The sequence below is a fragment of the Copadichromis virginalis genome, linkage group LG23, assembly GCF_057382275.1.
Source record: "Copadichromis virginalis isolate Kocher_CV1m ecotype Utaka linkage group LG23, C_Virginalis_male_GT1.1, whole genome shotgun sequence".
NCBI lineage: Eukaryota > Metazoa > Chordata > Actinopteri > Cichliformes > Cichlidae > Copadichromis > Copadichromis virginalis.
In genome coordinates this window covers 38,006,898-38,067,834 of record NC_140639.1, presented here as the reverse complement: position 1 = coordinate 38,067,834, position 60,937 = coordinate 38,006,898, and the positions used below count along the sequence as shown (strand labels likewise).

Here is a 60,937-nt window from a genome sequence, read left to right as displayed (position 1 = left end):
AATGAGAACTTCATTTCTTTCACTGTGTTTCAGAATATCCAGTATAACCTGCTGAAGAAGTGATGAAAGCATGAAATGCAATTGAAACGATTTTATTGCTAATTTGTTCCACAAAAGTGAACCAAACAGACACTTTCTTGCTTCCACCCCCCCTTTTGGTGGTATGAAGTTTGCATGGTCATTTACAAGTCTGTTGAAGTGTTCCAAAACCATGTGGAAACATTTTTTCTTTCAGTCAGAAGAGATTGAGGGATTCTGATTTGTGAGCCAGGTCATAAAGCAAAAAGGTTCCATTAAAAGTGAAGCTTACAGGCTGCAGTCTGTTATGAGATTTGGAACATTTGAAACATTATGAAGAACAATGGGGCAAAAAAAATTAACTGCATAATCTGTTAGACAGTAAAAATTAATGTAGAATAAACAGTAATGTAGAAAAGCATAACACACAGACTCAAATTATTTCACACACCAATTAGAAATTACATAGCCAGACACAATTAACAACATCATTCAACCTTTTCTTTTGTGCAAAAATATTTTCCTTAAGGAATGAAACTATTAGATATGATGACGTGATGGCACATTGATGTTTTCCTTTCCAAAAGGATAAATGGTAAAATACAGAATAAAGATGATTACTGAAGAAAATACAAGGTTTGAGAAGAAAAACCTACATTCAGGCCCTGAAAAGGTTTGTTTTTTTTTTTTTGTTTTTTTGTTTTTTTTTTAAATTGAAGGTGAACTTCTTTTCTAAGTGCAAATTGTCGCCTCACAACTCGCAAAGAATTAGGTACCATAAAAGTTTTTGGTCACGTTTCACCGAACCTTTCCCTTCCAAACGAACAGTAAGGGCCAAGTTATAGTCCAATACTGGATGTAGGCCACATATTGATGATATAATCTCCTATGTATGATGTGAGATTGTGATTGAGATGAAGCTATGATATATTTTAATTCTTCTTCTCACATAAGAATATGTGATAGAATTTTTGCTCCAGTCTTACATTTTCACAAATTTTCATTGTATGATTTTGTCCAAGGTTGCCTGGATGTAGCTGTTAAAATTTGTATCCAAAATCAGCAGTTTCATCAACATCGGCATTCTCTAGAAGCCAAGCAGATTTTGTTGAAGTCTGGCTCGGGCAATAATCTGTTAAACAGTCTTCCTCAACCGGGCTGATTCTGTTGAGATTGATACCCATACAGCTGCTACATATAAATCTGACTGTTTTGGGGTTTTTTTTCCTGGACATAACTCTTTAAAAAAAAAAAAAAAAAAAAAAGGGTGCCTATTACAAGTTAAAGAATCAATCTATGACTTCATGTCCACAACATATGTGACTTGTGTTGAAGTAATATCAGCCAAGTTGAACTAGCCCATATTTTTGTAATACCAATGTCAAACACAAGAGGGCGCTCTGAGTCAATCAGGCAAGTCATTAAGTATGCATTCGTTTTAATGGCAATCTAGATGCCTCTTGAGGACACAAGGGTGTGGCTAAACAGAAATGTGAACCTAATTCAGTACACCTGTTGTTAAAATGCTGCCTCCTGGTGGTGAAAGTGCTGATTTAACTTTTCAGAGGGTAATGACAAAAAGTACCTTTAAATGTAACAGTATTTTGCAAGTTTTGAAAACTGTAAACTTATTTGACCCAACCAACATTACGTGCCAGTAAAGAAGTGGTTCAGCAGCTTAAAGTAGCAAGGTTTTTGATAGTTTTTGTACACCTTTCTGTTTGTGTGGTACAATTTAACGGAAACATTTTAACAAAAGTAATAAATTTGCCTTTAAAAACAGATTCCTACCAATCTGTTTGGTCAAGGAATTGGTTATGAAAACACATGAAGCTAAGGAATCATTAGCTTCTTGCATTTTCTTGGTCTCTGCTAATTTTCTTGCTAAACAGATTAACAAAAGTGTCAGCACTCTGTATAACCTAGCACTCGCTGAATCAACAGTCACTGGCAAATTAGCAAACGCTAATTCCTGTCAAAACTAGATCTTAAGAGTGATAAACATCTTGAAATGTCTTTTGCAAAAGTACATAATTTAGTTTTCATAGTGAAGAGATACTCCTATGTTTAAAGGGTTAGATTTTAATGGCCTAGCTTATAATGGTATTATGACAAAGGTTTGAACTTTCCCAAGAACATTCTCTATAGCATAAGAGGATTGTGAAAAACCATTCCCAGATCTCAATTGTGGGAACAAATCTCTGTCCAAAAAAAAAAAAAAAAAAAAAAAAAAAAAAAAAGTATGCATATGTAGGAATGTGTAGGCTTACAAGATTTCTGGTTTCTGTTCATAGTCCATTAGCCAAATAGCACTGGCCAGTTTAATTTGATTAGGCTGTTTTTGCATTCAGGTGAACCATCTGCGTGGCAAATAAAACAAGGAATGATAATTAAACTTTTTATTAGCTTCATCTTTTTTTTTTTTTTTTTTTTTAATGTAACTACATCAGTACACAGTGGCAGGCACACAAAATATTTTTTCCTTGTTAGCTGCTAGCCACACCATTCTCTCCTGCAGCTAGCTTGTCAAAAGGTTTTAGCTATGGCTACAGCTGATGACTCTTGTGTTTGCGTAGCCATTTATTTAATAACGCTTAAGAAATATTTCACTTTCAGAAAAGTGCAAAGAGGTGTTAATGTGCGATAACTGCATACTGAATTGGTTCTTCTTTTGAAAAAGCCCACCTGCAGTGCTGTGCCCTTTCCCAACTTAGCCTACTGCCAATTAAAATAATTGCATTTTTACAATTCTATTGCAAAAACCGTCACATGATCCAAACAATTTGACAAGACGTCCCAAACTCGTCACTGTCATACTGTTGCAGATTCATGATTAGCCACTTTAGCTTACATACCTGCTTGATTATCGTATATATGTCAAAATAAATAGTGTCTGAGTGGAATTGACCAGGAAAGGGTGATGATTTTTCCCAGTCGATGATTGGTTCCAATCTCAAGAAGTTATTGACCAAAATATTAAACAGCAAAAAAGCATCTTCATTTGTAGGCATATTAGCCACTAGTGCTGCAAATTGTTCCATGGTTTCTGTTTAAAGATGGCTTTCAAAAAGCAAGTAGTCATGGTGTGCCAACCTTATACCCCCACATTTCTCCAAAATTATTTGGCAAACCAATTATGATGCACAATTTGGTCCAGAGAAAAAAAAATTGTACAAGTACAAGCTATGACACTGTTTGTTAAGCAGAATGCAGACAAGGAAAAAACAAAACATTTTAAGTAATTAGTCCCTCTTCTTTCTTCCCCCCCCTTTTTCTTTTTTTTATCTTTATGACCACTCCAGCTTAATTCTGTGGGGTGGTGAAATATGTCTGTGATCCGCAGTGATAATTCTGTGGCGTAGAATAATAGTTACTGTGATGGTGATGGTGGTAGTTGTTCTGGGGGGTGGAGTAGTAGTTGTGATGGTGGTGATGGTGACTCTGGATGTTTCCATAGGCAAAAAGGAGCGGCGCAGTGGAAGATGGTGGCTGCTGGGCAGATGACACCCCTGCTGCTAAAGGTGCATTACATTGGATGGAGCCATACCAACTAGATGCTCCTGGTTGGGGTGTGGTGGACAGGAGACTGAGGATGGGAGAGAACACATTTTTTTAAACGACGAGCTTAACATGATTTAAAAATGGTGACTTTTAACTTCAAATGTTCATACCCACCTGGCCCGATCAGTCCTGTTATTGATGCTTCTGGACAGGTCGTCATCGCTGTCGTACCGCCGGGGATTGTCAAAGAAATAAGCCCTGGAGCTGAAACTATGGCTGTTGATCATGCCTCCTGGAGCCTGAGAGATGCAGACATATTTAAGTTTTGTCTCAAATTTACAACTTTTGAAAAAGTTTACATGAGACAGTATTTTTAACTTCTTAGTTTACCAGGTTTTGGTTGGGTCTCTGGACTCTAAAGAAAACCACCACTAAGCTGGTAGGCAGCAACTCCCAGAAGAACAGAATGATCCCAAACACAATGTAGGCTTCACCGCTGATCTCCTGTACGTCAGCCTTTAACAAGAACACGCTGTATTACAGATATTTTCTTTGACCTATAACATATTGAAGGCAGCAAATAACTGAAAAAAAAAATTAAAAATAATAATAATAATTAAAAAAAAAAAAAAAACTTAAAATATTGAAATAATAAAGAAGGCTGAGAAGCGATGGATACCACTCTGATATCAAAGTTCCAGTTTGTAGCTAGCGCCATGTAGCAATTATCGCAGCTTAGCCTAAATACTGGGAGCACGGAGAAACTGCTAGCCTTTATATATTTAAAAATATGGCTTCCAACTACCTACAAATTTACACATGTACCTTTTTTGTAGACAAAAAAAAAAACTCCAAAAGAAACAGTTAAAAATATTTACTAAATTACCAAACCTCAAGTTTCTATTCCTTTCAGTTTGTATGCTAAGCTAAGCTAATCAATTCCTAGCTCAAGCTAAAATAGTAGGTTTTAATTTTATTAATTATCTCATAAACATACGTTTAAAAAAAAATTTCCTTGTTTACGTAATATTAGAACAGATGGGTGGGGTCTCATGGAACTTAAAGAGAGGTTAAAACAGCATATTTCTGTCAGACAAATATCACTCATGAATCATGCAAAGCCTCTAGCACCCAATATGGAATGATATTGTCGGCCAAGATTAGGTGCATGCTAATCTATCATTATCAGCATTTATAATATTAAAAAAAAAACAAAAACAAAAAGGAGGTGAACCACCACCACAAAACCCCCCAATCCAAACCAAAACCCTTCAACCATGTTTTGACTGTTGATGTTCCATGCTGTATCCACCAGAGGGCAACCTTGATCATCATTGACAGCAATGCACATGTTTAAAACTAAGGAGAAAACAAGCTGAAACAAGTACTGGATTGGTTTATATCAGGTGGGCTATACTTAGTACACACTTATCGAATAGTTTGGCTAGTAATTTAGTGGCAAATAATCTTCATAGACAGAAATACCAAATAATACATATTATCATTAATAATAATAATAATAATAATAATAATAATAATAATATTCACACAATTGTTGTCTGTTATGTGTATGCGTATATCTTCTCGTGATGTAAACTGAAAGTGCTCAGACGCTACACAAAGGGATAGAAGAATATTAGACTGCCAGATTAAGGAAATAATATCAGATTACACTCCTGTTAGAGATCTGTTACTGTTTGTCGTGTGCAGTACCTGCCCACAAAATATACAATGGAATGATTTAAAAAGCTCTGTCCATCTCAAAGCCTGAACTCAGATGTAGGTCAGTTCACACAGACACATAGTTATTTATAGCAAACAAAGCCCTTTACCCCATTAAGTATCATCTTACCAAATCTCCTTAGATGGACTGTCCACACACACACACACACACACACACACACACACACGATATATCTATAACTTAACACACATGATACAGTACCTGATCAGAAACACTGTACCAGCCATAATTAAAGGGACTGAATCGGTCCTGTGGGGTCAGGGCCACCACCACCAGATTATAACAGGCTCTGGACATGAAGAGGAGAATCACCATGGCACCGATGGCTGTCGCTTGGCACACGGATGTACCCTAAAGGAAGAATTTCTGCACTTATTACAAGCTCACGCATCAGCCGGCCAGCTTTCCTGTAATGTATTGTCAGATGTGGGCCACCGATGTGATCCACCAGTACAACAGATGCTTTAGCGTGACAGAAATGTCTGACTACAGCCAAAGATTGAACTATAGGAGAGATATGATATTTTCTCATTGGATTTCTAAGGTTGTGTCCAGAGAAGCACCTTGTTCATTCATTCACTATTCCCTGTGTAAAGGTTACTTTATAGTTTTTATACTTTGGTAGTGTAAAATAATTTCAAATTTTGGGACTTTTGGGAAAGGAGGATAAAATATCTCAATCGCCCCCATGTGGCTGTTTGCAGAATAGCTGATCATATTTTTTTTCCCCTGATAAATTGTTTTTTTACGTTATAAAGACAGTTTATATCATAAAAACAATGGCAGACTCCTGCAGATGGGACGAAAATATGCAGGTTACAGTTTTCTTCACTTCCCAAACAGTGCTGTTGGAAAGTGGATGATCTGAAGACACTGAATGATCAGCATCAAAATTATTAATTCCTAATATCTCACATTGTTGAGTATTAACTGTATTTATTGATTAGAAGAAAGTAATATCAGTGTATCTAAAGAAAAAGCAGCTGAACAATTCATGCTTTTTTCTTTTCTTTTTTTCCCCTTCTACCTTTGACTCGAGATAAACGTTGGCAGATGACATCTTGGCGATCTTGAAGATGCACACAGCCAGAGATATGGCACACAGCACAAACAGACTGTCGTTGATCAGGACCCGGGCCAAGACTGCATGTCTGACACTCCCATCACTGGAAACACAGAGGTTATGCTAATGTCTTTAAATACTGGGATAAAATTCAGAATTAAAACTGTGCTATGAATGAATGTTTTCTCCGTTATTTTCAAGTAAGTAGAAAACATTCAATTGACTGTTTTGTTTTGATTAAAGGTTTTTGTGTACCTCGGGGATTCAGAGTGTTCAAGAGCTCCTTGCACTAACAGTGCACAAGTCAAATTCACCACCAGGAAAAATATACTGAGACACAGGAAGAACAAACGTAGGGGAACCCTGGAGAGGGAAACAGACAAATACAGACAGGCAGTAAAAGGATGGCCAAAAATGTGACGTTATTCACACACAACTTATTAATATTCATAGTGTTGAAGCTGCAATCCATCTGCGCGCGCGCACACGTGTGTGTGTGTTTGTATAAAGAATAAGAAAGACAAAAGAGAGACTCTAGCCATAAGCAGAAGAAGGATCTTATGACTTATTCTGAATTCTGTCTTAAATAATCAAGGTTAAAGGGAATACTGCATAACTAAATGCAGTTTACTTAAAAACACAAATATTACAGATTAAAAAGAGACTTACTTGTACTTTGTGAGCTCTGGTGAATACTTGGCTTTAGCTTTAAACATCACCTGAGAAAGAGACAATGATATCACTTTTATTACAATTATAGGGCAGATACTGTACATTAACAGTGTACTTCCAGTCCATACTGTTATCATTGGCATTTAGTATAATAGCTTTGCATGCTGTAGCCCCCTCAGTTCAGCCCATGTCTCAGTTTAGCCCCTCAAGCTGACTTTCTTCTCATTGGCTGCCCCAATGATCGCAAATAAATGATTTAAACAACAGGTAGGTGGGGCTTCAGTGTTCACAGCTAGACATCTATGCCTGACCCAGCCATATTAGGGATACCCACTGTCAATTATATTATATAGAGCCAAGAAAAAGGTAATCTGTCTAAAACCGAGTTTAGAGCAGTTATAGTGACACCTTTTGGCTGAGCCAAAGATAAAGAAAAACATCATAGGGGCAAAGATGTTACTTCCACAGAAACCACTAACAGATATATGGACATATGGCAAGTCTTTTAATCCATGCACTGTTAGCTTTTCTAGTAAGACATAATTTGGACTTTCTAGCTGAAGGTTAGACAGGATCACATTGTGTGCTTTTCTTTTATATATTGTTGATTTTAGAAATTACATTTCTGTATGTTTGGGCATTTTATGACTCACTGATTATCACAGACTGTCCCTATGGAGCAATAAAACTGTTCTCTGACACAAGCAGAGCCAGTACAGCTGCACTTGCAAAACCTCTACTGGTTGGCAAGACTGTCATGTTGCTTTAAATATTATCAAATTGCAACATTCACATTGTAAAGGCAAACTAGATGTTAGCCAGAAACTAAATGCTAATAACAACTACTAACTGCTCTGCTGTATGCAGATGAGTAAATGAAAAATATGTCTATAGCCATCTTTTTTTTTTTTTTTTTTCCCCCCCATTGACACAACAGAACACACTGATCATATAATTTAGAGAGTAGCAACACAAAACATAGACAAGTTCTTCAGGTTGGTCTTTAAAGGTATTTTTTTCAGTTACAGTGTGCACGGGTTAATAACATTTTCACCACTAAGGGTGATGTGTGCCGTTTTTCTTCTAACTTTTGATATTTCTTTGTTCTCTACCTACATTTATGTGCCACCAGTGCACATAATGTGCTCCCAATTATTAGCCTGTTTAACTCTTATGGTTCAAATTGGTACTGCATGACAGTATGACCCAGCCCCAGCTTAACTTGAGTCGATTACTCTCTACAACAACAGAAAGTTAAAGAGCCCCCCACCCCTACATGTCTTTGACTTTTACAGCTCTGGCTAATTTTATAAGCTAATTTTAGATAATTTTTAAACATAGGAACCTGTTAAAATACTTCACCTGTGACAATCATATTTTTGTAACATCATAAAAATTTGGAATATTCTTTAAACAGTAAAACAGCTAAAAATGAAATAAAATGATGTTAGCTGCTATGCAATGCTATGCTATACTATGCTAACTGCTGCACACAGCACAAAAACGAGCTAATAAACTGCTGAGACCTGCACTACACAAGCTATTGACTCTCAGCCACCTTGTTGCCAACATCTTATCAGTAGCTGCCTAAAAAACATTAACCTGTGCCCAAGTCCAGCTTAAAGGTACAAAAGCTGGAACACAGACATCCACTGATCAAGTTCACTCGCTCCTTGGAATGAGTCCCTTTTCATAGATATTTAGCAAAACAGTCTTTATTCAGCGATTATGAGGTACAAACAGGGAAACGCCAACATTTGCCTTTGAGCAACGTTAAATGAATCATCATCCATTTCTGACATTACTATATGTTACATTTGCACTGGACACACAGGACACTGACCAAGTCAACGCTGAGTTTAAACACACACATGGACACGTACACACATTATCAGTGAGCCTTTTGTGTGAGAATGTAGGCCAGGAGGAGGTAATTGGTAACCTAGAAATGAAGCATCAAGGCAACAGATGACTACCAGGGTGTATACTTTATGTGCACTGTTTCTGCATGTAGGTTATGGAATTAAAAAATAAAAAACCCATCTATATAAAATGTCCACTTATCAATACTTTGTCTTTATTAATAAGTAGACAATGAGAATAGTTCAATTTGTTATTGTGTTTTCTCTCAGCATAGGAAACTCATCACTACATTACACTTTTTGTAGGAAGCAGAAAAAAAAATGTATAATAATGGGAAGTACATCACATGCCAGGAGTCACAGCTAACTCATCAGAAAGACACTATTTCCACACATGCATGTCACACAGCAGTTGCATGATAATATATCAGACCTCAGCTAAAGAGGCAAGTGAACATTAAACAGTGAGGTGGGAAAAAAAAAAAAAAAAAATCATTCAATACTGTTTGAAAGAATCGGTCATGTGTTTCAATAGTAAAGCCCTGCAGATCTAAAGGTCTGTGATGATACTATGAAGCTCTTTTTAATGCATTTTCAGAAACGAAGTCAAGTTAAGTCAGAGTATTTGCTGAGAAATGAATGCCAGTCTATCGGCATAGAAAATACTGGGTACAATTTTTAGGCTCGCGTGCAGCTCTGTGCTCTCGTACAGGAGTTCTAACATGAAAAGCGACACAACACACATTTTTAAATACTGCTTTATGTTTAAGAACTGCCTTGCAAGATGGAGAAGTAGTATTTAGACTCTTAAATAAAAGCAATGACTCTGCAAAAGTAGAAATACACAAGTATTAGCATCAAAACATTAAAATACCTAAAGTTAAAATATTCACTATGCTGGGATATAAACATATCACTGGATCAGAATTCTTAATTTGGACCTTATTTTAATGGCGAGATGATCTGAATTCCTCCTATTATGCTGCATATTTTCATAAGAATCTTATATATTAGCAGGTTTAAGTTTTTAAATCTATAAAATGCTAAATATTTCAATTACAAATGTTACAGTAGCCCTGGGGCATTTGTCACGACCCTAAGAGGTCCATACCTGGACTCAAAGAATAATAAATTTCATTATTTTTGACAAGACATTTACCAGTTTGGTCATTTTTCAATAACAATAAGATTTTGTTTCATGTTTTTAAGTGTGGAGTTTTCTTAACAGTTTTTACAGTAAATGATATCGTTTTGTGGGTTTTGATAGTCAGCAAAATGACCCTTTATGAGTCACTGTCACATGGTTAGTGAAGACGCTTCCAGTTAACCCTGAGTAAGTGTCAGTAAGTGTCTGCCATTGATTTCCAGCATTTTTGGCTTTTGTCCCATTTACACAAGACAATATTTGTCTGGGAGTTAATATTAACCAAAGCCATATTTCTGATATCCATTCATGCAAATTGTCACAAGGTAGTTTAATGCAGAAAACAAGCAATAAGCAATCGCAACCCACAAATTCCAATTCTTACCAGCTAACTCTGTTTTATTTTTTGTAACAAGCAAAGTGACAAATAAAGCTGAAAGTTTGTAAAATTATTCAATTCTTTACAAAGCACAGTTGAGTTCTTTGATGCTTCATTGCTGTGAGTAACTTTGCTTACATGCAGGCCAGCTGAGCCACCGCTGGCGTAGAGATAACAATGGTGGTCAAACAGAAGAAGTGAGCAAAAAGTGTTTTCTGCTATTACTGAGCCTGCAATAGTTTACTGCAGAGAGAGCTTTCAGTTTGAGCTGTATACACTATAAGAACATGTGATTCAGATATATTACTCAAATCTGGCCAGACCTGGAAATGTTCATTCACTGGGCTGGCCTGTCACATGATATTCCAACATGGGTATATTTAAATTTAGATTTAAATCTATAGTGACAACAAAGCAAAACAAAACTATATGTGACATGATTCATTTTTGTTATTTCAACACAAGGAAATGTAAAGCTAATTTTATTCATATTAAAAAGGAGCATAGTTTGTGTGCATTTACACATAAGCAACGATGACTAATCAGCAGTCATAGGACACCATTGGTTTCATTACCAAACCTCCACTTAGCCAGTTGGATGGGCTTCCTTTTTACTCTCCCTGTATGTAAATGAGACATTAGTGAACCAGCCGAGAGTGTGGAGGTGCTTCTGACCAGACGTCAAACCACAAGCTGGAAATGTTTGTTCACTGGGCTGGCCAGTCATGTGACAATCCCAACATGCGTAGATGCATTTGGCATGGGCAGGTGTTAAACAACTGCGTCCGTGACAGCAAACAGGGACATTTTCTTGAGTCCAATCCACTTTCTGCACAGGAAACACTAATGGAGGTTAGAAGCAAATGCAATCCACCTTCTGTCACCCCAGGACATGAACAGAGTCTATTTGCAAAGCTTTCAAAACCAACCCAAACTGCTTCAAACCAGTCCGCCCAGAACATGTAGGCCAATGGTGATAACACTGGCCATATTTATTTAGCTGCGCATACATTTTTAGAGGGAACCCCTGCTATTTTAGACACCGCGTAATGAAAAACTGGCTATATCAAATTGATAGCTTTGATACTGTCACTTTATGACAAATATTTCAATAATAAGATTGAAGACACTTTTATATCCATCCATTAAGTATTGATGGAATATCACTATTACTATTTTTAGTAGTAGCAGTAATAGTATTGGCCAAGTATGACATTACAATTAGCAGCTGATTAGCTTAGCTCAGCATAAAGTGTGTTTAGGCTTATTAGCATAACAACTAAAACTGCAAGCCTTAGTTTCTCCAAAAGTAACAAAAACAATTAGGAAAGCTTAATAAACCAAATATACAAGAACATGTATTTTCCGCATGTAAGGTTTCCGCAATCAGAAATGTTCTTACATCTGAGAATGACCACTTCGCACTAATTAGCCACTTTAATAAGAATACCTGCTCTCATCCGCCAGTCACATGGCAACAACTCACTGCATACAGGCGTGCATGACGATCGAGACGACCTACTAAAGCAGGGGTGTCCAACTCCAGGCCTCAAGGGCCGGTGTCCTGCAGGTTTTGGATGTGTCCTTGATCCAACACAGCTGATCTAAATAGCGAAATGACCTCCTGAACATGTCTTGAAGTTCTCCAGAGACCTGGTAATGAACTAGTCGTTTGATTCAGGTGTGTTGATCCAGGGTGCTATCTAAAACCTGCAGGACACCGGCCCTTGAGGTCTGGAGTTCTCCACCCTTGTACTAAAGTGTAAACGTGAGGATGTATCCAAGAATGGGAAAGAAAGTGACTTTAAATGCTGCATGATTCTTGGTTTCCATATAGGCTGGTCTGAATATTTCAGAAGCTGCTGATCTGCTGGGACTTTCCAGCACAAACACCGAGTGCCACTCCAGTCTTTACCCCAACTTTAAGATAACAGGGTCTGAATTTGATGTAGACAACATGAAAACGTGGCTCAATCCTACCTTGTATCAACGATTCATGCTGGTGATGGGGTTTTAATGATGTGGGGATATTTTCTTGGCACTCTTTAGTCCCTATAATACCAATGGAGCATTGTTAAAAATGCTACAACCAACTTGGGTATTGTTGCTGACCATGTCCATTCCTTTATGACCACACCGTCCGCATCTTCTGATGTCTGCTTCCACCAGAATAACAACGATTTAAGCTTTGTAATAGGACAACTATGTGACAAAGCTGAAATACTCTTAAACTTGTGTCTTCGTCACCAGATCTCAGTGCAATGGAGCACCATTCAGATGCGGTAGAACAAGAGAATCTCATGACTTTGCAGCAGACAAAATCTTCAGCAACTTTGTGATGCAATCATGCCAATCTGAGAAATGTTTTCAGCACTTTGCTGAGTCTACGCCACAAAGAATTAAGGCAGTTCTGAATGTCAAAAGAAGATTCAAACTGGAACTAGTAAGGTGCACCTAATAAAGTGGCAGATGAGTGCAATATAAAACGTTTTATCGTGCATTCAATGAATCTCTGAAGGTGAATTAATTGCTGCCTACACCTTTGATGCATGGTCCGCTAAAAAGTATTCATAATGTACAAGTATGTCTATGTGAAACACGTGATACTTGTTTATTGAAATACAAAGCAAACACTGAGCTACTGAATCTGATAAACTATCATGCAGCTCTGAATTCATGACACACAGAAGATGTATCATCTGTAAAACCTTTGACATACCATTAACCTTGTGCCTGTCCCTCTATGTAGCTCTTACTTTCTACAGGTGTGTCTTGTGATCTGTGCTTTCTGGTTCACCTGGTAAGTCTCTCTGTCTTTAGGCAAACCCAATCTCTTTCTAGGCTGTCCAATCACCCTATTAAACCTGCGGCACAGTTATACCTCTTTCCCCCCATAGAGACGACATTTGACGACCTCCACTGTACTCTCAATGACCAGTTTCGACACTTCAGAATATATCAATAAAGACTTGTTTTGATGACCATTTGAATGGTTTCTGGGTTTTTCCAAGCGTAGAGACCACCCTCACTAATTTCTGGTGCAAACAGTCATTTTGTTCTATATGCAGGCCTAAAATATAACAGCAACCGCTCAGTTCAGAAAAGAACTTCAAGCTACTCCTAATAGTAGCTTGATGAGTTTGCGGTGTTAATATCTAGTTTAGAAAATCCAACATAATGCTCATTTTATGTATTTTGCTCCCCTTTAGAGTACAGAAGGCTCTCTTTAGGTTGGGCCTACCTACCGTTTGACTGTCCAGTTCCTCTCAGTGTCTCGGTCATATACACCCTGTGTTTGTAACATGTGGTTTAAAAAGTTAGCATGCCAATGTCCTTCAGCTCAAGCCTTCAAAGACAGGATTTAGTGACATCATAGTGGCAACATCCATATAGTCTGTTATTAAAACTTTTCAAACTGGCAGCACAAGACCTTAAGAGCACTGGATCCTTCACTGATGATGTGTTTTTCCAGTCCCCTGTGACTGACATTTGCACTAGACAGGTGGATAAAGGCATCCCTGACCAACTGTAAGTGCTTATGCTTGCATTTAGGGCCAAAAGAAGGGAAAACTGCAGTGTCAGCAGTTTAATGAAATCTGGTATCTCATACAAACCCTGTACATCTCACACACACACCCTTACCTGTGTGAAGTAGAGGTTGAGCAGGCAGAGGGTGAAGAACTGCAGGCAGACGGGGCAGCAGTAGAGCAGCCAGTAGGCCAGAGGCTGCAGCTGGTTGGCCTGCACCACATTTTTAAAGTAGAAAGAGAAGAGCGTCGTCCGCAGCGCTGCCCACAGCAGGCACAGAAACAGAAACACGCTCTGATAGCTGAAACGCTTGTGTCCGTAGTGCAAAATGAGCCAGAGCTGCAGGTAGACGAAAACAAACAGGAGGGAGTAGAGGACGGTGTAGACGGCAGTTAGACTGAGCTCCAGTGCTGGGGAGACTGCAGCTCCGGAGGACTCCTTCAGTGAGGTAAACAACTGGGAATGAACCTCCTCTCCTGCCGAAAACATCTCCGCCGGCGGCTCGCACTAACACATGAGGTGCAGTGAAGGCGAACACACTTCAAAGTGGGTCAGACCTGGGCTAAATTCACTGTGGGTGACAAAAAAGACGAGGGGGTGCGGGTGAAAAATTGCGAGAAAAGCAGTTTATTCTGAAAAGAAGTAGCATTGTGGAACTGCGCTGTGCTTTAAATTCGCTACGGGTCTGAAAACGGAAAAAAAAAGGCTGGATTTAGTTTTTTTCTAAAGCGCCAGGTTAAAATAACAAGACAGAGGAGAAAGAAAACAAGAGAGAGGTCCCCTTGTGATTCTCTGCAAAGCTGCTCTCTGCAAAAAAACAACTTGAGGGGGGGGGGAACCTCCAGATCAGCTGTGATGCAGTTATATAGACCCGCCCCCTCGGTCCCAATTAACAGGGAAACTGGCTCTTCGCAGGCCGCCATCTTGGCTCCTCACCAGCCTTGTTTTATTGGAAAACATCTGACTCCTGAGCCGGAGGTTGTAGCTGTTTTCCGAACACCCATAAGTGAACGTCAGTGGCACACCCACATTATCAGAACACCGCTTCATTGGCTCATCAGGCCGCCCAACCTCCAGAACTTCCTTCCTTCATTGAGTGACGATGATGTCAGCTGCGGAAGTTTCCGCCCCCTGCGCGCGTGTGATTGGTGATTTGCTCAAGTCAAAACCCTTCCACAATGTGTTTGGTTCAGGGATGCCAGTGGGTGTCTCTCGCAAGCAGATAGATAGATAACAGATAGATACTGTTGGCTGAAAGTTGGGTAAAGGAAAAAGTCAGAGGCACCAAAACGTCTGTGGTTTCAATATAAACGCACATGCTAGCTTTACGTTAACTAAAAAAAAGAGAGAGCAGCCTGTAATTGTTTTTCTATTTTGTTTTCAAGAAGTCACAGCTCCTTTTGTCTGTGAAGGTTCTCAGTCATCCAGGTCATCGTAATCAAAGGAGCTTGCAAAGTTCTAAGGTCAAATGGTGGAGAGTCCCAGATATAAACCTAGTGGAAGTAACCCCCCACAGAGGGACAAAAACCCGAAACTCTGGCTGATTGGGACCCACACCCAGTTTCACACCTTGGCTCAGGGGATTAGAGGATCATCAGGGGGTCCTTTTGTCCCTCTGTGGGGGGATTCTCCCACTAGGTTTATATCTGGGACTCTCCACCATTTGACCTTAGAACTGAAGAAGCTTCTCAGATGAGAGGTGAAACGTTTTCAAGTAACTTAAAGAAGTCCAGACGCTTTTCTTTGCAAGTTCCTTTGACCACAGCTCCTTTTCTTTTCTTTTTTTAATAAAGTGCATTCAGGCGACTGTGTTGTGATTTAGCGCTTTATAAATAAATTGAATTATCATTTATTTTCACTCCTGTCCTTGTCCCTGACCATTTCCAGAGGAATATTAATCAATATCACCAATTTGTACAGAGGTCATTAGAAGAGAGGTACAACAGCCAAGGTTTAGGGGTGCATTTCAACCAGTGGTGTTGGGTATCTTATCAAAATTGATTGAATTATAAACGCAGAAAAGTACCGTTAGATTCTGATCCGCCATGCAATACAAACAGGAACGCATCTGATTGGCAGCAGTTTAATTTTCCATCATCACACTGAGCCCAAACACACTGCCAAGGCAATAAAAGTATACCTGGATAGAAAAACCTAATCAGTCATTGATTTTTTTCGTCTCCAGAGTCTGAGCCTCGATATTATTGAAGCAGTGCTGGATAATATTGACAGAAAGCAGAACAAAAGACAGCCAACATCCCAAGAAAGAGCTTAAAATGTCATTCGAGAAGCTTGGGGAACCATTCCTGAGGACTGCTTAAAAAATTAGAAGAAATAGAGGCTGTGATGAAGAATATAGCTGGTGATACATGATATTGACTTTCAAGCTCTTTATAACTGTACAGTCCTTGTTTTTGGCTTATATGCTATATTTTCATGTTTGCTTGCACGTATAAATAAATTTAAAAATATATATATTATTGTGGTTTTATTTTGAAACGCTTCCCGGAAGTGCCGTCGTAACTGAGCATTTAACAGTGTTTTGCTAAGATTGGAGAGTCACATCTTGAACTATTTTCTTAGATTTCATTGTGTATCAAGGCGAAAAATAACATTGGAAACAGTTTTGGTTTGGGCCTAGATTCCCCGCGGACATATAGCGACATGCATATTCTAAATTTAAAACTAATATCAGCTAATTGTTAGCTATTTAAAGCCCTTAGCACGAATATCCATCAATAGGCAGCTAACAAGCCTAGCTAAAGAATTAGCTTTTAAGAAAATCTTAAAGCGGTGTTTTTGGACTTTTTGGACGTTTTATATTTGTAAGATAGTTTTTTGCTCATAATTATCGCTGTGATGTTTCTCCCTCCAACAATGCTTTAGCTGTGGTTTTTACCTCTTGGAAAGAAACAAGTTAAGCCTTAAGGTTTTCTGCAGTCTGCTTCTTCAGGTAACAGATAGCATGCTTTTTTTGTCACTTCTTGCGTGCTGCTGTTCATTTGATTGAGCCGAACAAGAAATATTAACCAGTTATAGCAGATGGTATGGGTCACATAAAAAAATAACGAGCCTTAATCGTCCCCTTTTCTTGTTTAGGACTCAAATATGACAGCTCCCCTGCGCAGTTTGGAAATTTCAGAAGCTGAGATTATTACAAACTCTATATATATATATATATACAATTGTGCTCCTTTAACAGTATTGTTTCTTCCAAAGAACACACCTCAGCCATGATGTGGATGTGTGTTACTGTCTTCCTGCTGTGGATGAGGTCGGGACGGTGCACAGACAAGGCCAACACTTCAGACCTGATTGAATACACAGCTGCGGACTTTTATGAGAAATTGCATTCTGGGAAGATGATGTTCATCTATTTTGAGCATCAAGGTAGGCCGCTCACTGCTCATGCTATCTCAGCTGTGCTGCTGTATATTTGTCATAGGTCCCACGCTCCTCATTATCAGGCTTGTGATGTGAAACATGCAAGCGTGCTGAACAAGTGTATTTTGATGAGTTCAACATGCTAATGAAATTAGCAGCCATGCTGACGTGACGTCAGTTTACTGAAATAAGGAGCTGTGCGGCATTTTTGCAGGAGAGCCATCTCTTCTACATGAAGAGATGAAGAAGAGCTTTGCAGAGATTCTAGATGATGCTGGAGGGTTAAAAAGACCAAAATGACTACCAGAACATCAATGTGTTGTTTCTGGCTGTGCATAAATAGTGAGTGACATTCTGTCTGCTAGGGCCCTATTCCAGGAAGCAGGATTAGCTAACATCTCTGGGTTTGCTTTCACCATAAATAAGGGAAACTCTCGCTTTCTGTTCCAGAAAGACGATTAAATTAAATTCTGAGTCAGTTGCCAGGGTAACAGACTCTGTGAACTAGACCTGCTGGCAGGCTTAGTTCACAGAGACAGTTTCTCTCTGACTCCTCCCCTCCTGAACCAGGTGACTGATGCTTTGATTCCATTCCAAGGTAATAAAGTTGCTGTCAAAGCTCATGTTATGTTTTTACAGACACAGAAATACCAGTTTTACGGGAGTTTGCTGTTTTGTGTACTTAACATGAACACTTTCCCAGTTATTGAGTCATAAATATATAAGGACAGAGACAGCGATCACGTTTATTCATAACCAGCTCACAATCAATTCTGTAGAGTCCACAACTCTAACTCTGTGTGTGGGCAGTACTGCAAACATTTACTGTATGTTACACACTGATCAATGATCAATTATTAGTCGTGCTGTAATCGGTCACACTAATGGAAAACTGTCTGTCACAGCTGGATCTTGCAAATGATGTGTACTTTTGAGTGAAGCTGAAATGACTTTAAGGCTCTAAACTGAATCAAATGTATTTAGAGTGACGTTTTCAAAGCAGCTACAGTCTGATTGTAATCCAAACACATTTAATGTTGAAATGTGTTCACAGATTGAGATTCAGTCATTAAATGATGTCAAACAACATTTTTTTTTAAGGTTTAGTTTTTTAAAAGTTCAGTTTAATAAAAAAAATTAAATCTTTAATACATGTGAATGTGTAGCATAAGATGAGTAAGAGAAAATTCATCATACATTAAAACGTGTGGATTCAGATTAATGGAAAGCAGTCCGTGTCTGAAAGGCGTTTCTCTTTGTCGCCTCCTCTGTTTCCAGTCTCTCCGACCATCTCTCTGTTCCTGGTGGAGTTGGAGAAGTCTGTTGAAGCTCTTCAGGATTATGGAGTACTAGTTGGTAAGGTAAGTGTAGACCCCTGTGAGCACTGCGCTTCATCAGTCATTGAAGTTGATGTTGAATCACTTTTTTGTCGTTGCTTTTTAGGTGAACTGTAACAAAGAGCTGGTTTACACGTACTGCGCAGAGGAACAGCTGCTGCACACTGCTTTTTTGTTCAGGTGAGTTGTAAAGTCTCAGTATGTGTTCATTCTAAAATGACCAGAACATGGAGGGGCAGCCAATCAGAAGAAAGATGTTTTAAAGGATGGGCAAAGTGAACTAAAATAGCTTGTTTCTGAGCGTGGGTGAAGTGGGACCTACAGCAGCCAAAGCACAATAAGTGACGGTTATTTTAAAGTGTGAATCATGCTAAGCTACAGTAACAGAATGGAAGAATAACAATTCAAGTCTGTAAATAAGGATAATAAATCTGCTGATTGTCTCTTTCTCTGTGATTTCCAACTTAATTCACTGGCATTTGTTCACACTGGGAAGTGATGTTCACATTTAATGTAAAAATTGGTGTAATTTAGCTCTGTGTTTGAATTTGATCTCTGACTCATCAAGAAAGAAAAGACGTAGCTTCCCTTCAACCCGATTCCTGACTCCATGAGCAATGTTGGCCGTGTTAAACAGGCAAAGTTATTCCACCAAACTATATCTAACTGGTCTCTCCCCCACTTCAGTTTCTCTTGCTCCTCAGTATGAAAATATCTGCTGCCACCTGTTGGCATCCACCCTAAATGCTCTGCATCAGAGTCCAGAGGAAGTTCTAACTACATGTTGGAAGGGCTACTGCTCATATTAATGAAAACTTTACTCTCATTGTATTTCTAACAGTCAACACAAAAGGTATTATCCCGGCTATCATCACTGAGATACACTATTACCTACTCCCCTAATATATAGTAATGAAGTGGACAAAGTATTATGGAAACTGAAATGTAATGCAGTAAACTTCTTAACAGCTTCCCTTTAAAACTAGAATTTGTAACTGTAAAAAAACATTCAGTGTCCATAAAGTTTCATCAATGACTTTCAACAGCAGTGAGAATAAAAACTGAACATTATAACCTTCATGAGGGTTTTTGTGTCTGCATGGTTGCAATCTCGTTGAATCTGCCCTTGTCTTTCTGTTGCTAGAGGCGGTAAGGAGTTCTTGAGTTTTGATTTGGACACTATCTTTGACGTCAACTCGATAGTCTCCGAAGTCTTGTTGTAAGTAAGGCTTATGCTCTGTGTTGTAGAGACCTTTGTGAAACTTTAACTTTTGAACCCTTTAGGATCACATACATTCAGATGATCCACTGAGATTGAACCAGAACCAAAGTCACTCATTATTTTTTGTCTTTTGGTGAGCTTTGTTGGGGGGAAAAATGAAAGGAGGGAGCCAAACGTGTACTTCTGGCATTTAACTGAAGACGGCTTTTCTCTTCCAGCGCCATTCTACGTGATGAGATAAAGTATGTCCACACAGACGCTGACCTCCTTGCAATGGAAAAGGCAGCCAGAGGGAAGAAAGACATTGTGCTTGGTTATGTTTGCAGTCTGGGAACACAAGGTATGGGAAGAAGGACAGGAAGGATAGTAATTAATGTAAGGCTGGGCAGTTAATTCAAAAGGAATCAAAACGGACAATCACAATCTTGCCCGTGTCTGTTATTTTTGTTTCTTTGTTTTTCATTTCTGTTAATACTTATATAAACTATAAAACATACCGTTTGTGTTGTCACATGACTCAGAGCGTAATTCGAACACTGAGCCGACTGTAAAACTCCAGCAGATGGTGATTTTACATTGCCCACAGGTGCGAGTGTTGTCCGTCTCTCTGTGTTAGCCCTGCGACAGGTCACCAGCCTGTGTATGTGTATGCATAATCATTCATCGATCAAAATTCAAAATCATGATGTTAATTTGAGGTCATATCACCAAGTCCTAAATTAAAGATGGTAAACTTTTTAGTAGCTACTCATAGGTTTGATCGTACTTTGTAAGACACACATTGTCCCAGTGATTGATTAAATGTATCATCTTTGTTTGTTTTTTCTTAAGAGCACAGATCGATTATGGAGACGGCCTATGTGTATGGATCCAAATATCAGTTTATTCTCATAACAGGAGGACCCGTGTTGAAGCACCTAGGGTATGTTCTTTTTGGCCTTTCTTTGTGTACAGAGCAGGAGTCAATGACAACACTTGTACCTGGGAAGTATTCACAGCGCTTCACTTGTTCAGCATCTTGTCACGATACAGCCTTCTTTCAAGTTAGATTAAATTCAGTTTTCAACTAAAACATTCTACACACAATACCCCATAATGACAAAGTGACATTAGTTCCCTTGAATTTCTTGTAAATGTATTTAAAAAAAAACCCACACAAATATAACATGTACATAAGTATTTTTACAACTTGATTGGAGTCCACCTGTAGTAAATTCATTTGGATGTCATTTAGAAGACACACCAGGCTATGTCCACACTAATGCGCTTTGAAAACGCATCTTTAATTCTCACTGGCTTTTGCAACTTTGTACTTTTGTGTTACTCACAGCAACAACTCCACCTCATTGTTAGTCCATTTAAAAAACTCAGTGCTTTTCCTCAACATTTTACTGCGACGTTTCAAAGAGCTGGAAAGTAAATAAACGGCAGACAAAAATGAGGCAGGTCGAATCGTCTTGCTTTTCCCGCATGCACAGGACTGGAACATAAGCGTTTTCGGACGTTTCAATGTGGACGCAGAACTCTGTGAAAACGACTGAAAACACTAGTGTGGACGTGGAGCGTTTTTCAGACGAAAACAGTTTTCAAATCTATCCGGGCTAGTGTGGACGTAGCCTTAGTCAGGGACGTAACAAAGAACACAATAGTTGCTCTGACAGAGCTCCAGGAGAACCTTCCAGAAGGACAACCACTTATGCAGCACTTCAGTAATCAGGCCCGTGTGGTAAAGTGGCAAGATGTAAGCCACTGCTCAGTAAGAGACACATGACAGCCTACGTGTAGTTTGCCAAAAGGCACCTGAAACAAAATTCTCTGGTCTGATGAAACAAGGACTAACTTTGGTTTGGCCTGAATACTGTGGGCCGTGTCTGAAGGAAACCAGGCATCACTCATCACCAGGCCAATACCATCCCTACGGTGAAGCATGGTGGTGGCAGTATCATGCTGTGGGAATGGTTTTTTGGAGCACAAACTGGGGGACCAGCTATGTACAGAGACATCCTTAATGATAACCTGCTGAGTTATCATCCAACAGGACAACAACCTAAACACACAGCCAAGATAACAAAGAAGTGGCTTCAGGACCTCTCTGTGAATACCTTTGAGGGGCCGGCCAGAGCTCAGACTTAACCCGATTAACCCGATGGCTGTGCACCAATGCTCCCCATCCTGCCTGAGAGGAGAAACTCCCCCCAAAAAGTGTTTCTTGTTGCATCATACTCAAAAATACTTGAGGCTGTAATTTTGCCAAAGGTGCTTCAGCAAAGTATTGAGCAAAGGCTGTGAAAAATTGTGTACATTTAGTTTTGCTTTTAATTTTTAATGCATTTGCGAAAATATAAATCAAATGTTTTTCACCTTGTCATTATCGGGTATTGTGAGTAGAATTTTTCAGGTGATAAATGAATTGAATCCAGCTGGGGATAAGGCTGTAACATGACAAAATGTGGAACAAGTGAAGCGCTTTGAATATTACGTAACACAACATAGAAAAGAAGAAGCTGAGATTGAGGCTCTTTGCAAAGTGTCCTACAGCTGTGCAGCAAATGTAGTTCCAGCTACAGCAGCTCGTGTGATATTTACTGAAAGTTTAAGATGACAGCTGATGTCTCTGCTGTGGCCTTGTGACCTCAGAGATACATGCTCAAAACCTTAAACTCACATGGCGTGAAAACCAAAGGGACTGTCATTCGAAACAGGCTTTTAACATACCCAGGATAATTTTTGCTTTTCTGGTCTGACTCCAAATACTTGGGAGAAAATATGAAAAGTCTGACATCCTGCTGGAAATGCATAGACAAACACACAAGTGTGGATACAAAGAAAAGGATTCATGTAATTTCTCATGTTATAAACTAAAGACCCGACAGTATGAATGTGTTTGATGTTAGTCTGTGTTTTCAGGAAGTTGTCTCTGTGTGTCTTTCAGTGTAAACGAATCGTCTCCTTCGTCTCGAGTGTGGTTCCTCCACTGCAGAGTTCACAGTGGGTTCATGACCCCAATGACCTCTGAGCGCTGCCCTTTGACCCGCATGAGGAAACCCCTATCCACCTTAAGCCTCCACTCCTTCCTGCAGCTCATGGAGGCTCCACTAGTTGTAAGCTGGTACAGGATTACTTTGTAAATTAATGCAAAATTTATCAGGTTATTTGGCGTATAAAATGTCATCGAGCTGTTGGCGTCGTGCGAACAGAGTGAAGTTCATGGTTCAGTTTTCTTTGCGTTAGCTGACTTGACAAAACCCCAGTCAGAGATAAGGGTTGTTATCAGTGTTCTTTCTGCTTTAGGCTCAGTGTCTGTGCTCATTTGGTGATACAGATCTATGCAAATAAGACAAGACAGCGGTGCTGCAGTTGGTTGTTAATCTTCTCAATTTCTGATCTTCACAAACATGCCAAAAAAACAGAATACTGTCTTGAGTTGTTTAAGTGTTTTATTTCTCAGTGCCCTGTCATTCCTGCTGTTTGTTACTAATGTGACAGCTGCACATCAGCGCTCTGACACCTCAGATACATTAAAATATTTAGTCAGTGTGTTCAATCTCCCACAAGCTCATAGAGGAAAAGTTGAGAACGCTTTATTTGTTGCCAGGTCAAAGTGAAATTTATTTTAATAAACGAAGATTATTGGCAAGAAGTGGCCAACAGATGTAACTGATCACTTTTCTAATCTGATCTCTGTTAGGTGCAATTCCAGCTGCTGTAACTCTTTGGCTGGGCTTCAATCAGTGGCATTAGTAAGGTACGGCTTAACAACTTTCATGTATAAAGTGTATTTCTTCAGCAATGAGTCTTTATAGCTCTAAAGCAGGGATGTCCCCGCCGTAGTACATTTTCCAGTTGACCGGATTGGACACTTAGGCAGGTCATTTCTAGCCCCCGGGCCTCACAGTAGGCATCCCTGCTCTAAAATATATTTTAAGTGAAAGATTCGGTGAGAAGCTGGGCTTCAGCATAAGTTACCACAGTGATTTAGCAAGGGTAAAATAGACCAACCTTCATGACACTGACAACTAAACTAAACTAACCTGTTAAACTCAGCGGTCCAAAACAAAAGAGCAAGATCAAAAAGAAATTCAGGAGTTCAGTCATTAAGAAGCAACAAGAGTGTATGAAATGATGCAAGAGACAAAACTACTGATGTGTCTCTAAGTGGAGATGTTGCTGATGGGGCTAGCGAACATAAGAAAAAGGAGAACACAGCCTCCTGTTCTCTTTGTGTATAGTAGTCACATATCGTGACGTTTCTTTCAGTTACCTGTAGGCTGACGTTTCTGAGGTGCGAATAAAAGTTGGACTTACTCGATGCTTCCTGTAAAAGCAGCTTTAATAACAATATAAGACTCACTACGCAAGCTTCTTCACAGTTCACAAGTCAAGTCAATTTAGTTTTATAGTGTCAAATCATAACAAATGCTTTATATTGTAAGCTAAAGATCCTCCAGTAATACTGAGAAAACCCAACGATCAGATCACCACCTATGAGCAAGCACTTGGCGTCAGCGGGAAGAAAAAACACCCTTTTAACAGGAACACAGCATATTAGATCATGTGGTTATTGTGCTGTCATTGCAGCTGTGTTTTGTAAGTAGACCTTTAGAAAAAAGCAACGTACAACTTACCAAATTTACAAAAAAAGTAACCATGAGCATGTTGTGCACAAAGAGCCACCCTACCACCAGGAGTAGAATCTCTTAACACTTTGTGTCTCTTCCTTACCAGACCGAGGTGTACGACGACCCCTCCTCAGTCCAGCCCCCCCAGTTCCCCTACCAGCAGACTCCCCAGGTCTTCCTCTTCTCTCATCCCGCAACCGAGCACCTGGACCTCGATACGGCCACCACGCTGGCCTGGAGGCTGCGAGGCCTCGCCCTGCTGCTGCTTGTACACAGGTGTGCAACAGCTCCAGCTACGTGTACGAGCATGGATATGAAGACATTAAGATAATTTCTTTTATGGGTTTGTGTGTTTCCAGGCAGAGCCCTGCAGTGAAAACCCTTGATGAGTACAATGCTGCTTACAGGCTGCCTGAGAAGGTGTGACTCTAACATGGCACGAGATAATACACAGAATGAGAGTACCTGTTATTCTTACCCACGTTTTTGTTTGTGTGTGTGCACCTCCAGAGTTTAGAAGTAAAGTATTTGACCTTAAACAGCCTCGATGAGGTGTTGGTGCTGTTCGCAGATCAAGAAAAAGATGAAGAGGAGGAGGAGGAGGATGAAGAAGACAATGAAGGTGTGGATGACGATGAGGAAGATTCACATTTTGGCAAAGGGACTCAAGAGTGAAAGAAGCGTGAAGAAAAGGAAGAATGAGAACAGGAGATTAACTTTTTTGTGTCTGCATCTGTCTCCAGGCAAGCTGGACGATGAAATCGCAGCAGCAGTTTTTGAAAACAGAGGCACCTTATCGGACATGGATTCAGTTACCCAACTGACGTCTGACAACTTTCACAGTGCAGTAGCACAGAGTGGCCTCACAGTGGTGCTCTTCTACCTCAAATGTAAGACAGAGTCGCTGCTTTAGAGGCGTCTTGGCACTTTAGGCAGTTAATACAACAAATTCAGTATTTACCAGGAAAGAGAAACTACATGTATAGAATCATCAGAAAAATCTGATATAAAACTCTAACAATGTTGCTCATTTACCGTACTTCTAACAGTCTTTATGAAGCCTTTTTCCTCCCCATGGAAGTTATACTTCTACCACCATATTTACTGTTTTGGAATTCATCTCTTTCATATAATGTCTCTTATATGAACCAGGCATACTTTATGTTTAAAAAAAAAAAAAGTTTTCCTCTTGAACATGAAATGCAAGTAAATTGCAGTTTCTGTTTTCTCCCACCAGGGGATGCTGTTTCAATGGCTTTTCTCAGCTCTTTCATTGAAGTTGCAGAGAGACTTGCAGGTAAACAAGCAGTTTTTTTGGGGGGGGGGGGCTATGTTTCCACTGTTTATTTTAGCAGACGTCAAAACAGAGATCTGTATTTGAACAGAAGTGTGTTTGGATGGCAGTACCACGTCAGTTATGACTCCTATTATTGTGCTTTACAGTTTGTCTAAATTTACAAAAGATGAAACCCCCTTGTGAACCAACATACAGTCGTCTAAATCCATGTACTGAATGAATTGCCCTTTTGCCTTAACCACAAAGGATTGTTATCTAGGCAGATGTAATATTCAGGCCTCATTTGCACATTTCAAAACTTGATTAATAGCAACAATGGATAGAAAATTCACTCATCAACACATGATTTGCTCTCACTGACCTTAAGACTCAGAGGTCAACGAAGTTCAGATGAGTGTGGTCGACTGCAGCGAATGGACCGACCTCTGCGCCGCTCAGCCAGGCAGTGCTGTCCCCTTCCAGCCAATCACTGCCTTTCCCAGTGTCTTGCTTCTTCACCCCCAGCATCCGGCCCAGCACTTCAGAGGAATGCTGGGTAGTGAGTCACTACATCGCTTCATCATGATGTGAGAAAACATGAATATAACTTTGAAGTCATATATAAGCCTTTAACCTCAGTCGGGTCCAAATCAAGGACTGATGAAATAGCAGTTAGTGTACTTGTACAATCCTTTCCCTTTAACCTGAAATAGAAATGGAGGTGTGTTTAGTCTTGTAGCGCTGTCTTTTTAATGTCAGTCTACTTACATGTACACGTGTGTTTGTGTGGACTTGATTTTTTTAACCAGAAGCCATGTAGCTTCTCCTGTTCGTCTGTCCACTCTAGAGGAAGCGCAATCATTCCTTCTGGAAGTGCCTCATCCTGAGCTAGCAGGGTACCAGCTTGACAGAGTTGTGGGATTGTTTGAGGCCCAGACACAAACAGGTAAGATGTTGTTATTGTGCATTGTTGTTGCAAGGGAAGCCTCAGTGCAAATGCTAAACTTCTATTAGTTATGGTTATACTACTAAGGAAGATCTCCCAGTAGCTGCAATCAAAACAAGAACTTTTAAGGGAGTGGGGGAGAAATACTTGGAGGTGTTTTGTAGCTGTTAATTAACACTTTTGTCTGTACTCATTCACATTCAAAGCTATCTCAATGTTAGCATTGTGTTTACAGTAACAGAGTAGGTGTAATCAGCTAATACTTACTCTGGCTAATATATAAAAGATACATTTAGCTACTGTGACCTCTGTTGGTTTGTGAACTCCTGTTTTAAAGTGATGAGATGAGTGTTTTTACTGTTGCTATCTTGGTGTTTGGAAAGTGGGGGTGATAAATAAGGGGCAGATCACTACACATGATCACTATATGAATGGGAGTGGTAAACAATCGAGTGGGAAAGTAGCTGTCTGTCTGCTTTGTCACAATAAATTCAATTTCATTTATATAGCACCAAATCACAACATCAGTCATCTCAAAGTGCTTTATATTGTAAGGTAGACCCTACAATAATAGAAGGAAGTCGCCCAGGATTTTCACATTGATATCACTGAGGCTGCTTGCTTGGTGCATCCACTGCGACAGTTGAGCGATCGGTCAAAATAAATTGCAGTGTGAGTGTTCATGGTAATGTGGAAATATATCACCTGATCTAACAATGCAGCTCGTTGTTGTGCTTTCATTCAGTTCTGGACAACACAAACGAATGAGTTCAGATTCTGCTCATTGTTGATTTTAGTCTTTTCCTCTTTGTTATTTTAAATAGACGGTGTGTTTCCAGTATCTTGTATTACTTACTCTTTCTTTCCAAATTTTTCTTTATTGCCATGTTTAGCAGCGTTTACCGAAGCAGCAAAGTCCCTGAGAGGAGACGCACTGACTGGACTGCTGACAGATGAACTGGCAGAGAAATGGTACGAGCTCTACCATTTCAAGGTTGAGGCAATTTGGCAAACTGCTTCTTCGAGTTTAAAGTCCTAAATTACTGGAAGTTTTGAAAAACACACTGTAGCTGAAGTTTGAAAAGCACAAAATATAGTTCCATGAGTTGTCTGTTTTTCCTAACTTTGAAATGTAGGATTTCCAATTGCTTTTAAAGGCTTTAGGAGATGGACAGTTAAGCAGTTTGTTTTTGAGGGGTGGAAATCCTACATGTACCTACTATAATCCAACCTGGCTTTGGAAAGACGCTTTAATCAGTGTTGTAGTTACATTTTGTAAAGGTTTAGACATACCTGTCATTAAAAACTTAGCTGTGATTCTAATGTTTAATATTTAAACTTTAACCATTTAAAATATTGTTTATTAGTTTTACTTATATTGTGCGTGTGCGTGCGTGCGTGCGTGCATGGTGACTATGCAGGGCTGCAGACCACACTGTAGACCTTCCCGCAGTGTTAGTGTTTCCATCTTGGAGGACACACACTCATCCTTTCACACTGCCTGCCTCCTCGTCTGCTGAAGAGCTGCTCACACACATTAACACTGCGCTGCTCCACCCAATGGTAAACCATAGTGTGTGTGTGTGTGTGTGTGTGTGTGTGTGTGTGTGTGTGTGTACACTTGTCTTTATCATTTTTTGCAAAATTAGTCACAAATTCAAGTTGGATGACTTGTTTCAATGCAATCATCCAGTCAGGAATAGTGAGTGAATAACTAAGTCCAGCTTGATTTTAATCACTATAATCCGTCCGTCTTCTTCCTCTTATCTGGGGCCGGGTCGTGGGGGCAGCAACTTAAGCAGAGAAGCCCAGACCTCCCTCTCCATGGCCACCTCTTCCAGCTTCCGAGAGATATAAACTCTCCAGTGTGTCCTGGGTCTGCCCCAGGGCCTTGTCCCAATGGGAGATGCCCAAAACACCTCACCCAGGAAGCGCTCATGTTGCTCATGGAGGAGCAGCAGCTCTACTCTGGGGCCCTTCTGGGTGGCTGAACTTCTCACCCTATTTCTAAGGGAGAAGCCAGCCACCCTTCGGAGGAAGCTCATTTCCACTGCTTCTATCCGCGATCTCGTTCTTTCGATCACTACCCACAGCTCGTGACCATAGGTGAGGGTAGGGACATCGATCGGCCAGTAAAGTGAGAGCTTTGCTTTTACACTCAGCTCTCTCTTCACCACGACGGACCAGTACAGTGTGTCCGCTTCACTGCAGCCGCACCAATCTGTCTGTCGATCTCCCGCTCCCTTCTCCCGTCACTCTTGAACAAGTACCCGAGATGCTTAAACTCCTCCACTTGGGGCAGGAACTTGTCCCTGACCCAGAGTGAGCACTCCACCCTTTTCTTGGCCTTTGAGGACCTCCTTAATCCCACTTGAAAATACATTACAATACAATATACAATTCTTGGATGTTTATAAAAGCCACTATGGCGTGTTCATAGTATCATAGTCTCAGGTAATGGGCTTCACATGTGGTTTAGTTACGGCTTTCCAAATACAGAGGTCATGCCAGGTCAGAGTAATGCTTCGGTAATCCTTGATGGATGATAAGATGGGTTAAGGGTCTGATTCCTGCTGTGGAAATGCTTCCATGGAGCTTGGGATCAAAAGTCCAGTCAATGACACATTCTCCCCTCTGGCTGTGCTGATGACCTCACACCAATCAATCACAGAATATGACTTGATACAATGAGTTAAATGGAGACATTAACACTTGCTTCTGTGTTATTTATGATGGTGAGAGAGTGACCTGGACTGAAATGTGTCATATATAATTCAAGGAGAATTGCACCCTCAGAAAAATCCCTGCTAGTGTTAAAAGCTGCTGACGGGACTGATGAGGCGCTTTGTTTTATATCTCTTTGTTTCCTTTTAACTGTACAGAATTCGGAGAGTATTTAAACAGAAACGTGACAGTAATTTGTGTCAGTTATAGTAGATTGCACAGGTCAGCATTAAATCAGATTTGTGCATTGTCAGCAGATGACTCGCAGTACCGTCCACTCTCATGGATACGTTTATTTTGCAGTCGCAGCCTTGTACTCGTGCTCTGCTTAGTAAATCTTTATCACTTAATATTGGCTCAGCCATCTCACTATTTAATTGACAGACCCTCTTAAAATTCCACCTGCAGTTTTCTTCACAGGAAGTAAACAGCTGCTTCTAACATGCTTGGTGCTGACCTTTGTAAGCAGGTTTTCTGCAGGATGTTGCAGGTGCAGCAAAAACCAGTGATGTGTAAACTTTGGATAATTAGCCGAAACTCAAGATTTGTGCTGATTGTGTCAAAGTCAAACCTTCTCTTTTTCATTTGGGATGTTGTTCATTTCACTGGCCTGTGTTTTATCTGGTTTGTAGTGTGATGACTGAGTTTGTGAAAATGCAGATATTTGAAGTCTTTGTGTTATTTGGCACTTCTTCGTCCTCTTTTCATGATTTCTATCCCCAGCCTGAGCTGACTGTAGAAAATCTGCCATCCTTCCTCTTGCTGGGCAAAGCCCTACTCCTTCTGTTTGTGGGAGAGGAGGAGGACAAGATTGGGCGAAGGCAGAACCAGGCGCTGGTGAAGGAGATGAGAACATTAGTAGAGTCGGAAGGGGAAACGATGGAGCGATATTTGGCCTGCTGGATCCATCTGTACGTTTCTGTTTCTGCTTATTTGCTGCTCTATTTTTCCATCGTGTACACAATCCAAAATCCCCACTTTTTTATTTATACTTTTTTTTAAAATATATTTTGTTTTAGTGGACGCACTCCAGCTGGTATGTCCGTCCTGGGGTCATACGTAGGCTCTATGCCCCCTCTTCCTGCACTAGTCCTCACACACTTGCCCTCTGGAGACCAAATATACCAGTACCCACCCAACACCCCCATAGTGGCTTCCTCAGTCCTTCACTGGCTGCAAAGGGTCGAGGATGGTACTGAGTCACCAACAGGTAAGGAGGAGAGAAGAGAAAGCTTAAAGCTGAGTTTACAATCCCATAAATTCCAAGACAGCTATGCTATACAGCTATAATTCTGCCTTATTACAGACAGTTAATGAACCGGTCACTCTTAAAAGCAGAATTGAGAGTAGAAATGTGCAAGATTACCTTAAAGATTGAAATCTTTAAGGTAATGTTCAGGTCACCTTAGTCTGGATGGAATTTCCAGTCAATAAAAAATCAATAATAAACAATTCAACTATGCCTCAGATTTACCTTTAGCAGTTTGTAGATTCTAGTCACCTGGAATTTATTTGAGTTACAAGCACATTTTGAAAATCTCGCACAAAGTCATCAAATGAGACTGGATGCAACGACAAAAGCAGACATTGTGTGTGATTGTTGACTGACCTTTGTGATCAAGAGGCTGTCCTTCTGTCTATTTACATTTGCCTTTCTACATACAACAGTTAGTCTGAGAAATTACTTGTACTGGTGATATTTCTAAATGGAAATAATACCTGTGGTCAGCACATTCCCACCATAAAGACTGACTACACATTCAGCAGTCTTCTCTATCAGTGAGAGAACTGTTAATATAACTGTTGAACGTAGTTCAGATATGAAACCCGAACTATCTGGAGTCCTCTTTTAGCTCTGGAGTGTATAAAGGCAAGAGCCGAGATAAGATGCTGGTCTCCATCACTGAAATGCACAACGTTTAATTGATTCTCTGCACACAAACTGCAGACTAACAACCTTTTTACTAATGCAGCAGGACTTAAGGTTCTGTTTTTGACTTGCTGTAATCTTGTTTTAACCAAAACTCTTCTGCTGGATTGCAATGTATTCATTTTTACTATTCATCGATTTGGAAATGCTGTTAAACCTGTATTATGTTTGCAGACTCGCATTTAGTTTACAGGTAGCGATGGTTGTCATATATGAGTGAGTCCTAAAATTATTATTTGAAGTCATTTTATAAAAGTGAAAAAAGTTGTTGTGACGATTATAAATTGAACTTCAGGAACAAAAATGGTCTATATATAAAAATTTTTTTATTTAATTTATTTATAGAAATAAATAGAAGCAAAACTAAACACACTGAACATGGAACGCAAGACTATCAAAATAAACCAGGAAACACTAAGACACAGACTAACTCATAGCATGACACGGGAACTGAGAGGAAAGGACACACAAGGAAACAAGATGGATTAGGGAGATAACGGAGGAGATAACGAGGGGGACGCAGGAACAGATAATGGAGACGAGACACAGAGAGTGAGAGGAGAGACATGACGGTCTGGGGAAACATGGGATAAAAATGACAGGCAGGGGAGGGATGAAATGAGATATAAGGAGGAGAACATGGGAAGAGAAAAGGGAAAGAAGACACAAGGACACACACATAAACAGAGACACACAGAGAGGGACACAGAGGACAAAGACACAAGGGAAACCTAATAACCAAGGAGCTAAAACAGGACAACCTGGGCTATATAGAATAAACTCAAGAAGACTGGAGAAGTTAAGCCCGACTGATATATCGGCCAATATTAGCTATTTGCTGATATATTGTTATTGGCATTTAAAATGACTGATGAGTAAAGAAGACACAAACGAAATTGATGTTACAGCACTCTGACACCAGGTATCAACATTCCTGTGAAAATTCCTGTGTTTTACTTTCTAATCTTAAGACAAATATGCTTTTAACAATATGATTCATTTTAATTCTGTATGAAACTTCACATTATAATAAAATATTTTTGTTCTGTAGGTTTGCTGGATGAGGATAGCTGGCCACCTGCTTTTGAGTTCTATGACTTCTTGAAAATTATGGACATGCAGGAACCTGACTCTGCCCAGCAGCAAACTCCTAAGGAGGAGGAGGAAGAGGTTAATGTGAAAGAACATGTAGTGGTAGAGGACATGACAGGTGACAATCGTCACGCTCACTCTGAACTCTGAACATCAGATGGAAAGAACACTGCTGATCTGATTTGTCTGTTTCTTTGTTTAAGTTTTCTTTTCTATTAATAATATACAGCTTAAATGTTGGGTTACTGAGTATTTAATGAGAGATTATTATAATAATGTAATAATAGTAATAATAATATTTTTGCCATTGTGTTTTAATGTGACATGCTGGCTATTAAACCTTTCAGTTGTTCCTGGATGTTATTTTTGGATTTTTTTTTATTGAGACTGTTTCATTGTCTGATTTCTTACTGCTGTGATTTTGTGACTCTTTTAACTTTGTAGATGCATCTGATTGGCTGTTTTTGTTTGGTTTTGTTTTTAAAGCTGCTCATGTGCCAGTTAACTGAACTAATTATGTGTCAGTCAGTAAACTGTCCCTTAATTTCGTTGTAACTCATAAACCTTTGGAAAACAAAAAGTGTGTTTAACTATTTTTATGAACGCATTCATAAAAATGTGTTCATTCCATTCATTAACTCAAAAACCAGTCTTATGTGTTATCATCGTGTCATATCGTCTACTTGGTGAAACAAATATCTGTACCTTCGACAACATACGTTTTCAAAACAGACTCGTTACATTAGGTTCAGCAGTTTCATTTGTAGTGTTTATACTGAGGAGTTAAAGTGGGCTGGAAGGAGTGCAGGTGTCAGAATCTAGCTCGAGGAGGAAGCATGAAGACAGTGATGTTTATTTAGTTGCAGCTAATTTCAAATTCAGCGTTTCTATCAGCTCAACAAACACCAGCAAACACACAAACTCTGTGTGCTGTTTGTCACACTGTTTCTACTAGCTAAAGCTTCAGCTGCTGTATTTCCCAGGGACAGAACAGAGTGTGAGAACTTCACTCAGAGATGTAAGAAAAGACAGGACAGGAACAAGAGAGGTTAGATTTAAAGGATTACTCAGTGATGCCTGATAAACGGCAGATTTAAAGCTTACATATTTGCTAGGTATTTAATGGTTTCAGCTTAGTTTATTTTATCTAAAACTTAAGTGCACGGTCCCTGAGATTGACTCATACAGATCCCAGAGCACTCCAATGAAGTAATCAGTGAAGCTGATTACAGCTTAACAACCAGTACTGGGCAAGTTACCTTGAAAAAGTAATTAATTATATTTACTAGTTACTTCTTCAAAAAAGTAACTAAGTTAGTAACTGAGTTACAAGATTCTAAAAGTAATTAATTACTTGAAAAACAACTATTGCCTTACTTTAAAAAAATGTTTAACCCTCTGGTTATGTTATGTACAGTTATGTTTTTATTTTGACACACTGTATTGATCTAAAATCAGACAAAAAACATTAGATCCGATTAGAAAATGTTATATTTTTTACTGTTTCAACCACAAACATGTTTAATGAATCATATTTCATAACTTTAAATGCAAATATAAATGGTCAATTTTAAAATTAAATGCACAAGTTTTGCAAACCACAAAGTTTTTTGCAGCCATTTACCTTTCACCCCTTTTTCAATAAGATGCCACACAAATTATTTGTGCCACTCCAAAAATTTCTGTCCAGTATGTATGGGGACTCTCCACCATTTGACCTTAGAACTGAAGAAGCTTCTCGGATGAGAGGTGAAACGTCTTCAAGCAACTCAAAGAAGTCCAGACGTTTTTCTTTGCAAGCTCCTTTGACTACGATGACCTGGATGACTGAGAACCTTCACAGACAGATGTATGATAAGATGGGTTAAGGGTCTGATTAGTGCTGTGGAAATGCTTCCATGGAAATTGGGATTAAAAGTCCAATCAATGACACATTCTCCCTTCTAACTCAAGTTAAACGAAAACATTAACACTTGCGTTATTTATGTGTTATTTATGGTGGTGAGAGAGTGACCTGGACTGAAATGTGTCATATATAATTCAAGGAGAATTGCACCCTCAGAAAAATCCCTGCTAGTGTTAAAAGCTGCTGACGGGACTGATGAGGCGCTTTGTTTTATATCTCTTTGTTTCCTTTTTACTGGAATTTGGAGAGTATTTAAACAGAAACGTGACAGTACAAATATCCAATGCATATCGTGCAAATGATAGAGAAAACAAATTTGTGATGGTTTCCAGTGTTCTGTGGTTTTAGATTTTTTTCTATGTTTTTCCTATTGTCACAGAATGCAATCCAGGAAAATGCTTGTTCAAAAGTGAGTTAATTCTTTCATTTCCTTTGAGTTTTTTTTTTCCATCCTTGCATATGGATCCAGTTCCACATATTTGTATGAGTGATCGTATGCTTGTTCAACTTTGGCATGATAAACAAATGAACACAGCCGAATTGTTAGTTGAAAAGATAATATTGGTATTGGCCAAGATATTTAAAATCAGTACAATTTGGATTTGTTGTTATTTTATTCAGCCTTCAGTTTCACAGTTCACAAATGTACTAGAAAGACATCAGACTGATTCTTAGCACTTTTCTACTCTCCCGGAGCGCTCAAAGTGCTTTGTACAACATGCCACATTCACCCATTGACACAAGCACTTTCTTCTATGCACGGTGCTTCCTAGCTAACATTCACACTCCTTTGGGAAGGTTACTGAGTTAGTAAGACAGCTATGCTAAGGATACTTGGGATGCAGACTGGGGGAGCCAGGCATCTACTAACCTTCGGCTCAGTAGATGACCTACTCTACCTCCTGAGCTACAGCCGCCCATTCAACAAGTACAAAAAAGAAATTAAAGATCAATCAGTGAGAGAAAAAAGTTATTTAGATTTGACCTTCTTTGGCCTTCAGCATTGCCTTAATTCTTCATGGCATCGATTCAACAGATTCAACATCAGATTTTGGTCCATACTGACACAAAAGCATCACGTAGTTAATGATTTGTTGGCTACACATCTATGATGCAAATCTCTTGTTCCATCACATCCCAAAGACGCTCTATTTGATTATGATCTGGTGATTGTGGAGGTCATTTGAGCACATTAACCTGCTGGAGGCAGCCATCAGAATATGTGTACACTGCGGTGATAAAGGGATGGACATGGTTAGCAACAATATTTAGCTAGGCTGTGGTGTTTAAACGAGGCTCACCAAATATTTTCTCTTATTTGGACAATTCCCTGTAAAAACCTTGAGATGTTTTTGCAGGAAAATCCCAGGAGATCTGTCGTTTCTGAAATACCGAGAGCAGCCCATTTGACACCAACAACTATGCCATGTTCACTTAAATCACTTTTCTTCCCCATGCGGATGTTGTATTTAAAGCATCAGCAGGTCATTTTATCTAAAGGTGCCTGTTCTTTTCTAAGAACACTAAAAAAATAAATGAACTGTTAATCATTCAAGATTATGATTTCTTGGAAAACGACCAAAAAGAAAGACTTTTAAAATAAAAACAAAACAACATCTCACAGTGAAAAACGTCGACCTACTAGATCTACTAGATCTCCTCCCCTTTTTTCCTTTTTAGCTCTTCCAAATCATTAGTTGTGCGCTTATACTTAAGATTCATACTTTGTGAATATGTAGAGGCCGCACACTGAAGAAACAAAGAAAGAAAGAAACAACAGACACACACATGCCTGAAAAATGTTAGTTTTAGAACATTTAAAATAAAATCCTCTGCCTCTTTCATATTTAATCAGGAGGGACATGTACGAGAGTTTTAAATGTTAGAGGATGGTTTCATTTTGTAGAGCACTCAGTGATGACCAGGTTTGAAACCAATCTGAAGTCTGTATCACTTCCCTGAATTACATTTGAGCTTTGCATGGCACAGTGACTCAGCATAATCACTCAAAAAGGAAATGGCCGTGCATATTTCAGGTATATAACTAGATTATGGTCTAATCACACAGCCCCGTGATGACATTAGTGTCCCCAGACTGTGTGTATCATTACATTTGTGGAAATTAAAAACACACACACACACAGACCACATTTCTATGTTGCCTGCGTGTTTGTTTGTTCTCTTGGTAGTACTTAAAAGAAGTCATGTTTTTTTTATGCTCACATCACCATACAGTACTTTGAGTAAAAGCAGGCCATAGTTGTAAAGGAAAAAATGGCTAATTTCATGTGCTGTTGCTTCAAAGTATTTTTCTGGTTTGCATAACATCGACCACAGCCTGTGGTTCCAGCTATTTGCGCGAAAAGGAAGAATCTGGCTTGTTGTGCAGGACATGCTATGTGTAGTCTATGGCATAGTGACAGACAGATGTAAGCATGTAAAAAGCCAAGGAAAAAATCCAATGATAGAGACGGAGAAATACAGAAGAAGAGAGAGGAGGATGCTTTTTATAAGCTTAATCTTGTCTGTTGGAAATAGGATGTGTTATCTGTGATTGTATATTTTCCTGTGTGTGTGTGAGTAAAGTTTATCTGGCTGGGAATATATACTCCCAAGTTTGTGTGTATCTAAATCTCAACCATAATTGCACAAAAAAACTCCTGTGGGAGGTCAGATAATCTGTGTTCTCACAGACACAGATCCCATTGCCAAAACCACACTGCATACAAGATGACGCGCATCACCCCTCCCCAAGCTCAGTCGTGATAATCAGTAAATCTTTATTACTGCAACGTTATCACTGGATGACATTAAAGCCTTTATCACAAATAAGGGACTGAACTGGAACCAAAGACAGCTTCTTTCTGTGGCATGCGGTTTTACAGAAAGGCAAACACAGACACAACTTGTACCACATTAAAACATACTGTTCTGTACTGCCTGTCTTTTATTCTTTTAAATACACGACAGCCTCCTGCAGCTTGCTGTACTCTTTCCTGTGTGAAAAACTGTAATATATTATTACTTATGCAGTTAAATAAATATCTACTGTATTACCAAAAATGATTATTTTTTAAATATTTTGATGAAATAGTAAAAAAGTAATTGTTTTCTGTCAGACTTAGGATACATGTATTTGTTTAAGAAATACAATTGTCCCCTTATTGCTGGCAGAGGCAGGAATTTCTCTGTTCTACATAATCTGCTATTCAATTAGGACACAGATTTCAGGTTGCATTAAAACACATTATTTCCATCATGTGTTCAGATATGAATGCTTATTTATTTTTACCACGCAAATCTATAATAAACTAAGAAAAATGAACAGCACGTGACACAATTATTGTGTGTCCTTGCCCCAGGGTTGTTGTTGCAGTCTCCACTGTGTGCAGTGCTGCATGGGAATGCTCCAGTCACTCAGAGCTAAACGCATGGCTGTACAGTCATCCAACTGACACCACAAAGTGAAAAATGGCTTAATTTAAAAAATTACTCTTAGATATGGATTAAAACGATAACAAATAAAAAATGTAAACATATCATATAATTTTTTCTTTCAAAAATCAGTCCATTGGGAAGTGTAGCATTTAGTTTATTGAAAATAAGTAGCAGGTAAAGCTTGGTAGGGTCAGGGAGCTGTCTCAGTGCAGAAAGTCCTCAGGCTGAGACAGAAAGGAGGAAAAAAAACGTAGTCTTGGGCAGGTAAATGCATTAGGAGATGAGGTGTGGTCATTTATTTAGTTTACTTTATTTGGTATAATTGGCTAGTTAGCCTTACACAATTACTTTTTTTCAACTGGTGGCTTATTTTAAATTTCTATTTTCAGTATTTTCAGTCTCATTTGAGTTTTCCACCTCGTCAGACAGTCACGGTCAAAAGGACAGCAAAGCCTAGAAAAACTATTTACAAGACTTCTTAAATGTGCTCTCTGCCTTATTTATAGCCATATTTCACAGATGTATTGGTTAAGCAAATAAACCTGTTTAAATAGACCACAAAACCACATGCCATAATGTTATGTTTTATTTGAAATTTCACTCAGTCAACCAACCAAAATGTTGTTGGATGAAAAAGCACAAGATAAAATAATTTACAATTAATTATTTTTTCCTGGTTCTCATTATGTGTTTGCTAGCATCACCAGGCATCAGTTAGCCTATCAAAAATCTACTAATTTATTCATGAATATGCCAACATGTTTTACTAAAGAGGTGAGTTTGACTCATGTGTGCTGATGACATACATTCTTGTTTTGTTTTTAAAGAAAAACAGCTTACCTTTTAAAAATGCACTTCAAATTTCTATGCTGCTATATATCTATGGCATGATTAGTGTGCATTGCTTACTTGTGGCCACAATTGCAAGTTTTATCTTTGCTATGAAGAAAACTGGTCCTGGGATCAAGGGAGATGACTCCAATCAAGGACTCAGAGGTCCAAGTACTCATACACATCCATTAAATGGAGTCAAACTACAGTTTTCAACTGGAACCAGGGCAAGCAGAGCTTTATATACGGTCTGGTTATTGTCCACAAAGACGCATCCAAGGGAGGTGAAAGACATTTTTATGTTGGCATACCATACCCCAAAGCTTTAAGAAAATGTGTCTCCTTCCTGGTTCATTGTTCATGTTGCAACCCCCTAAAGTCATCCTCATGACCCATTTAACACGTGCTAATCTCACGTATTATCATATTTAATACAGTGATGGTTTGTCTTACAGTCAGGTCAGACTGAAAGATGTTACAAGGCAACTTTTCTTTGGCATACACTTATTTTTCCTCTGTTCTGTTTTGGATTTGTTTCCAATAAATACAGGAATATCTTCCAGATCCTGGGTCCTCAGGGGCGAAGGAACGAGCCGGGGTGTATTTTTGTTACAGCTGCTTAGCAGAACTGTTTTCTTGGGTTTAAATTGTCCTATAATTCCCCTGCTTCAGGGTGCGGCTATTGAATGGCTGTGATTTAAATTTGTATTTTCATTCTGTAATCTATCTTTTTGTGCAGACCTATAAAATTGACTGTTGAGAACGATTTTATTACACACCATAAACTGAAATTCCAAATAATGTGACTTAGTATGTTTATCATGAGTTTTCCAAGGAAATTCTTTTTTCTCTCTTGGGGAATTACAAAGGTATGCATCAGTGTTGAATGTGTTTTTTTCTATTTTAAACTCCATTGAACATTACTAAGATTTGTTGCAATGTCACTGGTGACGCATGTTACCCTGGAAAACACCTACCACCATTTCCAATCTTTAAGCCAAGGCATAAAAAGACTGACACAATGGCGTGGTAACCCTGTTGAGTCAATTTTAGTAAATTCGGACTAATGACATAATGAGTTGAGTTATTTATTTTGCCTATTACACTGACGCAGTCATGACTGTTGAATAAAGGTGTAAATTCTCTTTCTGTCTCTGCAGACTAACTCTGTAGACAACTCAGAGAAGCTTTGTTGAGAATATAATTTAATAGTGCATGTTAAGCACTATTTTTATTCTTTTGAAGTAAAATTCTATTTTTGTCCTATAAAAGAGCAGACTTTCCCACCACTAAGCTCCTTGGCTTAGCTCTCATAATAAAACAGATCATTCATCTTAACAAATAATTTAGATCTGAAAATATTTACACAGTCATTTTATATTTGAAATAAATTACTTGTACTTCCTGACCTTGGTTTCTGTGATTTGTCCAAAATGCCCAGAAACCTGACAACATCAACTATGCAACAATTTTCTAAAACTGGTTAGTCGGTTCAGCAGCATTTTAAATTATCTTTAGCAAGCAAAGAAAAAAGGTGGTGAAGAGAGCATAATTAGTATACTGCTAGGAATCTGGATTTGAGCAAGTGGTGTCTCATTGAGGACAAGCAAGGCAGACAGTGCTTGTTTGCAATTTTTACATTGCTGCCAACTCCAGTTGGCTGTTGTTGCTGAAAGCTACACTCATTTCATTCTCATAGGAAAGTGTAGTGGTGTCTGTAGTGGTTTTTTATGGATGTGTCTGTCTCCCATGAACAGTGACTTGAGCTGGGTAAGCTGAGAGGCCAGCAGCTTTCTTCGGGCGGTTAGTGCATGCACATTGTGGATTGACATCTAGTCACTGACTCTAAATTGATGTGAGACCAGCATGCAAGGCAAGCTGCTGCTGGCTTTGCTTTAACTGCTGTGAGATCAGTTACGATCTGCTCTTTCTGTGGAACCACCACATGCAAGCTTAGCAAGTAAACAGGCTTTAGGGATTTATCACAGTAACAGAGGAGTTTCCTCTTGCTAACCACCTTATAGAGTCAGTAGAAGAAGAAGTCAGAGGATAAAAAAAAAGTTGTTAACTCCTTTAATACATGATCAATGAAAGCACTGACAATGATAGAGAGGGGACAGCAACTCTGACTTTTTCTATAAAGGTTGACCAAATACAAGCTCAGAAGAACTTTCAGATTAGCATCTGAGATTAGCATGAGAGCTCACTAGAATACCTGAATGTATTAACTTTAACCATCTGCTCTGGCAACACTCCACTTTCATTTTTCAATAATATTTTGAATCTCCCCTGTAGATTTTGACAGTTAACCGTGCCACACACTACTCACGTCTTTTCATTCAACTGATTTTGTCACAGTCTGAGCTGGCAGACCGTGTAGAGTGTAGAATGGACCCAAAAGCAGACACTTGCAGAAAAAAGTAATATTAAACAAAAGGTGAACCATTTATTAAAGGCACAAAGCAAAATGCAAAATGAGAATTGACTAAATAAAATAAACTGAGCAGACTAAACCTCAAACTACCACACAGGAAAGATGGAAACGTGAGACCTGACGAGGAATCTAGAACATGGAGAGCTATAGGACACAAGGTAACTGACATAACATAAGCACACCAGAGTGATTACGGAGAGTGGAAACACATGGGGGAAAAGCTGGAACCAATAAATGTAGTCATATGGGGAAGTAAAACTGAAGACACTGGACACAGGACTGTCAAAGTAAAACAGGAAACATAAAAACGCAGACCAACTCACACAGCTTGACACGGGAGCTGGGAGAAGGGACACTCAGGGAAACTAGACGGACTAGGGAGACAATGGGAGAAGACACAAAGAAGGGAACACGGAAACAGTTACGGGAGACGAGACACACAGACATGAACAGGACACGAGAGACACAAACACAGATGACATGACAGACACATACCAGCAACACAGAGGAGAGACCAAGACACAAGGAGAACCTTAAATTCAATTCAATTCATCCATCCATTCGGTTATCAGGGTTGGGGGGGTGTCACTGGAGACTATCCCAGCTGTCATAGGGCGAGAGGCGGGGTACACCCTGGACAGGTCGCCAGTTTGTCGCAGGGCTAACACACAGAGACAGAAAGCCATTAGCAATTGTGTGAATGCCCCGAAAAGCGCTATATAAATGCAATTCATTATTTTTATTATTATTATTATTCACTCCCGCATTCACACTTACGGGCAGTTTGGATTAATCAGTTAACCTATCCCCACAAACGGCATGTCTTTGGACGGTGGGAGGAAGCCGGAGTACGTAGAGGGAACCCACACGGGGAGAACATGCAAACCCCACACAGAAAGACCCCAGCCTGATGGTGGAATTGAACTCAGGACCTTCTTGCTGTGTGGCAACAGAGCTAACCACCAGCTGCCCCAATCAATTCAATTCAATTTTATTTATATAGCGCCAAGTCACAACAATAGTCGCCTCAAGGAGCTTTATATTGTAAGGTAGATCCTACAATAATACATACAGAGAAAAACCCAACAATCATATGACCCCCTATGAGCAAGCACTTTGGCAACAGTGGGAAGGAAAAACTCGCTTTTAACAGGAAGAAACCTCCGGCAGAACCAGGCTCAGGGAGGGGCGGCCATCTGCTGTGACCGGTTGGGGTGAGAGAAGGAAGACAGGATAAAGACATGAAACAGGATAAAGACATGGTGTTCATGTGTTTTTCAAATCAAAATCATAATCATATGGGTGGTCCTGCCCTGTAGCCACTCCATCCCAGTCTCATAACAGAATATGAAATAGTCGGAAAAAGGCTTTCTGTTTGTTTGGGAGGATCAATTTCTAACTTATCTATTTTGACAGAAAGTTTTTTTGATATCAGAGAAAGTTGGAAGGTGTTACCATGGTAGCCAAGAAAACAAAATGCATTTTAACCCAAACCACGATCTTCTATTATTATTCTTACCTAACCCAGGAACTTGCCTAAGCCTAGTTGTCAGTGCCTAATTGTTCACGAAGGGACATATTTTTTATTAATAAAGAAGAAATAAGAGCTGCAATAAAGAAGCTCACGTTCTCTGTCTCACCTGACACTGGTCGCACAGCCGTCCAGTGACTCCCGGCTTGCAGTGACACACTCCTGTCCTGTCATCGCATGAAGAGGTGCCACATTTGTCACACTCGCACTCTGGAAAGAAAAAAAGAAAAAAAAAAGGAAAAGAAAAACAGTGGGAAGGAAAAACAGGAAGAAACCTCCGGCAGAACCAGGCTCAGAGAGGGGCGGGGCCATCTGCTTTGACCGGTTGGGGTGAGAGAAGAAAGACAGGATAAAGACATGAAACAGCATAAAGACATGGTGTTCATGTCTTTATCAAATCATAATCATAATCATAATACATAACAATCATAAAAAACACAAGAAACTCAAGAAGCTTGGTCAAATACCCAGAACATGACAGATTTTTTTGTTTTTAATTTATTGTAATTGACCCCCCCCCCCCCCCCCCCACTTTTTTTTCTTTTACATAGTTTCAAAACTCTACACCAATACCTCATAATGACAAAGTAAAAATGTTTAAATTAAATAAAAAACAACAACAACAAAAATATAATATATACATAAGTATCAACAGCCTTTGCTCAGTATTTTGCTGAAGCACTTTTCAGTGTGAGTATTTTGCAACAAGCTTGACACACTTATTTTTGGGCACTTTCCCAAGTAATGATATTTTATGGTTCTTTTACAATTCTTCAGCCAGGAATGAGTGTGGAAAGGTGAAAACCTCCATGTAGACTGCAGCAAGCTGGTAGCATATTTGAAGACGATGATGTAAGTTTGTAGCATTAGCTTAGATAAATGTGTCCATTAACCCTGCCGTCGACTGCATTAGTCATAATGCAGATAGAAATCTAGAATGATGCTATTGATGTTATTAATTATTGTTATCTGCAATTACTTTTACGCTTGTATGTGTGTGTGCAATAGAGAGAATGTGAAGATAGATTTGGCTGCTACATTATGACCATGGATACGCTCATGCAAGAGTTTTTTCTAATGAAGATTATGTGCATGGAAATGGCCTAATTAGTGGTTTACTTTGTGGTTAATGCCATACCATCAAAAACAAGCTGGACAGAGACCACTAGAGCAGCTGATGCCTGGGACGTGCATGGAAAACAGAGTGTGTCGATCTATGTAAAATAGAGAAAGTAATGTGATTGGTGGTAATTAAGATGTTTGTTTAATTGAATTTTATATATGGTGGGGTGGTATGGTGGCGCAGTGGTCAGCACTATCACTTCACAGTTAGAAGGGTTCAAATTTAGCCTGATGCCTTTCTGTGTGGAATTGGCATGTTCTCCCTGTGTCTGTGTGGGTTCTATCTGAGTACTCCAGCTTTTGTCTAAAGAAAGGCTATGTGATTCTAAATTGGCCATAGGTGTACTTCACCATAACAGGCTCCAGCTTCCCCACAACCTTTAATTGAATGGATGATTCTTTTGAGAGGAACAAAGCTTGTGGATGAGCAGAACATGACACCAATTCTTTAAAAAAGCAGCCTCTCAATAAAATAACCATATTCACCTAAATAGCTCCCAATCACATAGAGATAACACATACAATTTTATGCCTACCAGTGTATCGAAACTTGTGACAACACTGTACAAAAACAGTGGTCTTCACAAAAAGCCACAGCTTCAGCTGAACAGTAAAAGCATGGTAAGTACGTATCGATTTTTTCATAAGCCCTGAGAGTAAATTACTGTCTTTAGATGGCATTAGAGAAAATGCTGACAGACCAGAAGACTGAATGACTTCAAGTAAGAATGATAGAGGCTCCTGTTGTGGTATTTCTCGTAAGTCACATTCTTGGAGTTTGCATATTAAATGTTCAGTATAATATCTGATAGTCAAAGCCAGCTGTATGTATTTATACTAGCTCTCACTGTAGTACTGTCATACCTGTCATATCTATTCCTGCTTAATTTGTGTAGCAATTAATGACTAACTTCTACAGTATTATTCATTCTGTTGGTGTAACCTATAAGTGCTTTATTAGAAGCACACTTTCTGCTGTTTATAGTATTCACTCACGGGGTCTAAAGTGACATGCTAGTTTAATGTGACTATTAGCCTAGCTTAGCTCCTAATTGCACCAGCAGCATGGCAGCAACAACTGTCTCACCAACGCTTTTCAGCTAAGTTGTCACCAGTGTTGGTCAAGTTACTTGAAAAAAGTAATTAGTAATTAATTACTTCTCCAAAAAAGTAATCCAGTTACTTTACTGATTACTTATTTTCAAAAGTAATTAGTTACCTAGTTACTTGGTTAGTTAGTTACTTTTAAAAAACATGATACACAACCTGAATGGGTAATAAAGGAATAGACATTTCAGCCCAGTTCTATTGCATAATCCATCATATAAAATTGAATCAAATGAAAAAGTCTCTTAATCTTTTAACTTTATGCACATTGCATCAAGCAAAAATTAAATTATATAGAACAGTCTTTGACTTGAAGAAATTCTTTAACATTTATACATATTTTCTGCATATTCCAGCATATAAAATAAAATAATGTTTTGTGTTTACATTCACTCTTTCAAATAGATGCAAGTAAAACAAAACAAATAAAATCAAAGATTCAGCGGCACTAAGTCCTGTCGCTCTTAAATCTATCTTCACCTGTGTAGCAGGAGTGGAGCAGGTGGATGTTTGCCTGGTGCCGCAGCGGTCATGTCAGTGTCTGGGTTTCTCTGTGAATTTCACATTCCCTGTGGCAGCCTGCTCGGTACTTGCTTTAATGGAGTCAGCCTTAAATAAATGGCTCATCCTTATTTAAATCAAAGTTTTGTTTTGAGTGTCTGCACTTGGGTCCTCCTGCTCACTCCACACAGTCATCTTCAGCCCGACTGTGACAGAAGTCTCAGCTCCACACCATTGAAAATAACCAGCTAGCCAGGCCCCTGCAGTCCGTGCGGGCATTGCTTAATGTCATTTAGATTAACAACAATAGCTTACACAGCAATGGGGAATATGTTTAACTACAGTAAGGTGCGCTTCTGAAATAGTTGTGAATTCACCATATATTTTATAATACATCATCTCAATGTTCAGTCCATACTCTTATTTTGTAAGTTTTAAAAATTAACTATATAAAAATAAACTAAGTTGAAAGAAACATGATCTATAAATATGCTTTCTGTGATTTAAAAAAAAAGCCTTTCTACTGAAGTAAAAGTGTTCCTGTAGCACCACCAGGTTTAATTTAAGTTTTAGTGATTTTTTGTTGTTGTTAATAATGACAGTTTTTACCATGGCAGTCATTGACCAAGAAGGTTTGATGTGAGATATTTATCCTTTACTTCATACTCACATACTCATGCTTATTTTGACCACTAGTATTTGTTAAAAGATTAAAAACAAAGAGTACCAGACCTTACTAGATTAAATGTTTTAGTTTTTTTTTAAATCCATCAATAATTACCAAGGAAGTGATTACCTGAGAAGGTATGAAATAAATTAAGAAAAACACAAATTCACAGATTCTAAATTTCAATATTAAATTGTTTTGATGACCTGTTGTGATTGACACCATTCATAATCTGATTGTGCCTGCCCCTCTAGTCTCATGAATATGATACTGTGTGTGTGTGTGTGTGTGTGTGTGTGTGTGTGTGTGTGTGTGTGTGTGTGTGTGTGTGTGTGTGAAAGAGAGAGAGAGAGATATCTAAGAGCTTTTATTGAGTGTGTCACACGATTCTGGGAAGAGAAACACAGTAACTGGCCTTAGAGGAGAAGAGGAGGAAATCTGGTGTTTTTGTGTGAGCGTCTGGTGAGAAATAGAGAGAAAAACAAAGAAATAGAGACAATACGGCAGACGGTAACTCAACTTTGCATAAGTCCTCTCTCACCTTTCCAGAACTTGATGCATTTTTATTCCTGTAATGTTACAAATACAGTGTGGGTGGTCATTTTTCACATTTTGTAGTACATTAGTTTAACAGTTGTTATTTTGAGTTGTGATAGCATCTCTGTAACATGGTTAAAGAGTTCTGGGGCCGAAACAAAATTGTAATGTGCACTGCAGTTTTTCAAAGCAGACCTTTTCGGGAGGTTTCCTTTCAGGAATTCAGCTGCAGATAATCACTCATGTGGTGCTTCATGCTTCATGTTTTCAAAACGAAATACAGGTTTAAGACTTTAATTTCAAACAGCTGACAGAAAATGTCAATAGATACAATTGTGATTTATATCATAATGATATTTGTCTTAATGGTTAAATGGATAAAATAACCACTTATTGGCCAAAATGTCCATTTGTCACGGTTTGCGGGGCAAGCCGTGTGGATTTGTAGTAGGACCAAAAGGACGGCAGTTCTGGTGCAGGTGGGTGTTTATTTATGATAGTGGGTCAATACAAACAGCAAGGGTGGCAAAACATGAAACTAGAAACCTAAACTGGGTAAACTAATAAGACAAACCAGAAACGAAGATGCAGGGAGGTCCGGGGAAATACATACGGGGAGACCGAGGGGAAACAACACAGACGAACCAGCGATTACTGAGACAGAAAATACAACTTAAATACACTCAGAACACAGGGAGATTACACACAGGTGGGAGACACAGCTGGGAGTGATTAACATGACGAGACCAGGGAGGCAAACTGAAAACACTCACATAAGACGCAGACCTTCACAATAAAACAGGAACACACGGGGGGGAACAGGGTAACACCAATTAGAGAACAGAACCAAAATCGCGAAGAGAAAACACAAAACGCTGGGTCAAAAGGACCAAGGATCATGACACCATTTGTGGTGTTAATGATTCGCTTCTTTGACCAAATGATTTTAAATATTATAAATCTAATATTCCACCACACTTTTTGTATTGGCATTGATATATAATGATGAATGGGGAATTCAAAGATGAATATAATGTTGGTATTAATGATTCAATAAGGGTAAATACTTGTGGACGCAGATTTCCGTACAAAGTAGAGGAAGCTTCTTTTTCATACGGGATCACCTCAGCAGATGGAGCCCATGTTTGAGTTGGCAGACTTTTAGGCTTGATGCCCTTTCTTATGCAACCCTGTGTTGATGGCAAAGAGGGGATTACAAGTACAGAAACACAATCTCGAAACATCTATCAGCTGATGCAGTCATAAAAAATGACCTGCCCTCAGGAAAATAAGACTTGAAATGGTTCTGTTTCATCTGGTTTTCACATGTCTCGGTTATATCAGAGGGCTCAATAATGCTGGCTGCCATCCCTATTTATTACTGGATAGCCTGCTGACTGGGCAGCATGATTGTGCAGTCATCTCACAGCAAGAAGTTCCCTTAAATCCAGTCTGGTGCCCATCTGTGTGGAGTTTACGTTCTCCGGGTACTCGGAGTCAAACTCATCCAATGTTCAGTTTTAGACAAGGGGTAGATGATCTATGGCAGACCTTCCCAAAGTGTGGGGCCCGCCCCCTGGGGGGTGGGGGGGTGGGGGGGACGCAGAGCCATGGCAGGGGGGGTGCGGGATGAAAAGGGGGAAAAAAAACCCCAAAACACTTGGACACTGCTAGCACGGCCGCCTACAGAAACGCAAAGCAGGAGATGAAGCATCGCTGAATATGTTTCCAAACCAACTTCATTCTAAGCCAAAGACTAGAAAATATAGTGAAGCATGTCTTCCCTTTGGCTTCACCTGCACAAGTGCCGAGGTAGGTCTCCCCTGCAGGATTGGTTTTCCCTTCGTCAGAAGCAGCGCTGGGCTGTTTAAATCATGGACAAACACTATCCCACATTCTTGATTTTTAGTTCACAAACACTTCTTGTAATGACTAACTACTCCTGACATTTTGGAAATATACATACTATACTATACTTTATACAGTAAAGTTACAGTGGGATACAAATAATATCAGGCTGATCCTGCCACGATTTGTCCCCCCTGTTCAAATCCCGGACAAACAGTATCCCACAGCTGTTTATGTTTTTAAACCTATTTTGCACAGAGAGGCATTTTTTGAAAAATGTATTGATAGCAATGTTGACTATTATTACACAGGAAAAAAACAACTACATGTAAAATAATCACATCGTGATGCCTCTGTCTTTGTAAATGGAGGGACAGTAACTGCATGTGTATATGTAAGTGTGTAAAACCTGCAGATAGTCAGATTAACAGTAACAGTATTTCGTCTCTATCTGCCATTCTGCAATTCATCTCATGTAAACAATAACGTGGTGCACAGCGTGACGTGAAAAAAGGCACATAAATTTGACGTTGCGTGACGAACTCTGTATTCCTCGTCCACACGTAAAAGAGTTAGTAGTATTTTCTTACTACCTGTAATTTATTGCAGATTACTTGTATTTGCTTAATTGTTTACTAAATGTTTGAGGTGTGAAATAAACCGCAATGGAGCAAAATATGGGTGTGTGTGGTTGGAGGATGTGTTTGTGCGTGTGCGTGCATGTGCGTGCTTGTAAAACAAAGGGGGGCCCAGCAAAAAAAGTTTGGGAACCACTGATCTATGGTAACAATGTGCCAAATACTGTCAGGAAATACAAAATTGCATGAATTGGTTAAGAGGTAAAATATCATCCGTGCTCCAACACAAAGAAATGCTCTGCTTTCTCCAGCACTTGGCAGCCACACAATACACCTTTTAGCACCCACTGGATTAGCTGACAAAAGTTCTATTATGTGTGTGCGCGTGTGTGCGCGTGTGTGCGCGTGTGTGTGTGTGTTTGAGTTCAGAACAGGGAAGCAAAAGAAGTGTTTGTCAGTGGCACAGAGAAGAAAGTCTGGCTGGCAGCTACTCTCTAAAGCTTTTCACAAAGATTTTCAGAAGGAACACCCTAATACAGAATATTTGATACACCCCCCCCCCCCCGCCCCCCCCATTCTTTGTCTCGACCAGAGAAGAAAAACATCGCCATCCATGAGCAGTATTTTTTTTTTGTTGCCTGTCAGCAAGTACTCAGACATGCCTAGAATTGGTAACACATCCCAAGTTCAACTCCAGGGGAATCTGGGAGCTGTTTTATTTGATTAGGAGATCCAATCTGATGGAATTTTGAGACAATTAATAGTTGAGAGTTACATCAGGTTTAAATTTATCCATGCTTATCCAACCTTAGATTGCAGAGGCTTGGAACCAGTCCCAGCTGTCATAGGCTGTGAGTCAAGGTACACATTTGTTACCAGTCCATCACAGGGCCGACACATACAGACAAATTAAAGTGGGCCAGTATAACAGTGGGAAGAGGACAGTTCAATAAAATGTCTTAGTGTTTGTTAATTACTGAGTGCAGGTTTGAAATATTTGTTAATGGGAGAACAGATGTAGTCTAAGGAGCTTGGTAGGGAAAGCATCTGGACTTCTTTAAGTTGCTTGAAGACGTTTCACCGAGAAGCTTCTTCAGAACAAAGGTCAAATGGTGGAGTCCCAGATTTAAGCCCTATGGGAGTGTCCCCCAAGAGGGACATGGGCCCCCTATTGATCCTCTACCTAATCACACAAGCCAAGGTGTGAAAATGGGTGTAGGTCACAATCAGCCAAGGTAGAGGATCAATAGGGGGTCCACGTCACTCTTAACTTAAAGAGGTCCAGATGCTTTTCTTTCCAAGCTCCTTATTATACAAGGTGTGAAATATTGACTGTATCTGTCCTTGGGCAGTGGAGCTGAATATTAGAGAACGTAGACGTAGAGGGTGGTCAGCATTATCTGTGATTGATAACAGTTTGTTTAGTGACCTTCACAACTGATAGAAAATCTCTGACATTTTGCTTTCCACATCGAAGGATCTCATTTTCCAAAGGAAATAGAGCACACTCATCCTTTCTGTATATAGTCTCTGTGCTGGTCTTCCACTTACGCCTGTTGATGATGTGGACAATCAGGTACTTCTCCTCCATCACATCAACATCCTGTTCCAGGATAAACATGGGTCACGCAGCTTTCCTCTTCCTTCTCAAGTTAAGCACTATCGCTCTGATATTATTCACATTCAGGAGTTGGTGAGTCCTTCCAGAACACCCCGCAACATCATCATTAGTGCTCTGTACTCTTCCTGTTGCCCATCATTAATACATCAAAGCACAGCAGAATCATTAGGGTATTAGTGTAGGTAATGACTGAAAGTAAGATTTACACGATGAACAGAAGTGGAGACAGCACAGTCACCTGCAAAGCTCCTCTACTGCACATGACCGTTTATAATCAGTAAAACTTGTGCATGCAACAGGTGATGCAGCTACTGTATTGAGTAGCTAGCTCAATCTACATAGTCTACATATCTCAGTCTATACGTTAACCAAGTGCTGTGTATCCTGTTTGCTAGGGTAGAAAAAGTAATTACAATGAATTGAAAGCCCCAAGATTCCAGCTGTTAGCTCCATGTTAGCCATAATTCTTGACATTTTTATGAGCTGCCTTAAATATTATAGACACCTGAAATAAAAGTAGTCATATAAATAGTATTTATATAAAAAACAAAACAATTATACTAATTATAATAATAATACAAGTAGTTACAAATTTGTTGTTTAAATTCATATGCACATGTATTAGCTTCTTGCTGTGGGAAGCTAACCTTGCGGGATATTGTTGCTGTGAGGCAACACTGCTAACCACCATGCAACTGTTCTGTGAGATAGGTGATATTCCCCAATAAAATACAGCTATCTGTCCTCACTTCGCTCTCAGTGTCACTACAAAGGCTCTGTAGTACTGGTGAGTATTCCAGCTATATTTTCTTTAGCTGTTTAAATCATGGGCAGCACGGTGGCACGGTGGTTAGCACTGTTGCCACACAGCAAGAAGGTCCTGAGTTCAATTCCACCATCAGGCCAGGGTCTTTCTGTGTGGAGTTTGCATGTTCTCCCCGTGTCTGCGTGGGTTCCCTCCGGGTACTCCGGCTTCCTCCCACCGTCCAAAGACATGCAGTTTGTGGGGATAGGTTAATTGGATAATCCAAATTGCCACTAGGTGTGAATCTGTGAGTGAATGTGAGTATGAATGGTTGTCTGTCCTTGTGTGTTAGCCTTGCGACAGACTGGCGACCTGTCCAGGGTGTACCCCGCCTCTCGCCCTATGACAGCTGGGATTGGCTCCAGCACCCCCCGCGACCCTGAAAAGGATAAGCGGTAGCGAATGGATGGATGGATGGATGTTTAAATCATATTTTGGGGTTTTAAATGATGATGATGATGTTTTCTCTCCCTTTCCATCAATGAAAATATAGCAAAAAAACCCCAAAAACTTCTTCCCAAAAATTATACAAATATAGCCAACAATATTTTTAAAGGCTGATTTTTTCAGTCCTTTAAACAAATCAAGATTTGAAGTGATGTCTGTAAAATGATCCTAGGAGACATCAGCAGTCAAAGGCTGACTCTACGCAGACTTCCTGGATCTTTTGCAGAACTTACAAACAAAGCCAATCAAAGACAGCGCGGCCTGAACGTCAAGCATCGATTAATGGCAATGCTTTTCAGAAATTACTCAACTTCTCTTCAGTGGGACAACAGTTCAACCCCAAAGTGTGCTGAGCTCACTTGCACTTCAGCTACTGAAGCAATGACTTGAGAGTTTTGCTGTTGATATACTGACTCTCCTACTCTCTGAGACATTCAGCTCATCCAGCCTAATTACATTTTGGCCCTGTATCTTACAGGTTTCTCAGTTTTGATTTGACGCAGAGCTGAGACACAGTTGTGACATTGCACTTATTTCACACCCAAGGATCCACTGGCGAGACCACCGTATCACACCTGTATTCAGAGTTTAAAGTTTTTCCCATGTCACTCAGTTAGCCAATTCCAAATCCTTTTAGGCCACTTACAAAGCCCTGGGACTGTCTACCTTTGACTAATTCTGGGATCTTTACTCCCTTCATAAACCAAGTTGTCATCACATTGGCATGTCAGTGCACTGAGGGAGACCCACAGCGTGAGTACATGCATGTTGTCTTTACTTATGCATGTCCATGTCATGTCCTTGTGTTACAGAAATCACTGTGGGGTCACCGTCCCAAACAGCATAGTGATTTAAGAATGTGTGGGAGAGGGATGCTGTCCAAGATCTGTTAAGTGAACTTTTACTGCTCCCACGTATACAGGGAGGCTGCTTTTTTTTTGCTTCCTTTGTGCCTTTATTTTGCAGCATAATTTCGGTCAGTCCTTAAACAGTGTCTTGTGGAGACCAACAAAAAATAATTTGCTTGCTCAAAAAATATGTATTAGATAACCAAAGCTAACATTGTGATGACTAAATGTAAGTTTATATTCAACCAGTATATTTATAGACTACTATCATCCTGTCCAGGGTTTAGCCTGCCTTTCACCCTGTGCAACCCCTGCAAGCTCCAATAAGTGATTAAGAGAACTTATGTATGTTTATATAGCCTGCTGTGAAAGAACACTGTTATTCTAAACCTGAACACTATTTTTGTTGAGCATGGAGCATAGAGTGAGATGTAGCACAGTGAAATTCATAAGCATTTTTGTTTTCAGCATTCTGGTGAATTTTTATGCACTATTTTTCTATTTTTTCTGTAGCGATTTATGGTGGTAATGTCTTTGTTTATGTGAAAGAATACACATTAATAAGCTATTGTGTCCTGCCGAAAATCTGCTCCTGTGTTTCTGTACTATGTCCTGCAGCTGAACCAAGATGTAAGGTGGTGTTAGCAATGTTGTTATACTGTTATTCCTAAATTTTAATGTCCTCTGATATTTCAGTACTATTCCAGATATTTATTATTACTTCTCAACTGCTAAGTGGATTATATTCAATTTAATTCAATTTTATTTATAAGCACCAAATCACAACAACAGTCGCCTCAAGGTGCTTTATTTTGCAAGAGTCATATGACCCCGTATGAGCAAGCACTTTGGCGACAGTGGGAAGGAAAAACTTCCTTTTAGCAGGAAGAAACCTCTGGCAGAACCAGGCTCAGGGAGGGGCGGGGCCATCTGCCAGCTGGGGATTCAATAACAGCTCTTTTTAATTAAAGCAACACTTTGATGGCCACTGTTTGGTTAGACTCAGTCAGCAGGAACATTGGAAGCCTAGTTAAGGTTATGGAAACTTTGTAGTTTTGCTTAAATGTTAAATAGAGTCTTAGTTTCTGTAGAGTATTATAGTATTATAGTGGTGAACAGTGTTTGCTGAAAACACTGTATGAGAAACATTTCAGCCTAAACCTTTACTGATGAGTGACTTACTTTTATGAGTCTCTCAGGCCCTTTGTTTTATCTGACATCTCCGTTATTGTTCCTAAGGGACCACTTCATTAAAGTGCTGGTTTACTCGAAATCAAATCAGCCCTTTAATGAAAGTTTATACATCAAGTTTGAAGAAGCAGGAAAGGTAAGAGGAGCCCTGTAAATCATTGTAATAAAGTCTAAAAATGGAGAAGTAACCTTTTTATCTTCTCCAAACATTTACATTCGTTTTGTTTCAGAGACGTCTAATTTGGCGTGGCTCCCTGTTAGACAGGAGGTCTGACCTGAGGCCTTGCTCTGATGGTCTGAATGTCCATATTGTAAGTCCTTTGATAGTGAGCTTCCACTGAAGAGAATGATAAATAGCACTGAAAACCCTCGTATTATCCCAAGAACTGAAGGTCAAAGACACTATCGCAATCATTTTGGTGTCTTTGTTCTCTTGGTTACATTGCTCCAGTTTATTTCTCCGTGGCTGATGTTACTCCCTCAGCTGCAATAACAGTATATGAACCATGACAGATTAAAATCTCTACTGCTTGAAGCTCTCCAAATTCAGCGAGGATTAAAAAGCCTGTGTTTTTATTGGAAACTCATTGGAAAGCAAGGGAGGAGGAAACCCAAATGAAGAAGAGCAGAGGTCAGCATTCCTGCTCATCCTCAGAGACTCTGGAAAGAATCCCATCATGAAACAGAAGAAAACAAGGGGCATGCTATTCAAAAGAAGACTTTCAAACCACTTGGATGAGTAAAATGACTGCTCAGAGTCATCCAAGATGGATCCAAGATAAACATCCAAGATAAACCCCTAAACTTGTTAGCTGAACTGTTTTAGCACAACAGTTTTTTAGCATTTAGAGCAGTGAAGTTGTGATGCATTAGTTGTCTGTTGTTCTGTAGTTTAATCTCTAAACTGATTATATGCTGTCAGAGACACAGCCGTCACTCCTAAACTCAGTTTAGTTTCACTGACTGTAAATGGTGGTGTGGCTAAATTACAGTTTAGAATTGGCCTCTGTTCCAGATGACATAGTGTCCTGAATGTTGCACTCCCCGCACAATGAAATTGGTTATGACACAGGCATGAAAAACATAATATTACCATCCAGGCTTCTGGCCAGTGTATCCGTTTTATAATTACAAAGTGGCCAAATACATCCATTTTTCTTTGCTTGTTATCAGCTGACAGGTCATTTTATACCTTAATTTGTGTTGGTCCATAAGCACAAGCTTGTGATTAGCAATTAGTAATGAATGCGGATCCAAATGCGGACTTAAAACATGACTATCAAATTAACACAGGATGTAACACAGCAAAAGAACACTAAAACCAGAAGTGAAGGTTTAACAAGATACAAAGAACGTTACTGAAAGTAAGATAAAATGTAAATAATAACTGCAAGCAGCTATAGAGCCATTCTCATCAGATAAATACAAATAAAAACATAAAAAAGAAAAACTAAACTCAAGACTCAACCGAGTCCAACATAGGGCTGAACGATTATGGAAAATAATCTAATTGCGATTTTTTGCCCCAATATTGCGATTGCGATGCGATATGCGATTATTTTTTAAGGTCTTTGTCTTCTGTATTATTAAACAAAGACAAGCAATACATCATATAGTATGGCCAATACTATATTACATTAATTTTAAACTGTTCTTTCCTGGAAGACAGACCTCTGTTATGATGACATGAGGTGATGCATGAATTGATGACTGACATTTTTATTTAACTTCTTCAATCACAACAGTATATTTGAACATACACAATAGTTTATTTTTAGCTTACAAACATCTGAGCATAAAGTGCTGACAAGGAACCCTGGTGTAAACATTAAAATGAAAGTCAGTACAATGTGCAGATTGCAGAAATATACATAAAAAAAATCAGTGGCTTTACCACACTCAGTTTTTCGACATCTGTGAACTACTAGACAGTCATTCAATTAAAAAATAATATTAAATAAATAAAACGAATAAATAAAAAATACACACATCTTACTGATCTCTGCAGTCAGTAACATTACACATAAAGTGCAAACATAATAGCAATTGTATAAACACACACACAAACACGCCTTTAAAATTTAAAGGCGTGAAATTGGACGGTCTAGTTCTGATTAGCGTCACCGCTGTCTCGGTGGAGTTTAATAAACTCGGCCGTCTGCTTCTTGCTATCTAAAATATAACCAGACACTGGTGTAAATTCTCGACTGTCTCATACTTCTGTTTAATAAGTTTTCTGTTTGACGTTTAGTCAGCTGTGTGAAAACCAAGGAGGAACCCACCCGGGGGATTAATAAAGTTTTATTTTATCTAATCTAATAACTTTAATCTCAGCCAAACCGATTTACTCACGAACAAACAAAACACTGAAAAAAGCCCAATGATAACATTTTTAGGTTGTCTAAGTGACTTATATATTACGTTTAACCCGAGCAGCGAAACTCCGCGGTGATCTGAAAATGATGTGCCGGGAGTTGTGCCGTTCTCGGCCGCATCAGTAACCCTCGAGCTCCCGGCTAGCTGTCGAGCTGGTGGGTAGCAGACGCCTCTGAAAACGTCGAAGCACTTTTGCAAATATGGGATATCTTGGTAAACCGAGCAGATATTTGATGTTTACACAACTACTTTCTCGCCTGAAAATATGTTAAAAGTTTATTTTGTGACCCTGAAAGATTAGTATGAGTAATTTTAAAACTCAGTAGCGGCCGCCATTGCTGGAAACTGGAGTTTGGCTGGGCCGCGCTATGAATTCTGGGATATGGTAGTAATTTGGACAGCCTTCGGCGCGTCGCTGTGACGTAATCGGTCTACAAATGCGGCCTCAGGAGGATGCAGCCCATGAATTTGGACATGTCCAGAGTATAATCGCAGCCTTTGCGGTTAGAAAATTGCACTTGATCATGTCGCGATATTATCGCAAATGCGATATATCGTTCAGCCCTAGTCCAACAACACCAAACGCTGCGTCAAGACCCATCAGGGATCAACTGTAAGTGCCATTGTTGCAGTCTCGAAGTGTTTAAGTGGGAGACCATATAAACTTACAGAGCTGAGAGCTGAGGCACATAGTGCCCATCACCTCCAAACAGTCGTGGGAGACGGCTGCCCCTCCCTTAGTCTGGTTCTGGTTAAAAGAGTTTTTCCTTCCCACTGTCACCAAAGTGCTGGCTATTAGAGGGTCGCATGGTTGTTGGGGTTTCTCTGTATTATTATATCTTTACCATACAATATGAAGCACCTTGAGATGAATGTTGTGATGATTTGAACCTAAAAATTGCAATTGAAATTGTAAAAAGTTGCCACGTTTTCTCCTGAAATTGCCTCCTACTTCACTCTGTAATAATTGCTTCTCGTGCCTCCAGCCTTTCTATGTGTTCAGTAACCCAGTGTCCTGATTATATACACCGCCCATTCTTCACCTTCCAGTTACCACTTTATCTTTGGGCAGCTTTCCAGGCATTTCCTTTTGTTCACATTTAAAGTCTTTTGTCCTCATTCATGCCTTTTTCCCAACAGATTATCAGAATTGTTCACTGTGTTGATCGTTTACTTGATGTGCATCATCACGTGTCCTGAGTTTGGGTCCCCTCTTCCATCCTCTTTTATAGCTGCCATTGTTGCTAATAATAATGCTGCTTGATTTCCTTCTTCGTTTCTGATTGACAGGAGTCAAAATTGCTCCTAAGGCTACAGGCCTTTGTCGCTTTTACAAAATCTTCCATTGGCAGCTTTTGGCATGTGCAAAAATATCTGCAGAAAAAAACAAAAAGCTGAAATGAAGCCCTAGCCTCAGGGACACTGGGATTCAGTAATCTGTTTGCAATAAAATTGTGTTTCTTAAAAAAAAAAAGTAAACCTCTGGTTTTCATGAACACAAAATCTGCAAGAAAGACCAAAAAAACCCAACATCCACAGTGTGTCTCTTTATTATGACTCTAACATGAAAATCCAGACGTGTTAGAGCTTGGATGTTTTTGTTGGCGGATGAAATGCCAGCGATTTCACAGGAATACCAAAGCCAGCACAAAACAAAGCATCAACCTCAAAAAAGAGAAGCCCCCCCCCCCCCCCCCCCTTCACCGTTACCCAATCATTAGAGATTTTAGCGAGGTTTCCGTAAAACTGGATCATCAACATGAAACCCAAGCAGGAAACCTTTTAAGTGGTTGAATTTGATTTATTTATTGATGAATGTTGTTTATAGTACATGCCATTTTCTATAATCGAAATGCTGCATTAGTATAACACATCTGCTCCCATTAAGAGGTTTTTGCTGGATCAATATGGAGGCAAGTCCTACATATTCTGACAAAAACTGCACTTTCATATATTATTAGAATGCATTTAGGTGGAAAGGGGGGGGATTGATAGTGTTCTCTGTGTGTGCCCTAGACCCTGCAGCTTTTCTTAGTATATCCCAGCTATATATATACCTGCAGTACAGAAAACATCCTCCTCTTTGTCCCTCTCTCTGTTTCCACATGCACAGCCTGGTAAACATCCTCCTCTTTTCTTGTTCTTCAGGAATGTCCTAAGGGGCTTATGTTCATGATTAGACAGTGTGTGAGTGTGTGTGTGTGTGTGTGTGTCTGTGCCTGTCATCCTTAATAAGCCCGGGCTACTCTCTCTTGTTAAATTCGTGTGTGTGGCAACTTTAATGATGTCAGAGCTCTCATCTCTCGTTTGTGTCTACATTCCAATTCAACCTCACACGCTTAGATGGTTTGATGGAAGTTTGTTGTGTTTCAGCATGTACTGCGTTGGCAATGGCAACCCGACAAAATCCTGTATTCCCACTGGATTAGTTAATCTATTGGTTGATTACATAAAAGTAACTGACAATATTTTTCCAATACATATAGCTCAGTGGATTATAGTCAAAGATGATTTCCTCCTGTTTTACAGCTGTAGGTCCACTAAGTTAAGTAAAATTAGAGAAGAATTTCAAAATGACCTGAAATCTTATGGTTACTGTGTTTTTATTTACCAATTTCTGTGCATGTTTTTCACATTTTTCCACATTTCATTTCCAAAAATGTTCAAAAAAGGTTTTAAAGTTTCTGAGATGGAGAACTGTCCATCCATCCATCCATTCGCTTCCGCTTATCCTTTTCAGGGTCGCGGGGGGCGCTGGAGCCTATCCCAGCTGTCATAGGGCAAAAGGCGGGGTACACCCTGGACAGGTCGCCAGTCTGTCACAGGGCTAACACGCAGGGACAGACAACCATTCACACTCACATTCACACCTAGTGACAATTTGGATTAATCAATTAACCTATCCCCACAAGCTGCATGTCTTTGGACGGTGGGAGGAAGCCGGAGTACCCGGAGAGAACCCACGCAAACACGGGGAGAACATGCAAACTCCACACAGAAAGACCCCGGCCTGATGGTGGAATTGAACTCAGGACCTTCTTGCTGTGCGGCAACAGTGCTAACCACCGTGCCACTTTTAAATGGTAAATGGCCTGTATTTATTCTAAATGAGGGACCTCTGTCTACTCTATGATTATTATATTCAACCTGTTAACATTTAATACTGTATTGATAGAACCAACTGATTCTGCAGCAGAGCATCCCCTGTAGGGCTGGGCGATATATCGAGTTTTTTTTAAAAATATCGATATATTTTCATACGAGACATAAGATGTGACAATATCGTTTATATCGATATAGTCTATGTTACGTTATAATTATACTTGTGGAGCCACAGGTTTGCCTCTCTTTCGTCCACTTTTGTCTCTACGCAACGTTACTCGGCCTCGCCTCTCCTTCACTGAACACAACTCCGCCTCCCCCATAGCTTCACCTGCAGGCAATGACAAGATGAAAGCGGAAAATCTCCGTTAGCGAGTTACCGTGTGTGGGGCTGGACGGCGTCAACGTGTTAGCGAGCTAACCGCGCTAACGACATGCAGCCCGGAGGGGCTGCACGGCCTAAAATCCTTTCATTTTCTCAAAACTCGACAGTGCGCCTTATTTATGAATTCTGGTTGTGCTTACTGACCGCGAACCGATTTTATGTGGTACACAGCGCTCAGCAATCTGTCAAAAAATGTTTTAATATGACTTTCATTTCATTTATTTATTCATTTTCAGGCACAACAAATACCTATATTGAACATAAAATACACAAAACAAAAAACAAAAATTGCCTGAAAAAGGAGTGGGACGAAGAAAACTTATTAAATCCCACCCCTATACTCACTCATCAACAAAAAAAACAATAAACTTCCCGCAGCTACGCCCATCATTGCATACAGACCCATCAACAGCTCCGGGCACATACAAGCATCTAAGCGGCAGCTCGCAACCAACAATTAGAGCCTTCATAACTGAATACAGAATATATAAATTATAAATTGCATTACCACAGGTAACAGGTAGTAATAACTACAAGTAACAAACACACATACATATACATACATATATATCTACACACACAAGTACATATATGTACATACATACGCACACTTTATTTATTTTATTTTTTTTGGAATCCATACCAGCAATGGTAAGAGGACAGACATTACAGAGCACACTAAAACCCATCATTGAGTATACTGTGACCAGACCAACTGTTTGTAGAGAAATTTAAATCTATGAATATTTTTGCATTGTTTCAATTGTAAACTCAGACTGTTCCAGATTTTCACACCACATACAGACACACAAAAGCCTTTACGGGTTGTTCGAGTTCTGGGTAATTTGAATTCTCCAAAGCCTCTCACATTATAAACCTTTTCTCGAATTTCAAATCTAGTTTGTAAATTTGCCGGTAAAAGTTTAGTAAAAGCTTTATACAAAATTATGGATGTATTGTAATTAACCAGATCCTGGAATTTAAGTAACTTTGCCTGAAGAAAGAATTTGTGAGTATGATCTAGATAACCAGCCTTGTGAATAATACGCAGTGCTCGTTTCTGTACTGTGACTAATGGATTAGTTGTATTTTTATATGTATTTCCCCACACTTCCACACAATATGTAAGATATGGAAGAACCAGGGTACAGTACAGAGTACGAAGTGCATCTTTATCAAGGAATTGTTTCACTTTGTTCAAAACTGCGAGGCTTCTAGAAA

The 60,937-nt window shown here is 39.4% G+C and overlaps 2 protein-coding genes across 3 annotated transcripts; one reads left to right on the top strand and one right to left on the bottom strand.

Annotated features, from left to right (window-relative positions):
* Positions 1-2,431: 2,431 nt before the first annotated feature.
* On the bottom strand, positions 2,432-14,766 carry gpr137c (G protein-coupled receptor 137c). Its single transcript, XM_085447431.1, has 8 exons — positions 14,026-14,766; positions 6,996-7,045; positions 6,582-6,689; positions 6,291-6,429; positions 5,465-5,614; positions 3,910-4,035; positions 3,694-3,818; positions 2,432-3,604 (listed from the first exon to the last, which is right to left on the bottom strand). The coding sequence occupies exons 1-8, from the start codon at positions 14,398-14,400 to the stop codon at positions 3,322-3,324; spliced, it is 1,356 nt and encodes a 451-aa protein (XP_085303557.1). The 5' UTR covers positions 14,401-14,766; the 3' UTR covers positions 2,432-3,321.
* Positions 14,767-16,430: 1,664 nt separating this feature from the next.
* Positions 16,431-33,021, top strand: txndc16 (thioredoxin domain containing 16). Of its 2 annotated transcripts, none has more exons than XM_085448552.1 (20): positions 16,431-16,864; positions 17,131-17,301; positions 18,574-18,656; positions 18,739-18,812; positions 19,777-19,851; positions 20,073-20,194; positions 20,686-20,776; positions 22,787-22,955; positions 24,580-24,749; positions 24,833-24,893; positions 24,984-25,095; positions 25,217-25,363; positions 25,711-25,770; positions 26,138-26,336; positions 26,559-26,695; positions 27,589-27,667; positions 28,117-28,258; positions 30,143-30,330; positions 30,439-30,629; positions 32,401-33,021. In XM_085448552.1, exons 2-20 carry the CDS (start codon positions 17,145-17,147, stop codon positions 32,589-32,591), a joined length of 2,448 nt encoding a protein of 815 aa, XP_085304678.1. In that variant the 5' UTR covers positions 16,431-16,864; positions 17,131-17,144; the 3' UTR covers positions 32,592-33,021. The 2 variants fall into 2 exon arrangements, with proteins under 2 accessions (XP_085304678.1, XP_085304677.1); XM_085448551.1 differs by having other exon boundaries at positions 24,984-25,128.
* The last annotated feature ends 27,916 nt before the right edge of the window (positions 33,022-60,937 follow it).

Bases quoted from the DNA above. Each gene is read 5' to 3' on its own strand.
- gpr137c (XM_085447431.1), bottom strand. From the start codon at position 14,400: ATGTTTTCGGCAGGAGAGGAGGTTCATTCCCAGTTGTTTACCTCACTG. The intron at 6,690-6,995 runs GTAAGTCTCTTT...TTCCCTCTCCAG, and splicing joins CCAGAGCTCACAAAGTACAA to GGTTCCCCTACGTTTGTTCT. The intron at 5,615-6,290 runs GTAGAAGGGGAA...TTCTTCCTTTAG, and splicing joins ACGTTTATCTCGAGTCAAAG to GGTACATCCGTGTGCCAAGC.
- txndc16 (XM_085448551.1), top strand. From the start codon at position 17,145: ATGATGTGGATGTGTGTTACTGTCTTCCTGCTGTGGATGAGGTCGGGA. The intron at 19,852-20,072 runs GTAAGTAAGGCT...TTTCTCTTCCAG, and splicing joins ATAGTCTCCGAAGTCTTGTT to CGCCATTCTACGTGATGAGA. The intron at 20,195-20,685 runs GTATGGGAAGAA...TTTTTTCTTAAG, and splicing joins TTGCAGTCTGGGAACACAAG to AGCACAGATCGATTATGGAG.